The sequence below is a fragment of the Microtus pennsylvanicus genome, chromosome 4, assembly GCF_037038515.1.
Source record: "Microtus pennsylvanicus isolate mMicPen1 chromosome 4, mMicPen1.hap1, whole genome shotgun sequence".
Classification (NCBI taxonomy): domain Eukaryota; kingdom Metazoa; phylum Chordata; class Mammalia; order Rodentia; family Cricetidae; genus Microtus; species Microtus pennsylvanicus.
This window is the reverse complement of record NC_134582.1, coordinates 7,032,969-7,093,916: the sequence shown is the minus strand read 5'-3', so window position 1 is coordinate 7,093,916 and position 60,948 is coordinate 7,032,969. Positions and strand designations below refer to the sequence as shown.

At 47.7% G+C, this 60,948-nt stretch overlaps 1 protein-coding gene across 2 annotated transcripts; it reads right to left on the bottom strand.

The window, feature by feature from the left end:
* Positions 1 to 19,393: 19,393 nt before the first annotated feature.
* Positions 19,394 to 38,389, bottom strand: Sall3 (spalt like transcription factor 3). 2 transcript variants are annotated; one of them, XM_075968156.1, is made up of 4 exons: positions 38,234 to 38,389; positions 24,060 to 26,951; positions 23,506 to 23,846; positions 19,394 to 22,205 (listed from the first exon to the last, which is right to left on the bottom strand). In XM_075968156.1, the coding sequence occupies exons 1-4, from the start codon at positions 38,313 to 38,315 to the stop codon at positions 21,774 to 21,776; spliced, it is 3,747 nt and encodes a 1,248-aa protein (XP_075824271.1). In that variant the 5' UTR covers positions 38,316 to 38,389; the 3' UTR covers positions 19,394 to 21,773. The 2 variants fall into 2 exon arrangements, with proteins under 2 accessions (XP_075824271.1, XP_075824270.1); XM_075968155.1 differs by having other exon boundaries at positions 21,644 to 22,205; positions 23,506 to 26,951.
* Between the last annotated feature and the right edge of the window lie 22,559 nt (positions 38,390 to 60,948).

The window sequence follows — 60,948 nt, the reverse complement described above, 5'->3', positions numbered from 1 at the left end:
CCCCAGTGCTAGGGTTACAAGAACATGATACCACTCCTCCATATTTTACATGGATACTGGGGACCAAACCCAGGTCCTCATGTTTGCAAACACGTTACCTACACTTTACTACTCCCTTTCTGATGAACACTTCTAACAATAGAACTACAAGGGCCCCCAGAATATGTGAAAGTTGATTTTCAGATGTTTTCTAAAGAGGGCTGCCATTAAGGTCAAGTTTGGGGAACTAGCATGGCATTTGAATATGCTGTGGAATATGGAACCCAGGTTTGTTGTTCTAGATCCCACTTGGCCCACAGTGGGTTTGAAGCCTCTCTTAACTCAGAGAACCCATTTTCTTTCTCTTTTTCGATATCATATTTGCTTATGTACCATGTGTATGTATGGGCGCACCTACATGGATGTGTGTCTGGGGTGGGCACGTACCATGGCATGTATGGAGGGGTCACAGTTTTCCCCATCTACCATGTGGAACTCAGGATCCAACTCAGATGTTAGGCTTGGTGGCGAGTGTCTTTATCCACTGAGTTGTCTCACCAGCCTGTGTATTCATGCCCCCCCCCATTTCTCTTTTAATTTTCTATGTGTGTGTGTTGTTTGCATGCCTGCAAGCTTGGGAACTGAAGAAGCCAGAAGAAGGTGTCAGATTCCCCTAAGCCTGAAGTTATAGATAGTTGTGAGCTGTCATGTGGGTGCTGGAACTCAAACCCAAGTCCTCTGGGAGAGCAGCCAGGGCTCTTAACCACTGAGCCATCTCTCCAGCCCTATATCCATTTTCTTGTCCCCAAAGTGGGGCTGATCACAGCAGAGACTTTGAAAGATTTACACGAGAGCCAAATAAGGGCACGTACACAGCATTTAGCCCGGTGCTGACTCATTAGCACGCGCACAGTGAGCACCAGTGGTTATTAGAACACACTGACTCATCGGTATGGCTGTCTCCTCTCCTGAGTTCTTCAGCCCAGAGAGCTGAGATGCTAAGAATCATGTCACACATCAAGCCTGCCCTACAGGGAACAATAGATGGCAAGACAGGGTGTCAAACTGACATAACAGTCAGCGGACTGCATTGACGTTCGCCCAGAACCTTAGAATTATAGTAACGCCACTGTGATTAGAGTGTGCACCCAGCCTCTCCTCCTCCTTCTTTATCGAAAGTTGCTAATACATTCTGAATATTTCATCACTTTGAGCTGCTCCCTAATGCTCAACTCTTCTAGAGAGGGAAGGAGAGCTCTCTCCTCACAACAGCCACAAAAAAAAAAACCCTAAAAATAAAAAAAAAAATCCTCATTAAAGAATATTAATACTCATGAATTAAGAAAAACAAAAGGAGAAATTGTCTGGAATAAATTCAGATCACCCTTTGATTCTGTCCACTGAAACGTATAAATGACTGCTCCACTAGACAGAGGTGGTGTGGACCAGAATAGGGGTTCCGGCTCGAGCCTGGGCTTTCTCCCCCGGCTCCTTACTTCAGGCCAGCCTCACCTGGCCTCAGCCTGCAGCTGGATAACTGAGTGATGGAGACGGGCGTGGAAGTTATCCTTCAGGGCAACACAAAAGCGCGAAACCTCATGCTAGCAGCTCTTCCTCCTGCTAGCAGCTCTTCCTCCCCGAGAGGAAAGAGGATGCCATCCACAGATCAGATCAAAAGCTGGATTCAGCCTTTGCTGCAAGAAGCCGTGGGATTTCAAACGAGATGCACAATGAAAAGACACAGCAACTGTGTCTTAGCTTGAGTGGCTATTGCTGGAATAAAACACTGTGACCAATACCAGCTGGTGAGGAAAGGGTTTATTTCATCTTTAGCTCATCGTCTAGGGAAGTCGAGGCAGGAACTCAAGCAGGGCAGGAGCCTGGAGGCAGGAACTGAGCCGAGGCCACGGAGGAGTGCTGGTTACTGACATGCTCCTTATGGCTTGCTCCCTTACAGCACCCAGGGCGACCTGCCTAGGTGCATCCACCCTCAGTGAGCTGGGCCCTCCTATATCAATCATTAATCAAGAAAATGCTCCACAGACTTGCTAATAGGCCAATCTCCCAGGTGAGGTTTCTTCTTCCCAAATGACTGTAGCCTGTGCTACATTGACATACGACCAGGCAGTGCAAGTCATATGTGAATGCATGCCTGCTGATACCGGCACAAGCACCGTTGCACTAATGCAGCAACATTTGATCTTACCAAATGTTTAGACTTCTACACTTTATTTTCAATGAATAGGAACACTATACAAATACAAAGATACCATTTTGATGTTTTCCTTCCTTCCTTCCTTCTTTCCTTCCTTCCTTCCTTCCTTCCTTCCTTCCTTCCTTCCTTCCTTCCTTCCTTCCTCTTCCTCTTTCCCTTCCTTTCTTCCTTTCTATTTTCCCTAGCTGTGAGCCAGAGATAGTCATCAGGACCATGGGTGGCCAGAATCCTTGAGACGCAGTTCACTGTGTTGCTTCTCAGTGAATACTTGGTGAGGGCAACAAATAAAGGAATCACTGCAGCTCGAGAAGTGTGGAATGCCACAGACACAAAAGCCAGTTTTAAGAGCAGCTCACGACAAAGGTTAGCCACGTGAGAGCACTGTTCTTACTCTTCAAGGGGTCTGCTCCCGCTGCCGTGCACCTCAACAAAGGTGGACAGAGCAACGTCAGCAACCCTGAGATCTGGGAGATTTTTTCCTGATTTACACTGAATCCCTTGCCGTATCCCTATCTGAACGTAAATAAACCAGAAAAGAAGAGATTGTAAATAAAATTTTATCAGATAATTTTTTATTTTATTTATTATTTTTTTAAATTATTTGTTTTTATTGTATTGCATTGGGGCTTTGCCATGGGTGCCGGGCCCCTTAAACTGAAATTACAGACAGTTGTGAGCTGCCATGTGGGTGCTGGGAATTGAACTCATGTCCTCTGGAAGAGCAGCCAGTGCTCTTAATCATTGAGCCATCTCTCCAGCACTTCCCTCTTTTTTTTCATTTTAATCTTCTAGTTAGAAATTAAGTTCAGACACCCCCATGAAGAAACACACGTAATATAAACAGCCCTAAAATTAAACAGTTTTTTGTCCTCTTTTAAACTTTGGTCCTCAGTGATGGAGAAACCCTGCGGGGGTGTAGACAGGCTGGAGAGGGCCCCCCAGGAGGTGTAGACAGGTTGTATTTTGTACATTTTCCCTGAAAGGAACAGTATTTAGCTGTGAAAAGGAACGGAATACCTACACTCCACAGCACTAATGGATCTTATGCCCCATGAAATAACCAGTCCCCAAAGGTCACATTGATTAATTCGACTTCTCTACAATGAAAAAAGCCACAGAGAAAGCAGATTAGCATCTGCATAGGGCTGAAGGTTTTGTAGAGTTCTGTTGATTTATCTGTAGTGTTTTGAGCAGATCTCTTTGCATAGCTTTATAGCAATTGTTCCTCTTATTACATTATATGTGCACAGCTATGGCAGTCTGCCGTTGTTTGAGCAGTTCAGCTGAAGTAACAACATCTTAACTCTACATCCCTTTAACATCTGCCACTTATAACCATCTTAAATATTCTTCTCCACATAGTTACAGCCACATCAGACAATGTTATAATTTACTTCAATTATCAAATATAATTGAGTCAACTCAAGAGGAGGTGGAAAGCCCGCTATATTCAGTCATATTTTGTTTACTCTGTTATTTCTTCTGCTCTGGTTCTTTCTTTGCTTGCTCATGCATTTATTTATATATTTATTATTATTATTTTTGCAGAACGCCACTATTCACTTTGCCCCCCAAGAAGCCTGCTTGCAACCCTTGAGACCGTTGGTTTTACCACATTTCCCAAAGGATGTTTTTGCCGACGATGGGATCCAGAGCTGCAGGCTCTTTTTTCGGCTCCTGAAAATACTGTGCTACTTTCTTTCGGCCTCCATGGTTTGGGTTGAGAAATCTGCTGTGATTCAAGTTGACATCCACGGTAAAGAACGCTGCTTGAAAAGTGTTTTGTTAGGGTTGGGGAGACGGTTTGGTAAGAGCACTTGCTGTGAAAATCAAGGACCATGTGTTAGCTGGGCGTGGCCGTGCCTGCTGGTCCCACAGAGTGGTGGGCATAGAGACAGGTCTCCAGTATCCATGTGTTAGCTGTAGCTGGGCATGACTGTTCCCGCTGGTCCCACAGAGTGGTGGGCATAGAGACAGGTCTCCAGCGTCCACGTGTTAGCTGTAGCTGAGCATGACTGTTCCTGCTGGTCCCACAGAGTGGTGGACATAGAGACAAGAAAACTGCTGAGCCTTGCTGGCCTTACCCTCAGGGAGCTCCAGGCTCAGTAAGACATCCTGTCTCAAGGTGAAGGGCCACAGAGGGGAATCCAGACGTCTCCTCTGGCATCTGGTAGAGTTCCAGCACTGTTTTCTCTGTTCTTCAGAACTCTCTCCTGTTAATGTAACTTTCTTCTTAATCACTCGAGAATTTCATACATTCACAGTGTCTTTTGATGATATTCACCCCCTGCTTTGCCCATGACCCTTCCCAGACCTACACTCACCCCACCTCCTCCCAACTTCATGACCTCTTTTATGTATATAACCCATCCAGTCCAATTTGTGCCGCCCACATATCCCATGGGTGCAGAGCCATCTCCTGGAACAAGGTCAACCTACCAGGGACCTCAGAACGGATTCTCCCTCCCCTAGAACCCAGAATCTGTCAATAGCTCCTCTGCTCGTGGGCCCCTCCCCTCCAGGCTCTAATGCGACTGCCTTGAACTTGGGTAGATCTTGTGCACACAAGCCACCACAACTGCTTCCCTTTCTCATCATTCCCCATTTGTCGCTTTGTCCCTGTGCTGGCTAGTTTTATGTCAACTTGACACGAACTAGAGTCATTTTGGAAGAAGAAACCTCAATTGTTTCCACCAGAATGGCTTCTGGGCAAGTTTGTAGAGCATTTTATTGATTGACAGTTAGTGGGGGAGGGCCCAGCTCACTGTGGGTGGTGCCACCCCTGGGCAGGTTATCCTGGGTGCTAGAAGGAAACAGGATGAGCAAGCTCTGAGAAGCAAGCCTGTCAGCAGCACCCCTCCATGGCCTCTGCTTTAGCTGCCGCTTCCAGATTCCTGCCTTGCTTGAATCTGTGTCCTTTTATCCTTCAGTGATGGACTTTTATCAAGAAGTATAAGACGCAATAAACCATTTCTCTCCAAGTTGGTTTTACTCATGGTGTTTTATCACAACAAATTAAACCCCAACTAAGACAGTCTCTCCTGGAAAATTTAATTACACATTCATGTCCTATATACCTATATGATTTTATTATCTATGTAAAACCTAGAAATGTCAAAAGGGAGAAGGCCCATGGTATTTGTCTTTTTGAGACTGGCTTAATTTGCTCAGTGCAATTGTCTCTAGTTAGATCCATTTTCCTATGAACCACACAGCTTTGTTCTTCACGGCTGAAAGGAATTCTACTCTATGTATAAACCTTTGCTGTATTCTATGGTATGTATACACCTTTTCTTTGTCCATTCTTGGATGCTTAGCTTGGGTCCATAATTTCCCTATTTAATGTTAAAATCCTTTTAAGAAATAAAAGAAGAATCCACTTCCCAGAAGTATATAAGCAGAGCATTTCACAAAACCATGCATATTTTCTACCCCCACACATGGGCACAATGGGCAAAGAAGACATTACAGAGAGAGGCCCCCACTCTGTTTCTGCAAAGCAGCTCCAATGTCTCTTTCCTCCAGTTGTAGCCTCTCTATAAACAGACACAAAACGCTTGGCTAATTCCCTGATGATGATCAACACTGTGGCAAAGACACTGTTATAACAGTAAATCCCACAACCTTGTGATATCTAGACAGATGTTGACAACCAGAAAGCCAGGCGTGAGTGTCTGCGTGTCTAAGGAGAGGCAGCGTCTTCCATTCCTGGCAGAAAACAGAAGGTCGATATGAGTGCTGCCATTTTGTCTCACTCTGAGTGAAAGGCTGTCTGGAGACATTAGGGAAAAACAAGAGTGTATCTGAAGGTTTCCCCAGGCCCACCCCACAGCACCACAGCACGGAGATGTCCCACAATGCAGTGCTGTTTTCCAGCCTGCCCATGCAAAGTCTGAAAGCCCAGATGCACCTGACAGCTGTGGGTGGGTATTACCATGCTTACACAAACCCAAAGCTTACAGAGATCTGTGTGGACATCAATGTGGGGTGTAGTTATGTTAGGGGGACCTGAGGAACTATAGTGCTGCTTAGGTGTCCCCACTATGTGGCAAAGAGCTTGCACACAGACACTAGTGGGCAGAATCACATACATAGCATTGTGCCCTTTGCAACTGGTGACACAGAGATGAACATTTTTGTGACTGTGGGTGGGGCCTGGCGCTGCACATCTTGATGTTCCTGCCTGGCTCCTTGTCAGCACACGTGACCACTAAGTCATTTTAAGCTTAACTACCAGGCTCTGGTAAGATGCCTTAGAGTGAGGGTTCTGATGTAGTCACCACTCCACCAGGTCTTTGGAGATGGGGGAGGGCTCCTCTAGTTGACATTGAGTCTTGGTCAGGGTGAGAGTATCACTAAGATAGCTAGGGATGTCATCTGCAGCACTCCCCAGACCCAAAGGAGCAGATAGTCCAAGAAGAGTAGAGCATTTGCTTTGAAAGCTTCCAGAAACACCACAACTTCATCTCAGTTCTGCACCTTGCCGGGGTCCATCTCTGATACATTCCATAACAGCCCACCTGAGAGATGACTATGGCCCAGGAAGGCAATAGTCTAATCTAACTGCTCGGTCTCTCTCCAGTATGCCAGTTGGTGTCAGTGGGCAGAGTTTTCTTCTTAAAATTTGTTTCAGCCAAAGTGGGTGTCAAGGCACATGCCTGTGATACGGGAGGCTGAGCTAAAAGAAAGCAAGTTCCAGGCCAGCTTGGGTTACGTTGTGAGTCCCTGCCTCTAAAAACAGCAGCCCTGCCCTCAAAAAATTAAAAAAAAAAATAAAAACCAAACCAACAATATCAGGCTTTCCTGGAACTGATTTTCTAGAAAATGAGGATTTAGGAGACACCATGATGATTTTATCTGAGCCCAGGAGCCATTGGCATGGACTTACAAACATTAAGTGAATGGGAACACTGGCAGACAGTGTAGACAGAAGCAGTTCATAAACAAAACAAAGAGCAGGTTAAAGGGACCATACGGGAAGGGTCGGTGGTCATACCTAAGCAGCTCGAGCTGCTTGTTCCAGGGTCTGCCGCACTGCGGTGAATCTGGGAGATTTCTGACCCTTGCAGCAGCATGCCTGGTAGGAGTGTTTCACCCAAGGCCTGACGACATGACACACTGTGTCAGTTATAACGGCCGCCTAATGAGATGCCTTCAGCTTGACTTCCAGGGCACTGGGTCAGTCCTGCACGTGGTCCATGTGTGTGAGACCCAGTAGAAATCCTGGATGTTACAGACAGGTTGAAGCTTCTTAGGTGGCCACCACTGCCAGGTGTTGTCCATATGGTTTCTGGAGAACGCCATGGTCCTGCAGCTGTGCTGGGAAGTCACACCAAAGCCTGGCTCTCCAGCCTGTAACCCTGGTGCTGGGCAGGAGGATTGGGATGGAAACAAGAGGATCCTTGTGGCTCCAGGTTCTGTGAGAGACTATGTCTCAAAAAAATGAGTAGAGAAGCTATGGTGGTTTTAAGAAGAATGCCTCCCCCACCCTGCATAAGCTGATATATTTGAATGCTTGGTCAACAGGGAGTGTGGAACTGTTTGAAAGAATTACAAGAATTAGGAGATGTGTCTTTGTTGGAAAAAGTGTAACAGGAGGTGGGCTTTGGGGGTCTCAAATGCTCAAGCCAGGCTCAGGGGTTCTGTTCCTGCCTGCTGCCTGCTGATCCAGATGTAAAACTCTAGCTCCTTCCCCAGCACCACGTCTGCCTGCATACTGCCATGCTTCCCACATGATGACAATGGACTAAACCTCTGAACTGTAAGCCAGCCTCAGTTAAATGGTTTTCTTTTGTAACAGTTACCATAGTAATTGTGTTTCTTCACAGCAATAGAACATTGACTATGACAGAAGTGATTGAGAACGATACCCAACATTGGTCTCCACATATGAATGCACATACACACACACACACACAAATAAATAAATAAACAAATATTTCTTCTAGAGCTTCCAGGGTTGAAAGGTTGTACTTCTGGGGACTGCAGTACTGAAGTGTGATTCTAAACATCAGTTTTCCAAGACAGCTGTGGTGATTTGCCCAGGAAAGGCCCCCAAAGACTCATGTGTTGAATTTCTGACCAATAGGGAGTGGCACTATTAGGAGGTGTGGCCTCGTTGGAGGAAGTGTGTTACTATGGGAGCCAACTTTGAGGTCTTATATGCTCAAGCTACACTCAGTGTGGCTCACAGTTCACTCCCTTATGCCTGCGGATCAAGATGTAGAACTCTCAACTCCTTCTCCAGCACCATGCCTGCCTGCATGCTGTCATGCTTCCCACCATGAACCTCTGAAACAGCAAACCAGTGCCAATTAAATGTTTTCCTTTATAAGAGTTGCTGTTGTCATGTCTCTTCACAGAAAGAGAAACCCTAAGACAATGACTAAGATAAGTAGAGCCAATAATCAAATTGAGGGTTTTACAACCACTGGGTTATAAGCCCTGAACAGAGCATGCCTGCAGAAATACAGTGAATTTTCCTCTAAATTCACCTTTTTGTTTGTATGAAACTATTCCAGCATACCTTAGTACATACAAAACGTGCGTGCAGGTGCCAAGAATTTGATTCTTTCTGACAGCTGAATTCCAATAATGGTTCCTATGTTTCTAGACCTTAGCTCAATAAAGCTAGAGCCCTGAGCAGACCATAAATTCTAATAATAATATTACCCTATGATTACAATGCAAGCCAGACACATGTAAGTTTAATACATGGAAACGCACCATCTACTTTGGGTTGTTTATTCATTCCAGGACCAAAACAGCTCCTGAAATTTCTGAGTTTCTAATTTAGAAAATCTTAAATAGGGAGAGAATGGTTTGGACAAGCCTGGCTAACAGTTTTCAAAAAACTCATTAGTCCTGTAAAATTTCAATTTATCCTCTCAAATTTGCAAGGCTTCCAGCGCATTTACCAATAATACCCTTTTCTTCTCCAGTTATCCTCACCTCCATCTGCCGCTGCCCATGTCATTAAAACACAGTGATGTGTCCGCAGAGAGCCGATGTGCATGCCCAGCCAACAGCCGCTATTAAAACAAAGGAAAGGGGAGGGGAGGTATCATCAAGTTTCTTGCGGGGGGGGGGGGGTGCGGGGGAGCTGCCTTTTCTCTGGTCACTCGGACTCCCTTCAGGTTCCGAGAATATTTCTGCATGCATGCCATCAGCCATCCAGGGATTAAGAGCACACCCGAATGTTGAGGCTTGAGAGCTCCCTAGAGAGGTGGCATCCAGCAGCACCACCCTCAGGCCAGCAAGGTTCACACTGGAGGTCATATTAATCATCACCCCACACCCTAGAATAAGGCAACCACTAGAAGGGCCTGGGTCCCCAAGGTCTCTCCTGATGTAGGTGGCGGTGGGCATCAGCAGCAGAGGGAGGGGTTCCTGAAATATACCAAGACAGCAAATACAGTCGAGAAACCGGGCAGTCAGAAGCTAGCTCTGTAATAGATGGCTGTGACCGGGGAATAAGAACTCACGGTTTGGTGTGAGATACAGGTCCCGGATGCTCTCTGGTCACCTGGTGGCTGGCCACTCAACTTCCTTTTTTTCAGCATCCCACCTCTTTTTATTTGTTTTATTTATTTATTTATTTTGAGATAACGTCACACTCTGCAGCTCTGTCTGTCCTGGAACTCCCTTTGTAGACCAGGCTGGTCTCAAACTCACAGAGGTCCACCTGCCTCTGCTTTCCAAGGACTAGAATTAAAGGTGTGTGCCACCATGCTTGGCTGCCCATTCTTAAATTTGGTCCCTACCAACCTCGCCTGTGTTCCCCTTCAGAGGCTGCTCCTCTCTGTGTAGGTCTGAGCTTGCCTCTCCTCTCACGTCTGCTTACGTACTGTGAGCTTGCCCCAGTAGACCTCAATAGAGAGGAAGTCACTGACGAAGCCTGGACACTGACGTGACCTGTTATCTGCCTCCCCACCAGCCTTCTCCACCTGGTCCTTTTGCTGCTCCGCTTGGGAATGACGATGACTCCCTTAGGATGGATGGGTGCTGAAGATGTAAGTGACACACGCTCAGTCAAGGGTCCTGGGCCCTCCCAGCAGTGGCGAGGGAGTGTATCACACGGCTAAGTCACAGACTCATCCCAACAGAAGTCCGGGGGAGCTGCCTCTAGGGCCCCATCTCACAGATCCTAAATTTAAGTGACCAGGATGAGGGTTGGAATCCGCAGGACTCTGTCCAAAAGGCTGCACATATCAGAGAACAGCATGAAAGCCTCTCAACTGCATGGCTCCCAGACCACCTTGCATAGCAGGCTGAATGGAGAGAGCCTAGGAGACTTCACTGGCCGGGTCCTAGGAAGATGTGGCTGTAGGATGAGGCAAGGGTACTTGGCAGTGGCCAGCAGATGTAATTCCCATCCACACACATCCACCCTGTGGTTGGAGGCAGCCATATGCCCCAGTGTTGGCCCAAGAAATTCATGCTGAAGAGCAAAAATGACTTCCACTCCTGTCGTGACAGAAGACGGGGCTGGCTTCCAGGCTCTGGCATCCTTCCATATCTTTCTTCCTGGATGGAGAACAAATGCATGCATTGCCTGAGGCTGTGACAGGCACCTTGTGGTAACACGGCATTAGCAGGAGGAAACGCTACTATGAGGTCTCTGAGGAGACACTCATGAGTAGCTACCCAGCTCTGGACTTTGGGTTCTGCTGTAAATGAGATTTCTGCTATTCATAGCCAAATACAAATTTAACTGGTAGGGCCAAGTGTTGTAATTTATTTAAAAAACGCCACAAAGAGAAGTCACACTGTGTATCAAAACTCATATGGGAGGGTTATTGGAAGAGGAGAGAGAAGGGGCAGAAAAGGGGACAGAGAAGGGGACAGAGAGGAGCAGAGACCAGGGGACAAGATTGGTGGAAGGGGGGCGGTTTGTGGGCAAGGCCCACCTTTTAAAAGGGAACATAGTGAATGTGCGCAGGAGGTGCTCTTAGTGGCTGCAGCTGAGGACGGATCCTTTCAGGGGCCTGCGTGAATACTAACACCAAGGCCTTGAGACACTACTGTGTGTCCCAGGAGGTATGAGAGGCACAGTGGTCAGATGTCCTAACAGCTGAGGGCCAGTTCCGTGTTGACGCTTATTTCCCCTTCTCTCTGAACTTGGTGTATTCCAGAGTCAGCAGTGGCAGCAACAGCAGCATCAAGATCTGTGGGAGGTCCCAGGCCTTCCATTCCAGAGATGAGGCTGTGACACACTCTGGTTTAGAGAGCCCTCTGTAGACCTGTGGTCTTAAACCCTGGCATGGTGCTGAGCAACATCCAGGATGCATCCAGATAGTCTGACTGGCATGCTCTAGAGACTGTGCTTGGGATTGACAGGCACTAGGGGACCAGACCAGCTCTGGGCATCAGCAGTGGTCTCTGCAGCCCAGCCTCTGGGGAGGGCCAGAGATCTCAGGTTTAACCAGCCCAGCATTTGCATGCCTGCTTGGGTAGGAAAATGGTACAGCAAAGATCAGGACAGTTACCAGAGAGGTGGCTAGAGTGGACCTCAGAGGCCGGACAGAGCAGGAACACGGATTGCGGTGCTGCTCATATGATTTATTGTTACATCCCCCTAAGTGGGCTCTGACTGGGCACGCGGGAAGTACCTGTGAATATCTCCACGTTAGTGAGCAGCGAGGGAGAGGTCAGGTGTTGGGGATATTATGTTCAGGTGTGTGACTTTTGTTTGTTGCATTTAACTCTGTGAATTTGTGGTATTTGCCTGTCTTGACCACCTGATGGTCTAATAAATATCTGAATAGCCAATAGCGAGGCAGGAGAAAGAATAGACAGGGCTGTCAGGCAGAGAGGATAAATAGGAAAAAACTAGGAGAAGGGGTTCTGGAAAAATAGCCAGAAAAGGAGGAGGACGTCAGAGGCCAGCCATCCAGCTGCACAACAATCCACGGGGTAAGAGTAAAATTTAAAGCAAGAGAATGGGAAAAACACAGAGGGCAAAGGGTAGACACGCTAATTCAAGAAATGTAGGCAAGAAACAAGCCAAGCTAACGATGGACGTTTATAAGTAAGAATAAGAAGATTCCATGTGAGATTCATTTGGGAGCTGGGTAGCGGGTCCGTCCAAAGAGCATAACAACACATTGCTACAGACAGGATGTGCTGAGCCTTTCTGGTTATATAGTATGACCCTTAATCATCTCAGCTACGCCATCCTAACAGAACCCTTTCCTCTAACTCAGTGTCTCAGCCTTCCTAATGCTGCAACCCTTCAGTACAGTTCCTCATGTTGTGTTGCTACTTCATAACTGGAATTTTGCTACTGTTATGAATCATCATGTAAATGCTTCTGGAGATAGAGGTTTGCCAAAGGGGTCACGCCCCACATGTTGAGAACCCCTTCTCTAACTGTGAAGAGTGTCAACCCCTGCGTTTTCCGAGCCATGCTCTACAGTGAGTTCTACAGCAGAACCAACTGGTGCTGTCCCCGAGGGGGCCTGCATTGCTAATCAGCCCCCCCAGAAGACGTGGCTTGGGGGTCCTCGGCCCTGTGGGCCTACTCCAAGCAGGGAGCAGGAGTGTAGGAGAGCCAATATTTAAAATTAAACCATCGGACCAACATGGTGGCTCATAGCTGTAATCCTAGCACGTAAGCTGAGACAGGAGGATTGCTGTAAATTCAAGGTGAGTATCGGTTACATAATAAGCTCCAGGACAGTCTGCAAACTAAACCTGTCTCAAAGCAAGGAAAGCAATGACATGAAGCATGCCAGTATTTGGAATTAAAAAGGACATGACATTATCTCTCACTTCAGAGTAATAGCCCAGGAAGCTAGTGGCTACGGTGACAGGCAGATGGGCGGGGGAGTGTGTCATTCCTGTGAGCTGGTGGTAGGGTGCTTAGGGAGTAAAAAACTGGGGTCTTCCAGTCCACTGAGATACCTCTTCCATACACCGTCCCAAAGGAATGCACCTAGAGATGAACAGAAACTCTGGTAGTATAGAGGAAGTTGCCCTTGGTAGGGACGAGCCGATGTGCCCACCCTACAGACACCTTTGCAGGTTACAGAGGCCTTCCCTGTGCTGTACCTGCTTGGGGCCTCCAGGGTTGGTTCTCTTTTCCAGGGCGGGGGCTCCATCCACTTCCAGCTCATCTGCATTTTAGAAGGGCCTGGACAACAAACTCTATAGATGGAGTGCCTGCCCAGGCTGCTCTGGCTCAGCCTGGATGAGCCTTGGTCCCTTTCACAAGGCTACAGGATCTTCTGAAGCCAGGACACCTATGGGGTCCTGAGCAGCCACCCTTCCTGTTGCAGCTCCAAAATGGCTGGTGCTCCCTGCTCATGCTCTCTGCTTGGTCCGGCCTTGTTTCTAGGAGCTGCATGGACCAAGGGACCTAGATAAGGACTGGCTATGAGCACTGGGCACTCAGGACCACAGAGGCCCCACACAGCTCCAGCTGTCCTCCATATCCAAATCCTCAGGTTGTTCCCCAGGTCTCCCCTCACCGGCTAACTGCACCCCCTACTGGGTGCAGACCCCAGGACTCTGTGTATGGGGTAGGGACTGAGGTACTCTTCACTTGACAGACTCAGCCCAGTCCCACCCTCAAATTCCAGGGCCAGGCCTCAAAAGTGTGTGTGTGTGTGACTCAGGTATGTGGAAGTGGACGCGTGAAGACATGAACACACGGTTGTGACTGGGGTGACCATCCAGATAAGCACTTATCACATGTAAGGCTTCAGCTCTGAAGCCAGCCCTCAATATCTTATGGGTGACACCGGAGCCCAAGCCAGGTGCCACCAAAGGCATGGGAGCATCCCGTGAGTTCTCAGGAGTCTCTGGAGCCTGGCAACTTGTTTGAACACATTTTATTTATAGTCCTGAAAGGCAGTCAAGTGTTTGGAAAACTCACAATGTTTTATGTTGGCTTCCACACGCCGTGAAAGGTTCCCTCTTTAGCTTTTAGAAAAAAAAAAAAAAAAACAGGTGAGTTGCTGCATGCTCTGGGGAGCCCTGCCTCCTGGAAAGGGTGTCACCTCCCTGGGGCCCAAGAAGTACTTCCTCTAAGCTACGTGAGCATTCTGTTACCAGAAGATAGGCCTCCGGTCTCTTCAGTTACAAAACCTGAGAAGGTGCAAGTGATACTGAGCTGTGCTGGGGCAAAATGGAGCCATTTTTTTTTCTTCATGGAATTACTAGGCCAGTTTTGCAAACACATGCTGGTTGTTTTGTCTGTGTCTACAAAGTGAAGGAAGACAGCCTAATCTTCACTCCGGAAGAACAACTTGAAATACCTAAGCTTAGCCCTGCTTCCTAGCAAAAGCTGAATCTGTCATTCTGGAGGGGCAAATGGACGATCTGAGTCAGCGTGCCTCTCCCTGCAAAGCTGAGTTTTACTCTGAAGTCTGTCTTGCAGGGACTTATTGCCTGGTAATAAATGCAGAAATTTTTACTAAATGCTAAAAACTCGGAAGCAAACAATTTGACTTTGTTCTTGCCAAAAGGTTGTTAAGATTAAAAATTGGGGCTTAAGATTTTTAAAAGTGAAATTTTCAAAAGGTCATTTTAATCCAAGTACCATTTTATTCTTCCTACAATTTCCTGCAGTAGGTTCTTTCTATCCTTCATTGCCGGACGATAGCATGGTGACCCTTTTGGGGGGGGGGTTGTCTGTGATTATAATGCTTTTTTAATGCATTTATGTTTACATAGCCTACAATTATTCCCTTGATGCCCTTGATGGATAGCAGGCTAGCTCCATCCCTTGCACGTGACAAGCCAAAGAGTCAAAGCCAGTTCCTTTGGTTGTCTCTATAATGTGATCAATCCTGGAGTGAGCTTGCATCCCCATGGCAGGTGGGCCACACATGGGGGCAGAAAACACATGCACAGGTCACCCCAGCCCACAGGTACCAGGAAGGGCTAGGCTGAGCATAGCGCCATCCAGGAAGAGTCTCCAGACACTCAGCACCAGCAGCTGACTTTTCCTTCACGGTTTGTGGTAAAGTTTTGACTGTTGCTTCTAGTAAGAGCAGGGTCCATCTGTGATCTTAATTTCTCCTAAGACCCCTGAGCCTGCAGTTCTAAAACTGATCATCTAATCCGGTCCAGAAGGAGAAGATGCCAGGGGTCACAGCTTGACTTAGAGGACCATCCTGAAATAACCAGATTGTTATTATAATTAAATTGATATCCCACATTCTTCAGTAATCCAGGACAGATGGGGGCAAAAACAACAACAAAAGGACAAACGAAAAGCCACACAAGTAAACAAGCCATCAACTAAATTCTGGGTAAGGGCAACACAGAGAATGGGTGGACAAGGGGAAAAGGAGATGGGAGAGCTGGGGACTTACCTGCCAGGCTTGGTCTCAGACCCTACAAAACGCCCAAGATTCACAAGAACAGGCTCAGAGTTCAGCTGGAAAAACTGTTCATAAATATTTATCAGTGAAGCTCATTTGAACCAATTGCCAGAATCCTGCCCAGAATCATTCACACGGGTCTTTTCTTAGTAAAAGACCCAGGTACTTCTGGCCTGAAACTTTAGCTATTTCAGTTCATTACTGGAGAAGCATCTATACACTGGCGACAAATAATAGAACTGGTTCCCGATGCCTATGTCTTTGGAATTCGAGTATATTTTTTTAAAGCTCCAGGTAAAAAATAATCCCTGGCTGTTAAACTTGTCTCAAGTTCCAGATGTCATACGTGATTCTGAGAAAGGTCCCAGGATATCTGCAGCATTCACAGGGAACTCTACATATACTACTAAAAGTCACAGTGCAAAACCCACAGAAAAATAAGGGCTGGGATGGATTTCTGTCAAAATCTAATTTATTTGGCAATTACTTGCAATTGTGGGGAGGAAAGCCTCAAGCAGTTCCTTATAAAATATCCCTAAAACTTTGATCCTTTGCAGGGTAAATTATTTTTCAGGCCCCTTTTTATTCCTTCAACAGTAGCATTGCCACAGAGGGCGCCACACATTTCCTGTAGGTAAATTAGGATGAGGGCAGTTGTTCCTAAATTGTTCTTGGCATAATAAATAGGAAAAAAAATAAAACAAACATTTTTGTATCTCAAGTATCATCAAAAGATCTGCTGGTTCTAAAAATTAAAAAAAAAAAGTGGTGATCTTTGACATTTAAAAATTTTCACCTCACAGGTGTAGCAGCTTTTAATCTTAGCACTTGGGAGGCAGAGGCAGGTGAATCTCTGTGAATTTGAGGCCAGCCTGGTCTACATAGCGAGTTCCAGGACATGTAAGGGCTGTGTAGAAAGAACCCGCCTCAAAAATCAATAAATTCATCTCTACTTGTATTAAAAAAACAAAGCAAAACAAACTGTGTCCTTCAACTGAACCCAAGTAAGTAAAACCAGTGAGCACTTAGCATACTACATGGATGAGAAGTGAAAGGAATGATCCATGCTTCTCCATGAAATTTCTAGTTTACAGACGTTCTAGGATTTTTTTAAGTATGTCATACCATTTAGAACATGTGGGGGTGACTATAGAACCCCTTATTCACAAATCACCTTTGGAAATGTATACCCCAAGGCTTATTTTCCCAAATGAGGTCCCGTACAGTGAGAGAGTAGGCATGCTGGTATGGTCAGGTTCTCCTTCTCGGCCCACGGACAGGGCACAGCATTCATTGGCTTTGTTTACACATGCTGACACCATGCACTTCTGTCCAATGCCCCTCCTGATTCTCCCACCAGGTTTCCCCCTGAGCCCAGTGAATGCTGTATCGCAGGTCTCAAGTGGGTGCGCTCAAGGCTGCCTTGTCTAGATTACACACTGGGATGCAGGCAAAGAAAGGAAGGATGCAGATAGAGCTGTAAATCAGGGTGTTGGCTGCTTAGCTGATGTGGCTTCTTGAGTATTTTTAATGATCAGGAAATAACCACCATGTTAACCCAAGCATTCGGATCTTCCTCAGGGGGGTGTTCAATTCTGCGTGTGCTTGTATGCGATGTATACAAAAAAAGCCAAGTCACTTTAAAAAAATCTCTTTTCTGACAGAAAAGGAAGTCAGCATAGTGCTCACAGAAAGTGCTTTTATTTCACCATAGGGACTGCAGCATTGAAAAGAACTCCAATGAGCTGAAGGCTTGCTGCTGTTCTTTTCCCGAGTAAAGACAGAAACACATTTCCACAGCTCCAAAACGACCCCGCAGAATTCTTCCAGCTGTCTTCTATAAGAAAAATGTTGTGTTATGGGGTGATATTCTGGGGCAATTGTTCCCATTCTCTCTATATATAAATACCGTCAATTACTCTGTCCATTGACTCATGACTGGAAAGGTATGTTATGAGTGGCTTAAAAACATGGGGTTTTAGAAGTGGAGGAATTTGGGTATATCATCAACTTCTGAGCTCCTCCAGGCAAGGAGGACCAAGTGAGGGGAGGGAGAGGCTCCATCTCTTGCATGTTTGCAAGCTCCTGCCTTGACCCTCTGCAGAGCCTACCCCAAGAACACATGGAGATCCAGTTACATGCATGCCTCTGACTCAATACTACAGTACTGAAGATGATGGTATTGGGACTTGCTGTTAAGGCTCTCCCTCTATAAAGAATGCCCAGTGTTAATACCAGTCCTTTCTCTTTAAGTAAAGAGGAAAACAATTTTCCTTATTATAATCAGAAAAACTTTTGTAGATCAAATTTTAACCTTTCCCAAATCAACCAAGAGATAAAAATGTGTCCCATCCTGTTCTCTGGTGAAGAGCTCAGTCACAAGAAACCTCAACAGAAAACAAGCAAGTGTCCACCCTACCTTAGCTCTGGTATTTAGTAAGTGAGCTAGGCTGGTCGGAGTATGTGGTGGGGACAGGCTAGACAATGAGCCACGGTCACACATCATCACTGCTTTGCCTCAAGAATGCACCAAGAGGAGACACACAGGGTTCAGGCGTCTGCAGCTAGAGACTTGCAGCCGGGGGACAAGAGTGGTCTTATGCTGGTGGTGGGCTGGGAGTGCAGACACTGCTCAGGAATAAAGAAATGCCCCTGCCATCGACTGTGCTTGTCTGCCACACAGGAAGGAAAAGCAGGAGGGATACCGCAGTTTACTGTCATCCCCGGAGACGAGTATTCCTGTCTGGCCCTGTAGCGCTGCTCCTAATTAGTTTTAAATGTTAGCGGATCCTGCAATGGAGTTAGACTAGAAATGCAGTTAAATAATTTTTAGGGATGGCTGCCACTTAAGATTCTTTTGAGTACCACAGCTGGGGTCAGAAGTAGGACCCACATATGCTAAGCCCAGATACCTCTGACTTGCTACTTAAAAATAATTTTGAAATAGAAGAGATAGCTCCTTTTTCTCTTGAATTTTAATTTGTATTAGTGATTCTAAGCAGTTTTGGGGTCTTGGCTACGTCTCTTTTTAAAAAAAAGATTGAATTGACTATCTGACTTAGTTCAAGTACATCAACACGGTTTTATTCCTAAGGCTTGGGAACAGTGAAGGGTGGCCTGGCCTGCTGGATTAGCGGTTGGTGCCTTTCTCACTCTCAAAAGAACTATTCTTCCATCATGTTCCTGACCTAAGCCACTTCAGCTGCTGGGTATCAATAGTTATTTAATGTTTAAAAATGAAGAAATGGGTTCTCTAACATAATACCCAGGAGCTTTAAATAAGTCAGAAGTCTTAGCAAAGTATCTGTGAGACAAAGCTAATTTAGAAAGAAATGACATCTCCACTGGGAGTAGACAGAGGCCGGTGTCAGAGATCGTACAGGCTGTTTGCCGCGTGTGGTACCCGGGAGCACACTCTTATTCTTGTACTTCCTAATTCAAGAGCATCTATTTGTTCAAATGACCTGGAAGCTGCTATGTCCCCTCAGCGCAGATGATGGGCAGTCCCCAGCATGGCTGGGACTCTCCGGCAGGCATCTCTACTGCATTGTCTCCCACAACAGAAGGAAAACAATATCCACAATGAGGTTTATTTTTATTTGGGGAAAAATAAAAAAGAAATGAGAGGAAGGATGTACGGACGAGAGGCAGGGTGCTTGGACACCACGCACGTACAGGGCCCTGGGCGCTATGCCCAGCACTGGAAAAAAAATTTCAAGATCAATCTAAGTACTCCTAGACATTGCTGAGATTTATGTTGTCAACCCTTGCTGACTTTTCCCGTGGAAAACACCACAGACGCCCGTTCACCACCAGTGACCAGCACTGCAAATTCCACCAAGAAGAATCAGGGGACACAATTCAGAAATAATATGACATCCTGCATTTTATTCGGTTCATATGACAAAAATAGTAACCTAGACTAAGACATCCATTTCAGTCAGTAGATGTGTCAAGCCACAAGATTTAATCATAAAATATATTGGATCTACGAAACAGCCTGGCTGGTTCTGGGTGGCCCTCGCCCCGCGTGGTTTTACGTTTATAAAAATAGTGTCTCTCTTCACCACGCAGAGGGACAGCGGCCCTGAACACAGAATGGCGGTGGTCACGGCACCTTCCTCAGCCATCTCAGTTATAATGCTTTACATTTCTCTTAAGTTATATACACATCGTTTTGAGAGAAGAACACTAACATGATGCCAAATACCAACCGAGAGTGGGGACAAACACACCAGGACACAGATAAATAACAAGACGTTCAACTGCCCAGAGCCCGGCCACATTAGCCATTTTTCTTCCTTTTCCCAAAGCCGAAGCACCCGGTCCCGTCCCCCAGCAAGAGATGGCATGGCCTGGAGACACTCCACCTCACTATGTGGAAAAGAGAGTCAGAGAGTTCCGTGTTCATTTCCAAAGACAGAAACAGATAACGAGCCCCAGAAGCTCTCTGCTCAGCCACGGGCCAGCGGGCCAGCGGTAGTCACTCCCCTGCAGCGCCTTTTCCTGTTGATTCAGTTGTTTGAGGTGACTGCTCTATCCGTCTGTCTCACACTGTCTGGTTCAGCCTCCAGGCGCAGACCACTCCCTGTCGAGGTACCCAGCTACCTACGTCTTGAGCAATTATGTTGGAAGGTCATCGTGTCACATCCCAGCATGCTTGCGATGCACAAAAATGAGGTAGTACACACAACACTGACGTTCAAGTTTGGGTTCAGCCCCGCCTCCCTGCCTCTGGCCTCTTTGCTCACTGCATGCGGTTTAGACAAGTCATCAGCAAAGACTTTTGGACCATCAGGACACTGCACTGTGTTGGCTCTTGGAAAGACAATAAATCATTGACTCAGAAAACATCAAAGCTATGACTGACTACTGCCAGACACTCACGGTTCTCCTTCACGCCATGGCCAGAGCTATGAGGCAGTCACATCTCATGTGTGTGGGAGGAAGAGGCGAGCCTACAGTAAGTCACACCTTCACAATGTTCACTCTGTTGGTTTTTTTTCCTTTTCTATGTCACAGAACTAGGATTAATTTGTCAAAGTTTTGGTAGGGTGCTCACAGTTTTTCAATGGGTTTTATAGAAAAGTTAAATAAATCATGTTAATTTAAGAAATGGCAGGCCTTATTTTATTGAGGTGCCGACAAGCCTTGGTGGCTTCTCTGCTCAAACAGCATAGATTTCTCACGTTCAACTTTAAGACAAAACAAACTGTGACATATTTTTTTTCTCCATTTTCTTTAAACCGAGGTACTATTTATAAAATACTTTACATCTTTTGTAAATTCTCAAATTATAGACAAACCTCCCTAATACAAAATACTAAAAGTGCAATTGTATAAATTAAGATTTGCAACCACATTATACAAACATTACCTCTTTATTATACAGCGTCGATAATGCGAAATATTTACTCACAACTGTTTATAATGCTGCGAATCATTTTACGGTGATGCTTGTCTGTAACTTGTTCCCAATCAACCGCTGGGCTACAGACCACACTAGAGAACAACCGTTCACATAGCAGCTACAAACATTTAAATTAAAAAAGGGGAGGGGGGTGTTACTGACAGGTACTTGCACACAAAAAGCATGCTATCTTTCCCAATAGAACGTCACAATTTTGCCTGCATTTAATTAATCCACTTATTTATAATAAAGCAACTCTTGCTTTAAAAAAAATCACATAGCCAGATGTATTCTGTGATACAAGATCCTCATTTAAGGTTGGGTTATTTTATTGTCTGTTACCCGCATAATCTTAACATAAATACTATAGACGAAGAGACTGTCATAACACACAGCATTTGAAGCACTGAGCTGCTTCCTCAAGATGAAGAGTCCCTAAAACAGAGTTCAAGTGCCTACAGAATTTGAACAAAACCATGGAATACAGCTCACTGGATTACCACAGGGGACCCTGCTCCCCCTCACAAGGGGTCACTAGGTTCTAGGAGCAATGAAGTAGATATGGTCTGAGCTCTTTCTGTTCCTAAGGCAGTTTTCCAAGCACTTAAGCCTTTGTCTGAAATTTGCTTAAAAGGTTGCAGAGTTCTCAAGAACAGTCAAACTGTTGAAGACGCGCCGAGGGGCACTCACCAGGCCACCTTACAGCAGCCACACGGTGCAGGTATTTCCTGTCACGGATAAAACATTAGTGAGAGCCCAGGCATGTGGGGTCCAAAGCCTGATGCTCAAACTGTGGACTTGGGACGGAGCAGGAGGGAGAAGTCTGAAGTATATCTGACTAGTTTATTCCAATCTCCTTGTTATCCTCAATGAACCTTGTGAATGGCCGGCTGGCTCCCGTCTCTGAGCTTGTTTTGTCCAAGCTGACAATGGGCGGGCTACTGCCAGTGCGCGTCTTGTCCACCCCACCAGCCATGGCACCCAAAGGCGGGATGGCACCTCCGCCTAGACTTACTGGGAGCTGAGGAATGCCTCCATTCTGGATGACAGAAATCTCATTGTTCTTCATGGCAAGTCCATTGGTGATGGCAGCGGCATACTGGTTCCAAAAGCTGGGGTCAACGTTCATGGCCCGAGCCGCCAGGTCCTTCTGGAACATCTCAGAGAACTTCAGAGCGTCACCACCGAGCAGGGCCATGGGGTTTTCCACAGACAGGCGGCGGCCACGCCTTGCAGGTGCATTGTTCCACATGTGGGTGCCCATGTGTACCTGTGGGAGACACGGAGAAACAAGCCACAAGTAAGCGAGTCTAGAACTGACAGGCAGCAGTGTCTTGGTTTCAATGTTTCGTGTGACTTATTTGCATTCTAAGCATTAGCATGGGGGCAACAGAATGCAGTTAGGTGGGCTCTCCTGGGCACCTTGTACAATATACGCAGTATCGCATTCTGTGACTCTAAGAAGCACAACCAGCATGTAAATGGACAAACTTGTTAGACACCAACATCCCCTCCCTTAAGACTGCTCAAGAAGGTTCTAGAGCTTCGAGGATAAAGGACCTTTCCACTGCTTCATCCATCCCCACCTCAGTGTCTACATTTGGAGGTCAGTGGACAACTTCTGGTTATTCTTCAACCATACTACACCTTTTCTGGGTAGGGGGAGGTAGGGTCTGCTACAGGCCTGGAACTCACCAAGCAGACTAGACTCAGCCCCCACCCCAAGTCCATGTTCAAGCTCGTAAAAGGTCTTAAACTTGAACTCTCTGACTGTCCTTCTCTTCTCTTGCTTTCTTTCAAACAAGAAAAGAGAGCACTAAGACCTCGTGGGCCAGCCAGAGCGCAGAGTCCTCAGGATGCTCCTGTTCCATCAGCACTGGTCCAGCACAGAAAGCACAGGGATTGGCCCCTGGCTTTCTTTAGAGAGGAACTATTTTAGCCCCGCAAAGGTGGTGTCTGCTTGGCTGAAGCCTGGAACGGGGAGCCTGCGGCACCTGCCAGCAGTCAGTGAGAACACCATCTGTACCTGGTCCTCAGCAGGCTTCACACGGTGGGAAACCTCTCACCCGGTGTGCCTCCCCTCCCAGGGCCCTGTCTGTAGCCACACAGACAACAGAACATTCTAGAATTCACAGAACAAGTCTCGTTTTGCTCTGTGCTAAAGTTTAAGGACCAAATTCATTTTGTTTAAGGACCAAGATTCAAGAGCTTTGAATCCTGGGCCTGCTCACCAAGTGTCTGCCATGACCTGAGGCTCTGGAGCAGGCTGATACCGTCGGGAGAGCAGGCAGACATGAGCCTCATGGACTCACTTACTGCTATCTAAATGGGATGCACTTTTTTTGAGTGTGTGTACATGCATGTGCATATATTCATTACTCATATACACACATGTATACACAAGCACATACTATATACAGTCATACTATACATGTACAACCAACCCATTCCACACATGTGTATACACACATAAGAGTGTGAAGACAGAATCTCTGCTTAGACAGGGGGTGCAGAGCCATCCACAGGGGCCATGTGGCTTGGCCATAGCCTCAGGCCTGTGGCCCTCTTACCTTGAGATTGCCCTTGGTGGTGAAGGCCCTGCCGCAGATGGTGCAACCGAAGGGCTTCTCCCCAGTGTGGGTGCGTTCATGGATCTGCAGGGCACTGGCGGAGGAGAAGGTCTTCCCACATGACTGACAGTTGTGTTGCTTGGGTGTTCGTCGTGGTGGGGGTGCCAGCATGGGAGCCAGGCTAGGGCTCATCACTGTCTGGGGCCCAGTGGGGACCTGGACTCCAGCTGGTAGGGCTGGGCCCTCACCCAGTGCGATGGCCTTGCTGTGACCGTTCACTTCCATTTTGATCATGGTGGGCGCAGGGCTGGAGGCCAGGCTAGGTGTGCTGTGGCTGGGACCTAGAGTAAAGTCGGAGTCAAACTGAGAAGGCAGCTCTTTCAACTTGTGTGTCAGTAAGTGCTGCTTTAAGTTACCCATAGTGGAGCAGCCTCGCCTGCAGACCGTGCAGACGAATGGCCGCTCCTTGGTATGGCTGCGGTGGTGGATTTCCAACGCGCTTTTGCAAGCAAAGGGCTTGCCACAGACACCACACACAGTGCTCACACACTTACCCCGCTCTCTGCTCAGGAACAGCAGGCTGAAAGGGGCCTCCTCCTTGATGAGTGGCCGCCCAGGGTGGCCCGCTGTCAGGTCCAGGGCACCTCCATTTCCTGGGCCGGGGGGTGGGCTCTCCAGCCTTTCAGTCTTCAGTGGGATCTCCTGGGGATCCTCCTGGTGGCCAAGACCTGGTGACTTGGAACGGAAGCTCTCACCATTACTGTGAGCTGGCGACAGAGCCTGGGAGGATGAGGACTCAGACAGAGCGGGGCTGCCTGCACTGCGGCTCTCCAGGTCACCTACCGCGGATGAGGAATCATTGCTCAAGCGGTCACTTTCCCCAGACCCGTTTTCCACTGATTTCAAGCTGGCCAGCTGCTGACAGTTCATGACCGAGTCGATCATTTTCATCTGATTCTCGAGGGCAGCAATGCTGGAGATGACAGATGGGGGTGAGGGCGGACAGGACCCCGAATAGGAGAGAAGTGGTTTAGATGACTCGCTGGCCGTGTCCTTCAGCTCTGAGTCCTCCTCCATGGAGTTCTCATCAAGGTCATCGTCGAAGCTGCTGAGGGTCTCTGCATTCTTTTCGTCAAAGGGCAGTTCGGCATCCATGGCCTCCTGCAGGCCCTCGGGCAGCGGCGTGTTTGGGATCTGCCCTCCCATGTGCATGCGGATGTGCTGCTGCAGCACCACGGCGTTGGTGAACTTCTTCTGGCAGATGGGGCACGAGTGCTGCACTCGGAGTGGGGGCTTTGCACGGTGCACCCCGAAGTGTGTCTTCAGGTTGCCCTTGGTGGTGAAGGCGCGCCCACAGATCTTGCACTTGAAGGGCCGCTCCCCGGTGTGTGTCCTGTAGTGCATCTTCAGGGCGCTCTGGCAGCTCAGCACGCGGTGGCAGATGACGCACTGGTTTGGGTCAGTCATCTTCTTATCGATGTTCTCCACCAGCTGCTGCAGTTTCGAGGTCTCTGACGTTTGCATAGAGTCAAGCAGCCCGCCGAAAGGAAACTGGGCCTTGAACTGGTCAGAAACAGCCGGAAGACCGGGGCTCCCGAGGCTTGCACAGGTGCTGTCTGTGACAGTGGTGGCAGTTGAAGTGGGCAGTCCACTGACCTGCCCGCCCACCACAGGGGCATCCCCCGTCCTTGTACTAGTGCAAGGCAGGCTGACCGGCTCCGTTTTAGTAGCTGAAGGCCCACCGAGGAGCGGCTGGGGTGACTCCGGCCTCACTGGGATACCAGCCTCAGTATTGTTGAGGCCTGGAGACAGAGAGGTACATTCGCTGGATGCTGGAGAGGGCCTCTGTGGGGAACGGCTGATGGGGGTGATGCTGGGGGAGTCGGTGTAGCTGTGGGTGCCAGGGACAGTTGGGGGTAGCTGCAGCCCTACTGATGTGGGCACAGTGGGCAGCACTGGCTTGCTGTCCAGCCAGGTGGTCACTGGCTTCTCTGGGGGCAGGGACATGCCATAGGGAATGCCGGAGCAGGTGGGCACGTTGTCGAGGTATTCTGGGACAGGATAGGGGTTCATCTGGATGTGGGGGTACTTCTCCTTGTGCCGCTGGAAGTGGACTTTAAGGTTGCCCTTGGTGGAGAAGCGGTTCCCGCAGATGTTGCATTTGAAGGGCCGCTCCCCAGTGTGGGAACGCAAGTGAATCTGCAGGGCGCTGTCGCTGCCGAAGACCTTGGCACAGAACCTACACTTGTGCTTAAAGAAAGGGTCCTCGGCACTGGCCTTGGGCTCGAACACTGACACATTAGGGGGTTTGCCCTTGCGGTGTTTCATGAGAGCCGACAGCGGGTCCAGGGCATTGGCTGTGGCCGCGATGCTCACCAGGGGGTTGGGGAAGATGACACTGCTGGAGGAAGTCTGAGGTAGCAGAGGGTTTGGCAGATTGGAGGCTGAGCTGAGGAGAGGCCCGGGACCCAGGGCCGGGGGCGTAGATGCATTCTGGGGCTGCACTGTGTTGCCCACTGTGCTGGATGCTGCGGCCACGACTCCCGGAGCAGGGCCAGTGCTGCAGGCGGGGTGTGCCCCAGATTCGGTGGGGGCAGCACCGGTGCTGCAGGGAGTGCTTGTGCCAGACGCAGGCTGAGACAGGTGCTGGGAGCCATCGAAGGGCGCTGGGAGGGTGGAGCCTGAGCCAGCAGAGGCAGTGGTGGGTCCAGTGGAAAGCTGGAGAGCTGTGTGCGGAGCCAGGCCCTGCAGCTGTACCGAGGCGGTGCCAGGGGCACTGGCCGAGGGCTTCAGTGGAGGCCCGGGCTGGCGGCTCATCAGGGCCACCTGGCTGCGGATCTGCTCAATGAGCTGGAGCTGGTGGATCTGCTGCTGCTGCAGTGCCACCAGCTGCTCTAGGATCATGGGGATGGCCACAGCGCCCACGGTGCCACCGGCGCCTGCCGTGCCGCCCGCACGTGCACCCTGGGAGAATTGTGCCACCGCCACCTTGGTGCTGAGCAGCGTCTCCAGAGTCACATTGGTGCTAGGCATGCTGAAGGCCACGGGTTCCGGTTGTGGTGGCAGTGCAGGTGGCGGTGGGGGCACACCTGGGCCTGGAGGGCCCTTGTCCGTTGATGCCTCCACATCCATGGGCTCAGCCTCCTTTGCTGGAGCCTTCACCTCGCTGCCCTCCGTGGGTGCCACCTCCTCAGCCACCTCACTCTCAGTGCGGTCGCTGGGCGAGCTGGCGGGAGAAGGTTCTGGAAAGTCCTCGGAGGGCGGCGCTGTCTCATCGTCATGCACGATCAGCACCAGTGGGTTCTTAGTACAGGTCTTCTTGTGCTGCAGGAAGTCTGCCCACTTGAAGAACTCTGCACAACACTTCTCACACACGCTGGTCTCCTCGCTGCCGCTCTTGCTCTCACTGCCGCTCTCCCCGTCCTCAGCACCGTCCCCGGGGACGCCTAGGAAACCAAGAGATTACATCAGCCAGACAGCCGCCCTCCATTTCAAAATTTTGCACATCAGTAAAATCAATATTTTTTATTTTGTACAAATTACCCCACTTCAACATTTCTGACGTCCCAGCGTGTGTGTTCTATGACTCTTTCTAGCTAGCTAATCATTTTCTTAGCACAATCCATCAAATTATGAGGCTCTATCAATTGTGGATACTGCTTCTTAATGAAATTCCATAGAAGCCATCGATTTCCAATATCTTCATACAATCCGCAGCCACCCTGTCTGTTGGGTACAAAGCCAGCCTTCGACGGGCTCATTAGGATTCCCCTTTACCATGGGCTTCCTCATTTCCAACAAAATTAGAGACGCCTCTGCCAGTTCACTTAACATCGCTGAGCTAAGCTGTAACCTTTCCCACACACCTGCACCTGACAGGAAGCCGGTGTGGTGTGGTCTGCGCTCGCTGGTGGATTCATCATCGCTAAGCCCAGCTGAGGCGGTGCCTATCAACATGATCCCCCAGAAACTTTGGAATCAATAGGCATTTATTTCACGTAGGAAATTTAGGCTAAATACTATGATTTGTGAACACAACAAAGAAAGTACAAGCGCTTCTTCGGATCCTAATGGTGGTATCCTTCTCTCTCCTACCTCTTGGCTCTTTTAGAAGGCAGAGGCCCTCTACACTTTAGGACTTGCCAGATGACTATCAATATACACTAGGCCTAAAAATGAATCATGTTTAGTACAATTAATCGGCTCTGTCAGATGCAATATTCTTTGGCGAAATGAACTTGAAATTACATGTTATTGTGATTAGCCAATAGAGTTCAGTGGTTTGTTAACAAACCAGGAATTATATATTTAAAGTTCATTTATGTTGACATGTTTAGCATGAGAATGTTGCAGTCAGACACACTTTTTGTACCTATTTTCATCCATGCTCATAGAAAGACTTAGCAAATTATATGCTTGCACCATCGTGGAAAAGCCTCTAATTGGTTACACATGTTTAATTACTGTTGTAGGCAGCTACTTCCTCTGTCTCCTAACCCTCTTGTGCCGAATAACAACCGTGTTTAATGAACAACTCTAATTCACACCTGATCAAATAAATAGCTGTATGGGAACGAGAAATCGACACCCAGTGACACTTTTGGCTTTGGCTTTTTTGGGTCACTGTGGTGGGGAGAGATGCCCACTGCGACCTGGTTTTGTGTACCAGCTTGGGTGCCACTGACTAGAAGGTTTTTTGTTTTGTTTTGTTTTTTGTTTTTTCCTGGGTTTTTATTTTTATTTTCCAGCTTGCAGATGGAGCGACAGCAACAGATCTGTTGGACAGAGCAAATGTCACAGCAAATCAGCTCTTTGTTAGATGTGCGAAGTTGAGCCTGAGAACAAAACATCCTTCAGTCCCATCTGAAAAAGCACTGGTGACATTACACATAGACTTGCTAAAAAGTCTCTAACATTTTTAAGGTTTTTTTTGGGGGGGGGGGATTAATTCAGTTGTACATTGAGCAGAGAAATCTGGGTTGTTGTTTTTTTTTTTTAATTTTGTCCAGGAATCCCCACTGCTCCTCTCTTGGAAAATGAAATAAAAATATTTTTGAGGCTGCTCTGCTGCGTTCCACGAGGCCATTATTTCCAGGTAATTTCTACATGCCTTTAAAAATGATTAGCAGCATTCAATTAGCATTTTCTTAACTGGCTAAGCCATTTGAAGGGGAAAGAAGTCAGAGCTGCAGCCCATAAACCCCATAGACTTTTAAACTAAACTCAGAGCGAAGAGCAGGCTGCAGCAAGCAGTCTCATTACCGCATGGGGGAAGGAACGTAATAGGTATCTGTAATGAGGTTGAGGGTAGCTGGGAGCAAAGACACAGCCGATTTATATAGCAGATAGGCACATTAAGGAAACAAATACTCCGTGCTCAACTTTGCTCAGTGTATGTGAAACTAATTGTAAACCTGGTTAAGGTCATGGATCAGGGCTGGGGGAGGCTAGAATTTTTTAATCATTGAATAAGCAAAACAAAACAAAAAACGATGAGTTCCTCAAAATTCCAGTAACTTAATTTAAAAAGTTTTAACAAAATGCCAAAAATGTATCTATGATTTTTCTTTAACTGCACAATGTTCTTAAAAACATATACATCACAGATACATAAATACACACATATGTATTTATATATACCTCAGCGGACATTAGAAAGCTCATTTGCATTAAGCCGTACGACTTAAATAGCTAAGCAGGGGACTGACTTTAAAAAGTTGCTTTCCAATGTGCAAAGCTATGATAGAAAAAGTATAATTCCTGTACTTTCTAAAAAAGGAAATGCCAAAACATTAAAAATTGCTACTGCCTTGAAATATTGTCTATAGGCACCTCCTTTAAGAAGATAAAAATGAACAGTATGTACAAGGCTTAAAAACTGAAGGCATGCACATTTTAAATTTTATGAAATCAAACAAAATCTTATGAAAAGAATACCTTTTCTCTATATTTAGTATGCACTAGGGACAATGCATTCAGAGAATACTGCAAAGTGGGCTGACTCAGATCACTTAAAGTGCATCCAAAGTGGAGAGAATTAATTTACATAACTGTGAGTTATACCTTCACAAATGAACTTTCCCAGATTTTCCTTATAAGAGAGCATAGCGTGACGCAGAGAACCCGGGCTTTTCGGGGGGGTCTCGACCCAAACAAACCTCTATTCACCTTAAAGATGTGCACTTTTACATTCCCATTAGTTTTTTCTGTGTTAGGTGTTTTTAGGGTTCACTTCCAGATGCACTGAAGCTGAGAAGGGCCCCCTCAGGTAATTTTATTTTATTTTTCCTCCACAGCAAGGGCTGGTAAATTACAAGCATTTCCCAGCTCTCCGATGTGTGCGTGGAATATATAAGCACGTTCTGCCAAATAATGTCATTTTGTTTAATTCAGTCTTAAGTGACAATGATCTCAACATTAGATATTTTGTTCAAAGTAAAACGATCCTCCACCAAATGGAAGGAGGAAATTGTAAGGAAAAGGCATTCTGACCCCTTGGACCCTTAACAGTTCTTTATGTTACTGAGTCCAAGGAAACCAAGCCTGGCAACAATTTGCTTATGAGCCAAGCTTCATCACGAATTTCACTTTTGGCAAAAGAGTGATCTTAAAAACTACAGTTATCAAGGGGAAAATTCTTCAAAAACAATTTGCATTTCTTATTGGGGCAAATAAATTAGAATTACCACTTAACAAGGTAGGTCTCACATGCTCAAGCTTACGGCTATGATTTCCAAATTCAAATGGAAATAGACCTCCTTTATAAAAGTTAGAGACAAGCAGAAACTTACTAAGACTCATGTTTCCTCTATGGAACTGAAATTGCTTGCATATATTTGAAATGTTTTTAAGCAACAAAACACTCTTTAGCTGAACAGTCAGGCAATATCTGAACACAGTAAGGACAGGACTCTCTGGAGTGGCATAGTCTACTGACTCAAAAGAGTCCAAGTACTGACCTCCAATGTGTTCTAAAGAGAGTGAGAAAAATTAAACTCTAACCTGCTTTTGACACTGCATACATTACAGTGTCTATGTGTGAAGCTGATATTATTGTTTTTTAGAACAGTAAACCCGGCTAGTCATCCTGACTGCAGTTTGTTTCTATCAAGTTGCTGCTAGTGTCCTTTACGTCTGCCTTCCTGTATAGCCAAGACTATATCCATGCTTCTCTTTAAGTCACATTCTGAACTGGCCACCATGCTCAAAAGTTATTAGCCCACTAGTTAGTATTGCTTAATTTACGGGTAACCAGAGTCAGGGAGGCACACGCTTCAAAAAGACAATAAAAAAACTTTGAAAATTTATTAGCAATGTATGTTCTTATTCTTCTCTCTCTCTCTCTCTCTCTCTCTCTCTCTCTCTCTCTCTCTCTCTCTCTCTCTCTCTTGAGGAGAGGATTCAAAAACAAGCATTCTAAACACTCTCAATTGTGTCAAAGTAACTTGTATTGTTGCCTGCTGGTGGCTCAGCAATAAGATCTGAAACCAACCACACAGCGGCTATGCAGGCATTTTACAGTACTTAAAGGTTACAGACAGTTAGTTACACACCGAGGAGAGAAAATGCTAACCAGTTGGCCAAGTGATCCAACCATCTGAGTGTTGGATCTCCCTCCTGGAAGGCCTTCCTCCTGTCTGGGGACCAGCAGGTGAAGGTGGCTACCAGGTGAAGAGAATTGCGGAAGGACCACACAGTCCTCAGTACCCTGGAAACCAGTCACCTCCACCGAGGAGGACGAATAGGAAATTTGTGGCCGATTTATAGTCATCTCAGAACCTAGGGTTCCTAACTCCACCTTGAGTGACAGTCATGCCTTTGGCTGGTAGAGGAGAAGGGGAAGGCCCACAGCCCCTCAGAGAAAACCACAAGGCAGTTAGCTTCAGGGCACTCCTCTTAGAAACACGCGCGTTTTTCCACGCACGGACAACACAGCATGTTTAATAACAATCCGCCGATTCCCAGTGCATCCTCACCGATCACAGCTCTCACTCCTGGTTAGCTGTGGAAAACGGCACCATGCTTTCTCTGTCTTCTAGAACACGATCTTTTCCAGGCCACATGTGAAAAACACTGCAGTGCATAAAGATATTTGAGATGCCACGCTTTCTCTATACAAATATTTATGCACAGCTCTTAGCAAGGGTTATTTTTATTTTCTCTTTTCAGAAGGGTCAAGAATTTCACCCATTTCAAAGCAGCACTAAAATTGCTGATTTATCATTTCCTTTATTTCGCTACATTTTCATTACACATTTTTAATTCAGCACAATTAATAATGGGAGAAGGCAGACTTGTTTAGTACAGAGGGAGGCACATTAAACTTCCCCTCTTTAACTATTAACTTTAAAATGCCAGGTGGGTCTTCGGGACAGGAAGCCCTACTTTTTTCTTTGTCTTTCCATCTCTTAAAAATGTAGCAAGCATTTCTCAAGTTTCCCCCAAACTCTTAGGAGACACTTATTTTCTTGCAAATTAATTCTTTTTAACTCCTTATGATAGCTTTGAATCCCATAAAGAAAGATGAATTATCGCCATACTGAGCCCAAGCTGTGTCACAGGAGGAGACAAATAGAGACCCCCACTGTGTTTAACAATGTAGAAGAAATTCCAGGCGCAAAAGAAAAATTTCTGTCCTTCTCCCCCAGACCTGGAAAGCGCATGTGCTCACAGAGCTGAACGGTGGAGGGCAGTCTTGCTATGCTCAGCGCGGCACTGACCCACAAGCTCCCTCTTATTCACTGGTCCACATCACAAATTTGTTAAGTCACGACCACCTGTGGCACAGGCCCCAGGCATCTACTGTTTAAACTGGGTCAGTTTTAATCTGTGAGGTGAGGTGTCTCTTTATGGGACACGAAATTGAGGCAGCAGCACACACACACACAGTGACTTTGCTAGAAAGATGTTTGGTGCACTTCAAGTTTGCACAATCGTCCTTTCATCCAGCTGCCATGCTATACTCACACTCACATCACTATTTGTGTTTCAGAAAAAGCACAGACCTGAGACATGTCAGCAGAAGCCAGCAAGCTGAAAACAAGGTTTTGTTAAGTCACTTCAGGTGAAGGTGGTGAGCTGTTTAAGTACAGAGAACTCCAAGATTTGATACAAAGTATTCCACATCATTTTATGACATTCCTCCTAGAAAGTGTCTATTCCATTGCAATCCACTAACAGAGTATGCACAAACCCTCCCATCTCCCCACCACTTAGTTGGGGGAGGGGGAGAGATCAAGTGAGCAAGCAAAATGCATTTGGTGCAAAAATGCCTCCGTTGAAATAGCCCTAGTCATACAACTAGGAAAGAGGCCGAGATCACCTGTGAGCATTTGGCTTCAGGCACTTGGACTAGGCAATAACATCCTTTCCATCACCTGCCATGACTTCGCGATGCTGTTTCATTTCTATGGGAGAAATTTGCATACAAGCAGAAAGTCATCCTGGAAAAGCCACCGCCCACCCCATGATGCCAGTGACTTTGCATGTGTACAAATTATACAAGACTATTATCAAACAGCTCCGGCTGAGGCCACTCTGAGGACCCGTAATGCTGAGGAATGAGGACAAAGTGCCCTGGCACCTGCAGGGTTAATTAAACCGTTCAAGACGTAATGGCTACACAAAAGCAAGCCAGTTTCTCTTCTTCTAAGAGCTATAAACACTTGTGCTGAACTGGATGGCATTTGATAAGCCTGGACCGCACAGAACAAACTCATGGGATCTCTAGTTAGCACGGACTCTTCACACTTAGCAGAACAGAGCTGAGTCCTGTTGCCAAGGTCAACAGCACACACGCACTAATTGTATTATGAGCTTGACGTCTAGTGGCCGTCCTGGCAGGGCGAAGCAGGCAAAGGCTTGTCACAGCACTCCCAAGGACTCACCTTCAGGGAGAGAAGGCGCAAGCCTGCCAGCTTTAGGCCACCCACCTTTCCTAGAACCGCACTTTAAAAAGGTTCCAAGCCATACCATGAAGTCACCAGGCTTTCAAAGAATGCAAAAGGGGCTGAACCTCCTAGAGAGCACGCAAAACTAGGCTAGAGGTGAGAGAAAAGGTCCACCCTCAGAGGAGAAAACGCTCGGGTACCATCAGCTTCCTCTGGTGGCCAGAACTCCCTCCCTTTAATTAAGAAACAAATCAATCTTAGTCTCAAGCATAAAGGTCATCTCATTATTTTGTTTAAAAAAAAACTGTAATTTTCACTTTCTGGAGTATGCCTTGCCTTGTTTGGCAGTCATACAATTAACTGCATCTTAAATCATAACTGTGTTGAAATTACAAGAGAAAAAACCAAAAAATACTTTTAAAACATTTTTCTTAAAGAAATTCCTAAAATTCGATTTTCACATAGATTGTATATGAAATGTGCAGTACATGTAATTACACATTGTAATTACAATAGTGTCCCACCAGCAGTAGTATTAGCTCACATCTTCATGACAAGGAGGACAAGAGAAACCAATAAAACAGTAAAGGAAAACAGAAAAAGGGAAACCCTTCCTTGATTGTATTATTTTTAAAAATGGCACTCAGAACTATGTCGCTGTATTAAAAGATGCTGAAAAGCCCACAAGCAGCCTAAAGGATTTTTAATTTACTTACAGGAGACCTTGTACCAATACTTACACATAAGAATGCTAAATTCCAGCTGATGGTCAGTTCACAGAACAAAAATCTTGGCTCTGTCTGCTGCATTCCCTATCCCCAAAGAAAATGTTCTTAAGCCTACCGGGAGAAGGGTGGCAGAGTTGAATATGAAAGCTGACCCACTTTTGTCTCTTTCCCCCATCATTCTGGATACAAAGAAATCCTCAGCACGCTAAATAATTCCCGCTGCTCCTCCACACCTTTCCCTTCCCTGCAGTCTAACACATCCAAAAACCCTGGATTCCGCTTAGCTTTGAAAAGTTTAGAGCAAGCCCTTCTAAGAATTCCCTAACTCTTGCCTCACAACCAGCTCTTCTTAAAGTGGAATTAATTGGCACCCATTTTAGGAGTGCGCATTTTTAAACAGGTTAAGTTTTTGAGCGCTACTTTAAAAAGGAATGTTTGCAAATTCTCCCCCCTCCCCTCTCCCCCTTCACTTACTTTCCACCTTTCATGTTTCAGAGAAAACAATCTGCCAGTGGATGTAAGAAAGTGGCTTCTGTTTTGTCCCTTTTGGTATGCTGAATTGTAAATGTGAGGCTTGGGGGTGGGGGGGTGGGGGGAGCTGGAGGCAAACCCTGCACACACAGATAAAAGAAAAAAAATCCCTTCACTGAGCACGGGTGGCTTTCTCTCCCTGAACTTAAGCAGTCTATGAAATCCACGCCTTAGTGCTTAGGTCGCAGACTCACCACATTGGAAAAGATTTTTAAGATCGCCATAAACTGTACACCAGTAGGAAATAAAAACACCGCGAGGTAGTGGATGCCACAAAGAAGATGCATCCCCCAAACTGTTTTAAATTACAACATTCTTTTGTTCTTCCTTAAACACAGACTTTCCCAGGGCAGAGAAATGCATCTTTAGGGCTGCTTTTCTTTTCCTTTTGCCGGCACACGGCTGCCGTCTTGAAAGTTCGTGGTGGGGCTTCCACGCGGCACTGTCACTGGAAGTTTTAATGAGTTTTTCTTAGAACAAAAATGTTGAGCTGGCTCAGAGGATATCATTACCGGTGGCACAGATCTAACTCAACCCCAAAGCTGCACCACATTTATTTCTAAAAGGGGAAATAATCACAAATAAGCAATTTAAAATGACAGTTTCTATTGGGGATTTAAGGCTCAGTAACTCAAAATAAAATGCTATCACAAGGTAACTCCAGAACTTTCCACGAGGCAAGCATTGCTTGTTTTCATTCAGACCTGTCATTCATTCCTTCAGTGCTATGGTCTGGAGAAAACCAAAGCTATTGCTGTTTTTTTTCCTTCCCATTGTTTGTCTAAAAACCAAATCCTGAAAAATAAACTATAAAAATGTAGAGTTTCTACTGGAAGTCAACATGACTACGTATCTTTGCTCTCCACTATTCTCATTTTTTTTTACATATGGTATTTGTCCTGTATGGCATTAACAAAAGCCTTCAATTTTACTGCAGGGTGGACCTAGTGCTTTAATTAACACGTCACACCCAAAGTGATACAAAGGAATCATTTACTCCATTTCTAAAACACTGTAGTAGACTTAGCGCACTTAGAACTTCATGCAGCACACATTTGTCTCCTGTGCCCCTAAAAAGAATTAAAAATTTGAAATGACAATGGAGTAATTTAGTTTACACAACCATTTATCTTTTTCTTTTAAAACTACTTTTCTTGGTTATCTCAGAGTTAAGACAGCACGAGCATTCCTTGGCTTTAGAGGAAACAGAGTATCTTTTATGCTCCATGAACAATCTGCTTCAGAACAATTAAATCAGAAAGAACTTGTTTTAATAGTTTGCCTAAACTATCCTTCAAACCCGAATAGCGCATTTGCTTTACTAGGGCTCAGCCTCAGACAGGCTATTTTTGGCCTGTTGCAAAATATGATGAGGAACTGTGGCAACCTCGGGAACAGAAGTCTGAACCACTGTGCAAAACACAGCCTGGATAAAAACGCCAGTCCTGAAAGGATGGAAAACCTGGATATGGGAGAGCCTCGAAATAAATTAGAGCAGCGAGCAGAATTCAAAAGAGAACTCGTAAATAATTGACTATCTGGGGTTTTCAACACTGTTCGGGTTATATATCCTCCGACGTGTTTACACGATTAACTTTACCACACTCACATTTCTGAAGCGAAATTAAAAATGAACAACAGTGCCTCAGCTTGTTAAGTGTTAAACACATGAGGTTTTACTCTATTAATTAAAATATGCTTTAATAAAAGGAGACATTGCACATTTTGATAACGACCCTACAAAGCGGAGAAGTATTTACACTGTTGCATTTTAGGGCGGCTGTGAAAGCGGATTTTGAGCTATTCAGGAGCCGCAATAATGAAGCTTTAAAATTCCTCACTGGGATGCAGTGTAGTTCTTTTGAGGGAAAGACTGTCTTTCTCATTCGGCAGAAATAAATCCATTCATTTGATCATGTAGTCATTGAGGGTAATACAAAACAACCCAAGTGTGAGAAATTCTATGTGAAGAAGTAAACAAAACAAAAAAAAAATCCATTTCCATGACAAAAAGATTCTTTGTCCCTAATCTACCCAACATATGCAAGCGTTTCTTTTTAGCATATCGCCTGTTCTAATCTTGGCTGACTTGGCTGCAGAGCTGCCGGCTCCCTCACCTCACAGCAACAAAAAGACCCAACGAGTCCCATTTGATTTAATTCATCCCTGGGCTGCTGTGGGCATTTTCTCACTTTCTACTGCGACTTGCATGCTTTGTCAAACTTTAATGCTTGTATGTTAAACCCTTAAATTCCGCCTATTTGCTAGGGTTTTGAGTTTGATTTTTTTTGGAAGGTGGTATAATCTTAGTTAAAAGATTATTTAATATCTACATCTAAACAATTTACAATAGGTTGATCATAAAAGTTGGCTTTTAAGGAATAAATTATTCCACCTCGAACTAGTTGGGGGGGGGTACGTGTCATATGCGGCCGCCCCTCCTCGGCCTCCTTGCTGGCGCCCTGGGGACCCTGGTAAGGAGCGCCAAAACTGGCACCCAGGGCTCAAGGATTCAGGGTGCCATAAACTTTAGGGTGCCAAAGTTCAACCACACTAAATTCGCATCTTCCGTAGCGCCTGCCCTGCACTTTTAGATGGTTCGAAGAGGAAGTTGCTACCAGCGAAGTAACTGAAGGTATCTCCATCCCCCGATTTCGGTGTATCCAAAAGAGTACGAAAAGGCCAAAGGGAAAACTTGGATTCCGCCAGGAACGTGCTGAGGTCCTAACGCATGCACGCACTAGCCCCCGAAAGAAACAGCTGTGCTCGCGCCCCACAATTCCCTAGTCGGCCATTAAGGAAAGGCCAAGAGACATTTACTTCCCACTTGCTTCCGAAAGGGATGATTGGATTTGTCAACGCTCTGGGACACCGCGGGGTTCGCGGCCCAAGGGTCACCCGAGGCGGCCTGCTGGCGGTATCGGGGACAGGCAACAGAGACTGGGATCACCGAGGTGGCGTTGGGGCCCCGGGTAGGCTCCAGACGAGCACCGGCTGGGCAACAGGACGCGCGGTGCCGAACAAAGCTGGCCAGGCGGCGGCTTCCAGGGCCCGCGTCCAGCGGTAGGTGAGCCCTGGGCGCGTCCCCCGCTGCTGAGCCCGCCCAGGGGACAGTACTAAGCTAACCCAGGGTCCCGGAGCTTCTGTAGGCTCCGGGCCCGCTGAAGCAGGGTGGGGGCGCAGAGACCAGGAGCAGCTAAGGGTGGCAGCGCGGACCGGACCCCCCCCCCCACGACCTCCTGCCCGCTCTAGGCGTGCTGGCCTCCGCCTCCGGCCCAGCCGATTCCGGTCCATCCTGGAGCCGGCCCGGCCTCAGCTCAGTCGGCGCGCAGCTCAAATCGGAGCAGCAGAGCCAAGTTTACTTGGCCCGCAACTCTTCTGCGCCGCGCGCTTCGACGGAGTACCGATCCCGGTTGGCCAGACTGGCCAAGGGATCGGACTCCTAGCTAGCACTCGCTCACGGGAACCAGGGAACTTTCTCCCACTCCAAGATGCGTTCAGTCGCTTCCACCGCCCGCGCTTCCCAACCTGGGTGGGCGCCCCAGAACTCCGGGCCACCCTGAGGTCCCCGGCCCTCACCGTGCTCAGAAGCCCCGTCCTGCGGCGGTAGCTCCTCGTCCGACTTGAGGTGCTGGGGCTTGGCCTGCTTGCGCCGAGACATGCTGCTAGCGGCGCTCCGGCCCCGTGCGGGGCAGCGGCATCAGCGGGGTGGCCGGCGGGGACAGCGCGGGGTGGGCGCGGGGTGGCCGGGCGGGCGCGGGGCGCGGGGCGCGGGGCGGTGGCGGCGGCTGCGCGGGCCGCGCATGGGGCTGAGCAATTAGGCTGGTGAATAATGCATGTCCATTAGCGGAGGGCCGCGCCGATTGGCCGGCCTCCAGCGGACTCCGGCGGCCTATGCAAATGAGGCCGCTCTCGCAATTAGCAGCCGGGCTGGCGAGGAGGGGCCGCGGCGCCTGCGGACCTGGGTGCGCGCTGCCCCACACCGCTCACATCTCGGGCTCCGGCGACCGCGCTCGGGCGCCGCGCTCCTCGACTGCCCAGGTGCTGCTTCGGCGGGCCGGGGTGCGGTGCGGACCGTGGCAACGAACCCTCCGCGCCGCGCAGGCTGCAAACTTTGGTGGCGTCCGCGCGGCGCCGTCTCCGCCGGCGCGCCGGGCTCGCCCCTTTATAGAGTGCCTGCGCCGTCGCCCGCGCCCCCCTCCCCCGCCGCCGCCGGGCGGCCCCTCCCGGAGCGAGCGGCCGCGGGCAGGGCTCCGGCCCGGCGCCTTTGTCTCGCCCCGGCCGATCGGGCGTCGCACCGCCTGCGCTCCGGGTCGGCCGGCCGACAGCCTATGGTCCTCGGCAGCGGGTCGTCGCGCCGCTCAGCTCGCCCGGCCCGTTCCGGCTCAGGTGTCCCTGTCTCCGGACTTTCTCTCCCGACTCTTGTCCACTTCGCGGGGTCCTCCGGCGGCCCGCCAGGCTCAGAGGCTCGAGGCCGGAGCAGAGTGCGCACGCTAGGGTGGCGGGACTTCGGCAAGATCAACTTTCCGGTTCGGAAGCGGCGCGGGCCGCGCGGCTCCTCCCCTCCCTGGGTTCTCCTCCCCTCTGCTGCCCCCCCCTCCGGTCCCCACCGACTTCTGAGTGCCCGCCCCGCCTGCCGCCACCACTAGGGCCTCCACGGCTCCGCGCCCGCCTGCCAGGGCCTCCCCACGGCGGACTGCTTCTTAAGTCCAGGGGAGGGAGGGGGCAGCGGGACTTCGGTGCCGCCCCCCTTTTCCCGTTCCCGCTGGTTCTGTGGCTCCAGTGCCAACTGTCCGGGCCCGCAGAGTGGGCAACGAGTGCGACTCAAAGTTCCAAGTCCACCAAAGTCCGGCGAGCGGGCCGCGAGTTGTTGGGATTTCGGGGGTGACGTGGGGGGCAGGTGAGGTGGCCGCGCACGTCTAAGCCAGCCTGGCACCCTGGCCAGCTGGCGCGGCGCGCTCCCCGCACCGGTCTCCCCGCCCGCGGTCACGCGAACGCGGCCTCGCTCCCGCGCGCTCACTCGCGCGCTCTCCCACCACACCGAGCACACGCATCCGCGTGCGTCCTCTGTCCCGGAGCTGCCACCAGGATGTGCCCCAGGCCTCGCCGCAGCAGCTCCGATGCCCTTCTCCCCAGCATGCCTCTTTTTTATTTCTTAAATTTCTTATTTTTGCCGGTGCAAGTGACCAAGAGTGCAAAGCTTCGGCTCAGATGGCCTCCCGGAGTTTACCCTGGCTTGTTTCGTGGGTGGAGGGTGGGAAAGTAGGCAGTGACCCTCCAACCCGAACGCCCAGCGACCCGCGAGCTTCCCGCAGGGCTGGGGAACGGGCTGCCTACTGATGGAATCCCCTGCCCCTTCCACAGGACCCAAGGCTGGCTAACTTGCCGAGCATTCCAAAAGCTGCCTTTCGGTTCTATACTCCGGTTCCCACATTGCGTTCGCCTTCTCGCATCTAGTCAAAGTTCCACGAAGCAACAGCTTTTGGGCTCCGGGAAGTGCGAGAGAACTGTGCTGAAGAACGAAGCGCACAGGAGGTTGGAGTCGCCTCCAAACAGCCCTAAGAGCTACTTATGAAAAAAAATAATTCCTTAAGGTTGGTTTGTTTTTCCTTTTGGTGGAGGGTGTACTCATTTAAATGGAAAAAAATTTAAAGAAGAGCAAATAAAAGATGTTCCAAATCTCGAGTTCCGTTTTAACACTCACGCACACAGATGGCATGTTTACAGTTAAATTATGGGGGTGAAATGTCTGTGTCGCTATACACGCGGTGAAGATCTGAAGGACTGCAGATTGGGGAGGGGGGACACAAGTGCCTGGTGCAAAGAGGCCTTTGATGACAAAAAGTTTACAACTAGGACTTTGGGGCAATCATGGGGCAAAACTTTTACTGTCAAAACTTGAACAAGAGAAAGCAGTAAGGAAGAGAAGAGGAAAAAATGGAAGTGTTATGTTGGAGGGCAGGTGTGATGTGTGAAATGATTTTGGTTTTTTTGCAAAATTTGTAGAACAATTAAGAGTTAGAGAAAAGTTGCAGCGACTTGATGGGAAGGTTGTCATGAGAAAACACAGGTCGTGGGTCTCCAGTGCCTGGCCAAAAGTGCACTTCTTTTATGATTTGCTTTACCCTCCCTCCTCCCCACCCCCTGTTGGCAGAAACTAAGGGAGAAGCAAAAAACGGGTTCCCACAAAGGTCTAAAGCCTTTAGGGAGGAGGGATCCCACTGGATCCCACAACCACTCGGTCCCCATCAACCCTTCACTGGGTGACTTTACGCCTCTGTTAACCTTTTTCTTGTTGCTTGAAGTGCTCTTCCACCCTCTTGCTGCCCACTGCTCCTGATCTCTTTAGCAAGCCAAAATGCTTGCCCAGGTCTTCCTTCCCAGTGTGACTGTTTAATTGGGAGACTTGCTTTGCATTTTTTGTGATGTGTAGTTCTGGACAGGATCGGCCTAGTCCCTCCAATGGAGGTGAATTTAGCCCTTGCCCTTCTTGTGAACGGAGCACTCCCTTAGATTCCAGAGTTGTGGAGTGATTTTTAAGCCGTGAGTGAAGCAGGTGGGGCTCACACAGAAGTGGACATTGCTGATCAACGTCTCCAGCTAGCTTGCATGGATGCCGGGTCTCCACGTTGGATCAGCCTAGGGTGGTCTGCCATGGCAGAGTCATGGTGAAGCCTGGGTGAGCTTGCAGGCTACCTAACTCCCCTGAGGCTGACTTAGCTGGAATTTTCGTTGAGAAGAATTCAAAGACATGGAGGAAAGGACCGGGTGCATTGTGTATAGCAGAAACCTACAGAGATCCCCTTCATTGTGGAAGGGCCATACTCAAGTGAATTCTGAAGTGTACCTTTCAAAGATTGGAATCAGGGAGAGGGTTGTTTTTTTTTTAAGTAAAATTGGAAAACAAAAGCACATTTCTTTCTTTTACCTGTTCTTTCCCTCCCTTGCTTTCCAATGCTTATGTGGAAAACCTTCCATTGTCACCCTGTGTAGTAAATTTTGAGGAAAGGGTTGGCCTCGGAAGCTTTATTCAAATCAGTATATTGCAAAGTGACAATGTGTTGTGGAGTGTCTTCGCAGATGAATCAGGAAGCAGTCTCTCTGGCTGTGCCCAGGTTAACACAGAAGAGGTACAGGCTCCACTGTGGCTAGGCACACCAAACATGGACACTTATCACATGACTGCTGTCTATTAAAATATTGTAATACCTAAGCACCATTGAAAAAACAAAAGTTGCTTTTCCTCCCTATAATTAAATCTAATTTGTTAATTGTCTTTCCTCTTGCAATGTTGTTTTCATCTTAAGAGGTGACACGTTATTATTTTGTCTGCTTAATGATATTATTTACAAATTAATACTGTATATTTTACATTAATGGAACATATAATTAGGTGTTTGGATTAATTTGTATCATTTCTTCAGATAAAGCAGAAAGCCTGTCTGCAAGATTGACTTGACCAGAGGAGTTGAATAGTTGGTTCTGACTTCCCAGCCATGGTTTATGGAAGATATGTGGCTCTGGATTCACAGCAGACAGACTTGCAGAGGTGCACTTGACATTTGGTTCACAATGCGTTCATTCCCCTAGCTCCTTCGCACAAAACAGGCCTTCTGTCTCCTTTCATCCCTTCCCCGCACAAAATTCCTATTTTGTTTTTAGTTTTTGTTTGTCCTACTCCCTGACCCCCTCTCTCCCTCTCTCCTTCCCTTTGGTTCCTTTCCTACCCCAACTTTTTTTAAACTCCCTTGAGTTAAATTCAGCATGATTTTGTGTCTTTAGTGCTGTGACAAGTGACCGCTAATTGGTTCTCACTTGAGCAAAGATATTACCATACTAATATTATTATTGGTAAGAAGAGGTAATTGATAACACCACCTGCCACTCTGGGGCAATCACAATGATAAATGTTTCCATCAACAGGAAATCTGTGCTTGGTGTACCACAGCCCAACGCAAACAGCATGTCAAGTGCCAATTATAGAGATGTTGCTTTCCTATTACAGGGTGTGTGTGTGTGTGTGTGTGTGTGTGTGTGTGTGTGTACTAGAAAACATGTAGCCAAAAATTGTACCTGTGAGGTATTTTTGAAAAACGTTATATCTGAGCGTCTGTTCTCCCCCTCGAAGTTAAACTACTGAAATCAGTTCCTAGCCATGCCCACACTGCCCACACCAGATTCAGCTCAGCTCCTGCTCTGATCGCTGTTTGCAATTCAAAGTTACTGAGATGAATTTGCCCAGATACTTTTAAGAGGAGGGGGGCATGTGCTTCGTATCTAAATCCGCGTTGTTTCCTGTGCTGCGGAACCTAGCTGCACGTTCACTACAGGACTTCATGCAGCTCCACTGTGGGCGTCTCGGTGGAGCATTCCATGGCTTTTTATGGCACGTACACACACACACACACAGACACCCAGAGCTCACAACCATCATCTGCGCGCCGGGGGAGGGGCGGGGGGCTACAGATGATGTGGAAGTCCTTCTCCCCTAACCACCAAACTTTGAATCTGGGCTGCATGAGGCTGGGAAGGGATGCTTTAGCATATATGATTATATAAATAATGCCAGGACTGGAAACTTAGACTCCCCTGCCTATGGGGAGGCACAAGTGATTATTATTAGCTTGCATTAATAGATGCAGGCCTCAAAAGGCGAAATCAGCTATTGATAATTGCAAGAAGTATACGGCAGCTACTGTATCGATCGGCTGGCCCCTTATTCCCCTGGTATGGGAGAGATAAGAAGACTCACTCTTTAGTGCAATATAATTTCTTTTGACCTATCTGCTTGCTACAGACTTATGATGAATAGCCGGAGTGGTTAAAGTCCTTTATCACGAAAGTTACCCCTTGATATAATATTGATTCTTTATAACTAGCTCCAAACACAAAAATCAAACTGTCCTCTTGACCATCATCATCATCAATATCATCACAAAGCCTTCGGAATAAAGATCAGCTGCAGCCTGAAAACGCTTTCTGTAATCTCCCTGGCTAATCTTTATTTGCTGATGATGAAAAGAAAAAAGGGGGGGTGGAATGTCATTTGGACGAACACTGTATTTATACGCTTACACGTCTTAGGTCAAGCAGGCTTGTCTCTCTTGGGGAGTGCCTCGCGGCCAGCGTGGTCAGGCCTGCTAGGCCTGGCTTTGGTGCTATCCCTGAGAGAGCCTTTTCTGGGGAGACCAAAGGGACTCAAGGGCTCCCCGTGAGCTGCATTGCTTTGGAGATTGGACTGGCCCAGAGCTTCCAGATCAATCGGAAAGCGTCCTCTTCCTGGGTGCTCTGGTCTGCCCGAAGTCCTGGCGCCCGAGAGGAGAGGGGACTCGCCGGGTGGGCTGGCCCGCACGGAGGGGCCGTCAGCCCAGAGGCGACTTCAAAGGCTGCCCCTGCAATTCGTGTGCATTTCCCTCAATTAAGGGCATTTCCTGTCCTCTCTGCTTCTCCGCCCGCCCCGCCCCCCGCGCCAGCTTGGCCTACGGGAGCTGGAGACCAGAGGTTTGTAGTCATTTCCCCCAGGAGCGCACGTGAGGACGCATGTACACGCGTGAGCCCCGGAGGAGGCCACACTGAGGGTCTATCGAGGCCAAGTATCGGGCACATCTGGGGGCGTGTTAGGTGGTGGACTGGGTGGAAGGCGAAGGGAATGTACCAACGGCTGTCTTCGGGAGCTTTCGGGTCCCCAGAGTCCAACCTTATTCCTTACTATAGGCTTTTCTTCTGGCCTCCACCGGTGACTGTCTTTATAAACCCCACGTAGAAGGTTCTCAAGCGGCCCCTCTATTCAACACACCACTGACTTAGGTCCCTTCCCACCCGCATTTCTGCAGCCTACAGATGTCACGCGCCAAACTGGTGGGGGTGGGGCGAGATGAAATAGTTGTTAGAATGTCGCCGCGGCTGCTAGGGCCAAAGCGAGGGGACCACCCCCTGCAGTTTCCTAATTAGTATGGCGTAGGGTCTGGGAGGGCAGTGGAGGCCCCTCGTAGGTCTGTACTGCACTAGGCAGGGAGGGCGAAGTCTCTCCCACTGTGATGCCTTCGGGGAGACCCCGAGTTCCCGCGCGAGTACCTGAGAGCACGGACCATAATTTCTGACACTCCCAGGTGGGCGGCGCAGGTTGGCGGTTTCAGTCCCCAAAGCAGTTGTCAGTACCGCACCGCATCCCTCCTTCTCTTCCTACCTTTTGAGCCAAGAACCACCTCTCCTACCGCTATAGGTCTCAGTTCATCAGAGGTCACGGGGTCCTGCAGGACTCCACCGCGTGGACACGGACCGCTTGGAGTGACATACACTGGCCTGAACCTGGCAACGCTGGGCTGATCTAAGGCCCTTTGGAGAATCCAGGGCTCTTTTCCCTGTCGGCGGGGATGTGTTAGGATTCATGCAGGAAACCAAACACCACTCTTCATAAGGGAGTCTAGGAAGTTTGAGAAAGCCAGCACAGTTACTGTGAAGTAGCTCTTTGCATGGTTCTCGGCCTCCTCATTGTCTCTGATGTCATTTGTTTTGACTTCAAGCTTTGCCTAACTTCAGAGATGCAATTCTGCAGAAGGGAGAGAAAGACGCTTACCACAAGGCCAAGACTACCTACTTCCCCACAAAACAGCCAGTTCTGGGTGGGGGCTCCTGCTCTCATTTAAGGGTTACCTAAGGCTGTCTTCTGAGGCCAGGTAAAGGCTGTCCCATTAGAATCTGATCAGTCTTCAGGAACAAGACATGACATCAAGGTAGAATCAGCACTGGAACCTGGGGAAAATGAGTTGGGTCTGATTATTAAAGTTATTAAAATGGATCAAGGAATTTCCAAGTAGAGGAACCAGGTTCAGAAAAAGAAAGGGAAAAAAAGCAGCTGTTTGCAGAACTAAAGTGCTAGCACAGAGGTAAGAGTATCCCTCCCAGCACCTTCCTTCCTTCAGTGTTCTGGCCACTGCAGAGAAACTGGGCTAAATGCATTTTATACTCTGAATTACAGATGTCTGATTCATCAGGACTTTTCTGTTTAAAATAAAACATAAAGCTGGGGAGGCAGCTCAGTGGTAGAACACTTGCTGAGTATGTGTGAGTCCCTGGCACCCATCCCAGCCCCCTCCACAGAAAAGGGGAGAACTGTAGTAAGACACTGCTGTCTATGGGAGGATGAATGTCAGTCACAAAAAAGGACAATTTAAGTGGCCCGTTCAGCAGCACACTAGAACGCCCACCCGCACTGCAGACTTCAGAACGCTCGACTCCCCACATGGCTGGCAGGGTTTACCATGCATCTTCAGGAGCAAGGAAGTGTCCAGTGTCCTTTAGTGAGTCACTGAAGGGTTGTGCTTTTGTTTTATTATAGATGTCTTACCAAGAAAGACAACTTCCTTCTTCAGCTCAGTGACCCTCCATTATTAGCCTACAGCCTCGTCTTAGGCTGAATGTGAAGAAGGAAGGGGTCTTGAGAGTACTCCTGCCAGTGTGGTAAAGGAGCAGCCACTTGTTTATCTGTCCTAGCTACATGATGGAGAACAAGGTAGAGAGGGCACCATCAGAGGAAGGTGGCACACTTGGGAGTCTGAGGAACAGCAGAGTGTGAAAGGCCAGAGAGAAGAGAGGAGGGTCTGCCACTGAAGCTCAGGATAGCTGGGAGAGTCCTCAAGGAGAGAAGACCTGGGCCAGTAGTGGGCAGAGTGGTGTCCAGGGTACCTAAATCAGCTCCCTCCTGGAGTCCACACCTCTCAGACTGCATGGTCTAGGCTGAAGTTCAGGCAGCAGTCTTTGTTGCCTGGTGTGAGGTCCTCCTTCCCATGGGGAGACCCCCCAGGGAGCAGTCATCTCTGATCATGTTTGCTAAGCTTCTGTGGAAACCATTTCTGTTTTCTGGCAAACTTGAGAAAAAGTGATCTTCCTATTCCACCCAGTCAGAGGATAGGCAACACCCCCGGTGCCCCCACCCCTGCATCACTGCCACCACCATCTCCCCCTCCCCCAGCTGGGTCTTCTCTGTGGTTCTGTGCCAGCATGGGCCCACACAATCAGCTTTCTGTGGGGGAATTCAGAACCAGGATCTTCCAGAAAGACTTCCTCGGGCAAATCCATGTGCAGGACTGCGTGGATGTGTGACAGCTCAAGCAATGGATGTGTGAGTGTACACACACACACACACACCACACACACACACACACACACACACGTGTGCATATGGTACATCCACTGATCCTGGTTGAGTTCCTCATTGTTGACCCCTCTCCCCCGTAGCTAATCTGGGGGCAGTGTTGGAAACTCTTGCTACTGTGTGTGTGTGTGGGGGGGTCTCTCTCTGGCTTTAACCTCCCAGATGCTCAGATTTTTTGTCTACGAAGTCCACGTTATCCCTAGGCACCATGTCTCGGCTTTCCTGTGTATTCTCTAACTGCTTTGCTTCTCACTCCTTTGTCAAATGCATTCAGATAGATTCTGAAGTAGTAGTGACATCCATGGCCAACCCCTCCCCTGCATTGGTGGAGATGGAGAAGGAGAATATTGCTCATCTTAGTCGGCCTGGAAACACATTCTTGATGAGACCGTGTGCTGCGCCTCTGCCCACACTGTTTTCCCTTTTGCTTCTTGTGCAGCAATGATGTCATTACCTTCCTCGGAAGTGACCATCAAGATGAGCCCGACCTTGTCCTCCCTGACAGTGTGGCTGTTATTTCTTTGGATATCTGAGGCAGAGTCCATTTTCTCCTGCAGAAGTGTTCATTCAAATGATCTAATTTCTCACCCTTGCTGTCCTGGTCTTGCTGTACCAACCTAGTCCATCTTGGGCACCTACTCACCTCTTCTGTAAACATCAGACTCACCTGAAGCAGATTATTTTATCCTTGAGCAAATTCTGAGCCAGTGTTTCCTTTGTTCTTGCTGCTTCTTATTTTTTAAGAATTATTTTTATTTTTATATGTATGAGTGTTTTGCATGTATGTATGTATATATATATGTGTGTGTGTGTGTGTGTGTGTACCATGTGTATGCCTAGTGCCCACAGAAGTCAGATGGTGTTAATATCCTGAAACTGGAGTTATAGATGATTTGAGCAGTTATATGGGTGCTAGGAACCAAACCTAGGTCCTCTGGACGACTAGAACATGCATTTAACTGCTAAGTCAGTTCTCTGGTATCTGGCTGCTTTCTTCTTTTGAGACGGTATTTTACTATAGACCCTGGAAACCCAGATCTTCCTGCCTCTGCCTCCCAAATGCTGGGATTATCTGTGTGCACCACTAAGCCTGGTATAAACCACTTGACGTTTTCTTTGAGAAAGTATTCCAAGATCGTACCTTCTTCACTCCTGGGGTTCTTGTGTTCTCCCCTTTTCTTTGTATTGTTGGAGATCATGAATGGGTTAAAAATGGTTTTTAAAGAGTATCTCCCAGACCTAAAGAACTGTCATGAAGTTATTCTGAAAGTAAGGTCTAATATTAACACACACCTGTGTCGCCACCATTGTGTCTGCCCGGCCTCCTTAACTCTGGTCTTACTATTCGTGCCCCAGGGTGCTCTTCTGAGGGAATTACATCTGCCACTTTGATTCTCACAGGATGTTGAGAATCAAAGCACCTCTGAGGGAGCGAAACTGAGCCACTGAGTGTATTACATGGACAGTTGGGTTGGCTCCATGACTGTATAGCTGTGCCTTCAGCTAGATTTGGGATGCTTGTCTCAGTAGTAGAAACTTGGTTGTAGTTTTTGTTTTACTTTTTTTTTTTGTACAGGGTTGGAACCCAGGGCCTTGTGCATGGCACACCCCCGGGCTTCAATGTCTTGCTTCTAAACTTGAGAAGAGGAAACATGATGGCATACAAGTAAGTGATTTGTATGGGGGCACTGGAGTGTGGCAGAGCCACAGGGAACCCTGGTGCAATCTAAGCTTGCCTTGAGTTGCCACAGTGCTCAGTTACAGAAGGTCTCACAAGATGGGAGATTGGCTAGTGGGACAAATACTCTCAGAACAGGCTGAGTGGCTAGATGTCTTCTGATGTGCACTTCCTCAGATGGGTCTTCCTGATGACCAAACTATCTTTCAGAGGAATACTGCCTGGAAGTTGGGGACACCTGGGTAGCATTAGAGTCCTTCAATTCTCTCCCACACAACCACACCCCACACTGATGTCCACACAGATCTCTGTAAGCTTTGGGTTTGTGTAAGCATGGTAATACCCACCCACAGCTGTCAGGTGCATCTGGGCTTTCAGACTTTGCATGGGCAGGCTGGAAAACAGCACTGCATTGTGGGACATCTCCGTGCTGTGGTGCTGTGGGGTGGGCCTGGGGAAACCTTCAGATACACTCTTGTTTTTCCCTAATGTCTCCAGACAGCCTTTCACTCAGAGTGAGACAAAATGGCAGCACTCATATCGACCTTCTGTTTTCTGCCAGGAATGGAAGACGCTGCCTCTCCTTAGACACGCAGACACTCACGCCTGGCTTTCTGGTTGTCAACATCTGTCTAGATATCACAAGGTTGTGGGATTTACTGTTATAACAGTGTCTTTGCCACAGTGTTGATCAACATCAGGGAATTAGCCAAGCGTTTTGTGTCTGTTTATAGAGAGGCTACAACTGGAGGAAAGAGACATAGGAGCTGCTTTGCAGAAACGGAGTGGGGGCCTCTCTCTGTAATGTCTTCTTTGCCCATTGTGCCCATGTGTGGGGGTAGAAAATATGCATGGTTTTGTGAAATGCTCCACGTATATGGTTCTAAAAGTTCTGTTTTGTGTCTTTATCAATGTATCATTTGAACATATATTTAAACTATACTTTATCCCAATACAAACATTTCTTATATTCTGATATAGTTGTTAAATTATGGGTGTTACAAGAAATGAGGGCAACTAAAATATATTGACCATGTTTGTAGAAGGAGCTACTTTGCACATAAAAATATGATAATCACAAATCTAATGTCATTAAAAATGGCAGAGCAGGAAATTATGCTCTAGTGGGGGCTGGAGAGATGGCTTATGGTTAGAACACTGACTGCGCCTGCAGAGGAGGGGTCAATTCCCAACACAGTCTGGAACCCCAGTGCAGGGGATCTGAGGCCCTCCTTTGACTTTTACAAGCACCAGGTATGCATGTGTTACACATAAACACACAGGTAAAATACCTATCCATGCACATTAAAATTTTTTAAAAAGGAAAATATTCATAAGGAAAAATTTGATATGGTGATGTTCAGAAAGCATCCTGGAGAACTGAGTTAAAGACCACTCTCTTTTTCGTTTTTTGGGTGTTTTTTTTTTTGTTTGTTTGTTTTGCTTGTTTTTTGTTTTCTTAGACAGGGTTTCTCTATTGCTTTGGAGCCTACCTGGAACTAACTCTTGTAGACCAGGCTGTTCTTGAACTCTGCTGCAGGTAGAAAAATCACATGCCTTTCTGTAGTCATGCCAGGAGGCATTGACCCTGGAGAAAGGTCAGCTTGGGCCCTTGGCCATCTGAGATGTGGGCTAGGGGACTCTTGGGACAGTGAGGCATTCTTCCTTGCTCTCAGCAGCCTTCGTCAAAACAGCCTGCAAGTTAAGCGGCTTCGCTCTGGTTTACATAGCGTTACTGCACGTTTTGCTCCTTGAGCCTCACCTCAGAAACATAAGCAACTGTTGATGTTTTCACCAGTCTTAGAACATATGTATGCTTTTCGTGGATAAAAGAGCAGATACCGTGTTTACCAGATGCCCAAAGGTTTACAGTAGATGAGATCGTCACTGCCGAGAGGCCCAGAGTTTTCACTCACCTAGTGTCTGGGGGAGGGCTATTTGGAAGAATCAAGGAACACTTTAATCCCACCATGGAGTCTGAAGAGCTGTTTTGTTTGGTGTGTCATAGAGTTTGAAGTTATTTAATTTTATAATGCTTAGAAAACTGAGGAAAGAACTCCCAGGAACTGTTATGGGCGACAAACGTTGGAGACACCTTTGCAGATGGACCAGAGTCGTCATTGAAGTTCAAAGAACTCTGTTCACTAAAACTCTTTTTCATGATATGGAATAATGGAAATTCAGTCCAGCACTCTGTTAAATATTTAACATAAGACTCATAAGCTGGACTGGGAAGGAACCAGCATAGGGTCAAACTAGTTCCTCTTAATGTGGTTGACAGTTGCATGGCTGGGGCAGACTGAGGGGCCTCTGGCAGTGGGACCAGGATTTATCTCTACTGCTTGTACTGGCTTTGTGGGATCCTAGTCTCTTTGGATGACACCTTGCTTAGCCTAGATATAGTAAGGAGGGCCTTGGACCTTTCCCAAATCAATGTGCCTTCCCTCTCTGAGGATTGGATGGGAGTGGGGTGGGAGGGTGTGTGCAGGGAATGGGAGGAGGGGAGGGAGTGGGAACTTGGATTGGTATGTATAATGAAAAAAGATAGTTTCTTTTCTTTTAAAAAAGATATTATTAAGAGAGAACTCCATTTTAAAAATAAGGTGTTTTTTTTTCTTTTTGGATGAACTGGTTAAATTACAGTGACAGCAGACATCATGACTTTGCCAAGACAAAGAAGTGTGAGTGTGTGTGTGTGTGTGTAGTGTGTATGTGGAGTGTGTAGAAGTACATGTGAGTGTATGATAACGTGTAAGTGTGTGAGGTGTGAGTACATGTGGCTGAGGTTGTGGCTGCATATGCGCATATGCACATGCGTTTGAGTGTGAGAGTATTGGGAGTATGGGTGTGAGCCTGAATTTGTAGGAGAGTTCGTGAGTGTGTGTGAGCCTGCGTGGGAGTGTGAACTTATGGGAGAGTCTCCGAATGTGTGCACGGGTGTGTGTCTGAGCCCGAGCTTGTGTGAGTGTGTGTGTGAGGGTACGAGGGAATGTGTGAGTGTGCAGGTCAGCACACATGAACGTGTGAGCGTAACAATGGGCATGCATGCATGTATGCGCGTGTCTGTGACTGAGTATGAACATGTATGAATGTGAGGGTGGGGGAATACATGGACATGAGACACATGCGTGTCTGTGACGGAGCATGCGTGTGCACCCGTGTGTGAGCATACCTGTGTGTATATCAGGCACGGCAAAGGTGGAGGAGCAGCTGCCATCTTACCACCTGAGGGCAGGCATCCACTAGAAAGAAGACAGACTGCTCAGCAGCTCGGACAGAAATATTCTCCGTGGCATTCAGCTTACTAACAGTGGGTCAGAGAGGAAACTTGTAATTGCTCTTTGGCTGGGCTTGTGGAGTGGTGGCTGCTCACTGAAGGTGGCCGGCCGGATTGGTGTTTGGGGGACTTTTATTAACTTTCAGGGGAGTGAGTTGTATGAAACTGTGAGCATTAACTTTTATTCTTACACGTGAATCTTTCGCTTACTATGCTGCAGTGGGAGTGTATTGAGTCAGGAGGGTCTGTCTGCACATCTCCAGTCCTTTGGTCGTTTTCCCACCAGGAAAAGCAGGACATGTGTACCGTGTGGGTTTTGTCCCTCCTAACTCTCTTTTGTTCTCCTTGTCTCTGTGGTTGTGTTTCCCAGTCTGAGAGAAAACGGAACAGTGTGGCAGAGTGAGCAAGCTTGCTTCCACTGCATGTGAGCACTGTTGAAGTTTTGAGGGTTTTCGGTATGACTTCAGTAACGTGCCAGGTAAGATTCCTTCACAGTGCAGTGAATAACACTGCAGCAAGAATGCCTTTTCCATGAGTTTGGCAGAAATAAAACACACAGAACTGGGGACATATCCCAAGCTCCCTGTCCTAGTGGCTGATATTTGAAAACGAGATGATTTATACTGAATGAATAGGTGAGCATGTGCACCGGCTGAAGGATTTTCCTGCAGGATTATCCTACAACAGATGCCGTCATCCTGTGGGGGATTTCCTCAGTTCCAAAATACGTGGACGCGACGGGGGAGTATGTGTGACAGACCCATGTCATGATCTGGGCACATGTAGAGATCAGAGGACAACTGGCAGGAGTTGGTTTTCTTCTACCCTGTGGACCCCGGGATTGGACTCAGGTTAGCAGTCTAGGCAATGCTTTACTGGCTGCACGCTCTTGCCCACCCTATGGGGAGTGTTAGCGTGACTTTTATTGTTGTTGTTGTTGTTAAGTTTCTGCAGTGTGAAACTACATTTTATTGCCAGTCTGAGTCCTGTGTCTCCCTGTTGATATTTAACCCCCAGCTCTATTTTTCTGATTGAAGAATAAGATTTGTTTTGTTTAACTTCCTCTGACCTACTCTGATCGTGGTTAAACATACACCACTTGCACAGGCAAGTGTGCCAGCCTATGGGAGAAACTCACTACCCTTGAGAGCCATCCTCAGGGCCTTTAGCTATTGGGCAACCCCCAGAAAATGTAGCCAATGAGGGAAGGTCACAGCCTGACCCCGCAGCAGTTGACATTACAAAACAAGGGATTCATGTTCAAGGGAACCCCCCACCCCAAGAAGTTCTCTTTTCCTTTCTGTGAGACAGTCTCACACTGTAGCCTACGCTGGCTTGGAAGTCACTATTTGGCTAGTGTCAAATTCATGGCAATCCTCCTGTCTCAGCCTCCCACTAGACATTGGTGTAGAGGGGCAGGAGACTAGGAAAGGATGGATAAACTGGTAAAGCCGAGCAATGAGAATGGGTGAAAATGAAGGGGTAACTGATAAAGTAAATTCCATACCTAGTTTTACCTAACCCATCATATTTAAATAATAATATTTGCAAAGAGGGCCAATTTCTGATGTTTTTATGAAAAGCAAATTTCATGACCCATACCTTTCCGTAGGGTATTACTATGGAATTACTCTTGTAATTCACCTTTTGGTCAATGTCTTCAGTCTTTGAGCTTTTGAAAGGCATGTAATTAGCCTTTACCTGAGGGAAGACCCCAGATGGGTGAAGGATTGCTAACTGATGGATACCCTCAGTCTACCTCGATGCCAACTCTTGCTTCTCAACGTAATGGCATGCTATAGATTCTTTAAAATGGATGCCAAGCTGAGCAGAGGTGTAAGGAGACTGCTTAGGACTGAGGCACACAGCTTGTTCACAAGTAGAGCAACCAAAGCAGGGCTCGCTTGGCTCCAGTTTCTCCATCAGTGATGTCATTCATTCTTTCTTTATATCATATCCTGTTACACTCGCTCTTTGACTGATGTGTGTGCGTGCGCTCACACGTGGTGTGTGTGTGTGTGTGTGTGTGTGTGTGTGTGTGTGCGTGCGTGCATATGTGCAGGCCAGAGGTCAGTCTTGGGTGTCATTCCTCATGTCCTGTCCACTTTGGCTCCCAGTGGGCCAGGCTAGCTGGCCATCACAACTTGAGATGCACACACCTTTGCCCTCTCAGTGCTTAGTGCTATAGTTCTGGGCATGAGACTCAGATGCTCAAACTTGCATGGGAAGCATTTTATCAAGAGAGCTTTCATCATAGTTTCTCTAATTTCCCTTTATAGAATCTGATTCTGGAAGAACAATGTAATATGGCCATAGACTACAGTACAGGATCTCTAATACAGGACACATATGATGTAGGCCTTGCAATGAAGAAACCGGCTTTCTGGATGCTCTTTGCATTTCTGTGTTTAGTTAAGAACCGAGCTGTTACTGAAACTTGTATCTGGGTAATTACTTTAAAAATAATTAGAGTGATCACTAATTACTGGCCCTGCGCTAGGCCCTTCCAGGTAGAGCTCCTCTCCATTGTTACCTGTTAATTGTGCCCACAGTACCTTGCGCCATCCGAATCCATGCTGCTAGCGAGCACTGTCATTATAATTCATATTGGAATTAGCCGGAATTGTTTTCCTCCTGATCACGTGATGCTTGAATTTCGCAAGGACTTTATAAACACAAACATATTAACTGCTCTTATTCTATGGTCAACGCACATCTTAGTTATATCAACGCAGAGACATAATTTGCTTGCTATTATTTTGTCACAATGCACCAATTTCAAAGAGAATTAAAATAATATCACACGACGATTTTTTTAAGTTCCAGTGAATCTTAAATGTATTTTCCTAAGAATCGACCCATCGATTTCTCAAGCCTGTGTTCTGTAGTCTTTACTTGTATTGTCCGTATAGACTTTTCCTGAGGTTTTTTCCCCCATTTTTTCCCCCTTATCTCAGTCTCCACATATCAGTTCCAGGACGCTAGTCAACTGTCCCTGGATGTAATTTTAAGTGGAATATTAGTGGATTTGGTGTACCTTGTTGTGTTTACAGGAGAAAGAGCAGAGAGGCCCATTTTGGCTCAGCTTTCTGTAGACTTGCTCAGAGGTCCGAGTCAACTGGAGTTCAGCTCCTGGAGGGCATATCACTGTCGTCCAGTGAGTGCTGAAAGTTGCTAAGATGTCCTGGGAACCCTTGGCAAAGGACCTGGGGGCCTGAGTACCTGGGGTTCCCACTGAGGAATTCTAGAATCAGCCCAGAGAGCAGTGACCTCAGAGAGGCTTCAGGCAGTTTCCCTGTGCCAAGGAGCAGAATGTTGGGGGTGCATCTCACCCAAGACTCCCAGACTGAAAAGATGTGGATTGGTTTTCCTTCTTTGTGTACCTCTTAGTGGGGTACTTTCTTAGTGGGGGAGGGGGAAGAAACTGTGGAAATTTTGAAAGAAAGACTCTGTTTATGCAAAGCAGCAATTTGCTTTCTGGAAACATGGCTTCCTCAATACTGCTCATACATAATTAGCACCAGCACCGGCACAGGCACAGGCCCTGTCTTCTGGCTGTGAGAAACAGCTAGTCATCTCAGGATGTCTGTGGAGGGTAAGGGCACCCCCCACGGTTTGGGGGGTCACTGTGACCAGTGATGAAAGAAACAGTGTCCTCCATTATGTAAAAAAAGAGAGAGAGAGAGAAACAGCAGTAGAGAGGTTTGGAAAGCAAATTGGTGATTTGTATGTGGATACTTAGACAGACTTCTTAAAATTCCTTGGCCGACAGCTCTCTTTAAATATTAGAGTGCATTTATTCTTGGTAGTCATGGGGTGAGTCAAAGAGTAAATATATTCCTTTTGGGATTTCAGTAAAGGTTAACAGGTGTGTAATTGCATTTGACAAAATGTGACTCAAGGAAACTCAACAAGAAAAAAAATGTAGCTTTCTTAAATTACTTACTTTTAAATCGGAAAGTGAACCTTGGGTATGTGTGTAGTGTGCCATGGATCGCTGTGATATCTCTGCCCTGTGAAAAGGCTGACGCAAGGCAGGCTAACACACGTAGCCCATCTCATACACACCTCTCCAGTGGAGAAAGCGTGCTCTCAGCAAGAGTCAGCTGTGTGTGGTTATTAGCCATGTGGAGAGCCTTTTAGCTTAGTTCCATGCCATCGTATGGCTGAGTGAACCCTGTAATAATAAAGCCATGGAGATACCCCCAGGATAACTCCATTGCACAAGATGGTCAGGGTCTAGATGTGCCAGGTGTGCCCGGGTGTGCCCAGGTGTTCTGACACCTGTCTGCAGACAATCAGATGCTTCCATGGAGGATCAGTATCCTCGGGGTGAGATAGAAAACCTGTGTGCCCAAATGTCAATCAACTCGGCATCAACAGGAGCACGCAGGTGAACATCTCCTTGGGTCAGGTCCTTTGCTCTCAGGGCGAGGAAGTCTAAGCCAAGGGTTGCCTGAGTTTCTACAATCATGAATGCATAAGTCAGTGATAGAGATTTGGGGCAGAGAATTCCAGAGAGCAGTGTGCTCAATTGTTCCAATTGTTCGGGTATCAGAATGCACAAAATAGCTGTGGACCCACTGAACCCTGCTTGCTATGCATCCCCAAGAGATCATGACCATTTCCTGGAAGTGACTGAAGAGCTCTAGGTGGGATGATCACAGTGTCCAGGACATTTTCTTCCCAGTGCAGGGTCCAGAATTCTCAGTCCAGGCAGCTAGGGCTGTACCGTTTCTTCTTTTGTCCACAGTCCCCTCCCATCACTCTACTTCAATGGGAGCTACCCGCAGGCCCCCATATGTAGTTTTTAATTGAATACATCACAAGCTTTTTCAAGGGAGAACTGCCATTCAGTCTTTACCTGGGACTTTATAGTTAGCTAGAAGGGTCTCTTCCTCTGCGTACCCCCTCTCCTGTCCCCCACAAGCCACCTGGACTTACATTGATCTCAAGTGCCATTTCTTGCTGATGCCAAGTGTTTGTCTCTTTAATCTATAGGATCAGAAATGATCTTTCCTGTGTTCCCTGGTGACATCTCTGTTGACTCAGTCATGAGCAGGAATGCGTTCTGCAGAGGTCCTTGGAAGAACTTCTCATGTCTTGGAATGGGCATAGGAGGTTTGTCCATCTTTCCCCCTCACACTCTCACTGGACATTGCGCTGTAATCCCCTTCCGAATTTTTCTGGGGAGCTTGGCCTTACCCAGGCAGGAAGCAGGAAGCCCGATGTTTTTCCGAGGTCCTCCCAAGTCTTGTCTTCACTGTGTCTGCTATGGCCCATATATTGTCACTTGGAAAACACCCTATTGGGTAGACTGTCCTCTGGGGCAGTCGCACAGTGAGGACTCATGACATTGCAGGCATATCTTCATTTCTATACTGGGCACATCTCCCTGTGCATAGGTAACTTCGGCTCAATTGTCCATTTCGGCACCATGACCATAAAAACTGTGTGGAGTATGTGGTTGTAATGATATTTCATTTATATTTTAATAAATAAAGCTTGCCTGAAGATCAGAGGGTAAAACAGCCACACTGGTCAGTCATACAGACCAGGCAGGGGTGGCACCCATTTAACCCCAGTAGCCACACGAGTTTGTCATAGAAATCAGGTGGTAGTGGTGCATGCTTTTAATCCCAGCACTAGAGAGGAATGTAAGATGGGAGGAGACAGGTTTCACTCTCATTCTCATTCTGAGATTCCTGGAGGCAGGATCGCCTTTTCGGACTGAGGTAGAGGTAAGAACCAGTGACTGGCTGCTTTATTTTCTGATCCTCAGTTGAACCCCAGTATCTGTCTCTGGCTACGTGTGGTAGCCTTGGTGTGCTATCGGTGGCAGCAGTGGTAATGCCCTTCGCTCTTGCTGATTTGACCTCAGAGGGAAGGATGAGTGTGGAGCCTACAAACTGGAAGGTCCTTCCTGCAAACTCCACTTCAAGGCAAATTAAATTTGGCATTGTGTCTTGAATGACTTTGCGTTTGTGCCACAAACACGCTTCCACCTGTGCAAGCTGTCTTGCTACCTTGGTCCTTGCACTGTGCGACAGAGTGGTGAAGAGCCCTGGGGAGGCAACTGAACAAGTTTCTGCATCAGAGCAGGCTGCACCTAGGCAACCCAAGAAAGCCGCTGCTCATGGTTCCTACCAGTTAAGGGGATGTGTAGGACCAACGTGCATGGTGTCAGGGCTATCATCCACAGGGAAAGACATGCCACTTTTCTACCTAACTTTTAGCCCCATTCAATAACAAATGGTAATGCTGTTTTTGACATTAGAAAAACACATTGTATGTGCTAGCAGTTGTCACCACTGATGAAGGATAGACTCCATCATTCCGATTTAGCAGAACTCCCTGTTTTATGGATACTTGTCCTGCAACCTGAGACAGTGGGAACAAACACGGGAAGGCTATAGAATAGGAAATAGGGGGTGACATGTATGAGGCAAAGGGGTGTGGCTCCCAGAACCATGTCTGATGGGGAGTTAGAGTGACTAGCAAAGCCATAGGTTGTTCCGCTCATCCCTCTGCAGTGCTCCGCTCATCCCTCTGCGGTGCTCCTCTCGTCCCTCTGTAGTGTTCCTCTCGTCCCTCTGCGGTGCTCACCCCTCTGCGGTGCTCCTCTCCTCCCTCTGTAGTGTTCCGCTCGTCCCTCTGTAGTGTTCCGCTCGTCCCTCTGCGGTGCTCCACTCACCCCTCTGTGGTGCTCCTCTCGTCCCTCTGCAGTGCTCACCCCTCTGCAGTGCTCACCCCTCTGCAGTGCTCCTCTCGTCCCTCTGCAGTGCTCCGCTCATCCCTCTGTAGTGTTCCGCTCGTCCCTCTGCGGTGCTCCACTCACCCCTCTGTAGTGCTCCTCTCATCCCTCTGCGGTGCTCCGCTCGTCCCTCTGCGGCGCTCACCCCTCTGTAGTGCTCTGCTCACCCCTCTGCGGTGCTCTGCTCGTCCCTCTGCGGCGCTCACCCCTCTGCGGTGCTCCGCTCGTCCCTCTGCGGCGCTCACCCCTCTGCGGTGCTCCGCTCGTCCCTCTGCGGCGCTCACCCCTCTGCGGCGCTCCGCTCTAGCTGAGGAGGAGTGAGATGAAGCCTCGTGAGGGAGCTGGGCCTAGAGATGAGGTAGGTGGGTGTGAGGAGGGGCAGAGAGAGGTTGGTACCTGTGACTGATCGTTTGAGGAGCTTTGTCTGAGGTGAGGCCCTGGGCACTTTGCAGGTAGTCCTGGATTGAGGTGTGTGTGTGTGTGTGTGTGTGTGTTGTGTGTAATATGTACTTGCTTGTTAATGTGGGCATGTGTAGGTATACATGAGCATGTATGTGTATAGGTCAGAGGTCAATACTAGGTGTCCTCTTATTTATTCTCCACATTATTATTTGAGAAAAAGTTTCTCACTGAACCTGACCCCTAACCTGTGCATGGGTTCTGGAGACCTGAACGCAGGTCTTCATGATTTAGTGGCGAGCTAGGTATTTGAAACACGGCAGCTCACATATTTTCTCATGCCGCCACTGATCTCTCTTCTTGTTTCTCAGTTTGTTCATTATTCATGAGGACTTTTCCTTCTGGAAGAACATTGCCATCAGAGGATCCTAGGCCCATGTGTTCATTCTCCCACCCCCGGTCCTGAGCTCCCCTGCTGGGTGCAGGGCCTGCTGCACTATCCCAACCTTGGCCTTCCCACAGAGAGGACAATGCCCTGTAGCTCTTGCTCAGCTTTCTGGCCTGTGGAGTTAACAGTACATCTTAGGCAGAGTTGAATCCCAACTTCCCTTTGGACAGCCCTGCTACCGCCATGGTAGAACTTTCTCTGGAGTCTGTCCGTATTTTGGAGAGCAGACACCTGAGTGCCGACCATTTCCGATGAGAGCTCCTTCTGACTCTCGGGTATCCTTGCAGAATCTCCTGCATCCGGGGTCAGAACACAGGCATCACAGGCCAGTGCTGGCAGAGCTGTCTTTGCTTGTGACTCTCCGAGACACACAGGATGGTGAGCAGACAGTACTGTAACTGAGTAGGCAGACTTCATGGCAAATCCCGAAGCTTTCAGAGATGCTGGCCAGGGGCAGGGAGTGTGTGCAGGTGGCTTGGGGAAGGTGAGAACTGGCCATTGCTTTATGTGGTCTCCACTGACTCAGTTTCCTCCTAAATCTGTCCTTACATCTCGGGCCAGGGGCAGCGTGGGAACCATGTAGAAGTGGCTACTCTGCTCCGAGTCCACTCTCCTGGCTGTCTTCTGCTAGGCCCAGTTGGCCTCCAGGCTCCCACTGTGACTTCTAACCTACCTTGACATGCGTTTGTCTCAACACTGGACTGTGGTGGGCAAAACATTGAGACAAAATGGTCCTTTTTGCTCTTATCTGAGACCAAGTGAGAAGTTTAGGGCAAAATCACCAGGTGAAATTTCAGAAACGTGATTTTCCTAAACGTAAGGTATAAGGTGATTGACCTTTGCCCTTATAGCCAGGACCAGCCAAATGTACTTTATTTTAGATTTTTCTTTCTGGGTCAAGAGTCTTAGAATAGTGAGATGGAGAATTTTATGGTGGCTGTGGTGTTCAGTAACACACAAAAGCAGAGGAACCGGAACTGGCTGGAGGCCGCGGGAGTCCCACCTTCCCACTGTCCCTTACTGTCAAGTGGAGAGCACAGAGTCGTTTGTGATTGTTTGGTTTTACAATTCAACCTCATAGAGCAAGGGAGGGAAAGTGTTTTATAGATGGTACTGAGTTTAGTATTTTTCCTATAAAATAATCTCCACAAATTTAGCTTCAGGCTCTCTTCAGTCTGATATAGGAGGCCCGACTTAGAATTCATTTGGGGGACATCTATAAAATGCACAGTACTGTGGCCAACAACCCCACCTCTGTTGTTCATGCCATAGAACTGCCTGTCTTTCCAGAACCATCTACCTGCTCCATCCCTCCCATCCTTTCCTCTGCTTTTCTTCCTTCCTTTTCCCCTTCCCTGTCCTTCCTTTCTTTCCTCCCTCCATTCTCCCTTCCTTCTTTCCTTTTCTTCCTTAAAACAACTGTGAGAATTGATCAACAATAATCTAAAATAAGCAGCATTATATGCAAGACTAGAGCAATACACACACACACACACACACACACACACACACACACACTCCTTTCCCCAATTCAGGGTAGCCCTGACATCTGAGGGTCCTGTCCTGGGCACAGCAGCTTGTCTG

Bases quoted from the DNA above. Each gene is read 5' to 3' on its own strand.
- Sall3 (XM_075968155.1), bottom strand. From the start codon at position 38,315: ATGTCTCGGCGCAAGCAGGCCAAGCCCCAGCACCTCAAGTCGGACGAG. The intron at 26,952-38,233 runs GTGAGGGCCGGG...TTGGTTTCCTAG, and splicing joins GGACGGGGCTTCTGAGCACG to GCGTCCCCGGGGACGGTGCT. The intron at 22,206-23,505 runs GTAAGAGGGCCA...TGTCTCCCACAG, and splicing joins CCACCAAGGGCAATCTCAAG to GTACACATGGGCACCCACAT.